At 45.6% G+C, this 72,089-nt stretch overlaps 2 protein-coding genes and 1 long non-coding RNA gene across 3 annotated transcripts; 2 read left to right on the forward strand and 1 right to left on the reverse strand.

Annotated features, from left to right (window-relative positions):
• The first annotated feature begins 2,190 nt into the window (after positions 1 to 2,190).
• On the forward strand, positions 2,191 to 21,765 carry glo1 (glyoxalase 1). The gene is made up of 6 exons (XM_070885827.1): positions 2,191 to 2,333; positions 4,467 to 4,549; positions 9,739 to 9,879; positions 17,000 to 17,067; positions 17,902 to 17,991; positions 21,466 to 21,765. The coding sequence occupies exons 1-6, from the start codon at positions 2,259 to 2,261 to the stop codon at positions 21,576 to 21,578; spliced, it is 570 nt and encodes a 189-aa protein (XP_070741928.1). The 5' UTR covers positions 2,191 to 2,258; the 3' UTR covers positions 21,579 to 21,765.
• A 2,206-nt stretch (positions 21,766 to 23,971) lies between these two features.
• LOC139267470 (uncharacterized) lies at positions 23,972 to 40,645 on the reverse strand. The gene is made up of 3 exons (XR_011593910.1): positions 40,449 to 40,645; positions 30,322 to 30,428; positions 23,972 to 25,022 (listed from the first exon to the last, which is right to left on the reverse strand). It is a non-coding gene; the product is annotated as an uncharacterized lncRNA (long non-coding RNA).
• A 141-nt stretch (positions 40,646 to 40,786) lies between these two features.
• LOC139267468 (uncharacterized) lies at positions 40,787 to 42,615 on the forward strand. Its single transcript, XM_070885828.1, has one exon. The coding sequence runs from the start codon at positions 40,884 to 40,886 to the stop codon at positions 41,394 to 41,396; it is 513 nt and encodes a 170-aa protein (XP_070741929.1). The 5' UTR covers positions 40,787 to 40,883; the 3' UTR covers positions 41,397 to 42,615.
• Positions 42,616 to 72,089: the final 29,474 nt, after the last annotated feature.

Consider the following 72,089-nt stretch of genomic DNA (forward strand, 5'->3'; position numbering starts at 1 on the left):
AGTATAGGTCGAGTCGCTCCACAAAAGTTTCCCAATCACCTCCCTCCGAGAATTTCTCCAGGATGTTCACTGTGCTCTGCATCTTTGGGTTCGCTATCTGTATCTCGTCGCCAGTTGTTACGTATGGAGAAAGGGTCAGACTGAACACTGTGAGCTCAAAGTAAAGTGGGACCTTAGTCTTTTATTGCAGGTCTCCAGAGTGCCTCTCCAACCTGTGAGGCCTCCTTAAATACCTATGCTCCCAAGGGATTATGGGTGGCTGTATAGAGTAAATACAAGTTTACATATATAACACACCTAACCTGTCCAAGTCACCCTGTAGCCTCCTAGCATCCTTCTCACAGCTCGCACTGCCACCCAGCTTAGTGTCATCTGCAAACTTTGAAATATTACATCGAATTCCTTCGTCCAAATCATTCATGTATATTGTAAATAGCTGGGGTCTCAGCACTGAACCCTGCGGCACTGTACTAGTCACTGTCTGCCATTCTGAAAAGAACCCGTTTATTCCCACTGTTTGCTTCCTGTCTGCCAACCAGTTCTCTATCCACTTCAATACATTACCCCCAATACCATGTGCCTTAATTTTGCACACTGTTCTCTTGTTTGGGACCTTGTCAAAAGCCGTTTGAAAGTCCAAATACACCACATCCACTGGTTCTCCCCGATCCACTCTACTAGTCACATCCTCAAAAAACTCCAGAAGATTTGTCAATCATGATTTCCTTTTCATAAATCCATGCTGACTTGGACCGATCCTGTCACTGCTTTCCAAATGCGCTGCTATTACATCTTTAATAATTGATTCCAGCATTTTCCCCACCGAATGATCTCAATTTGTGCTGAAACTCTTTTAGAGTCTACCTGCAAAACATAAAACATGTATCCGTGCCACCCGACCTGGATGACACACCAGACATTTACAAGGCCCTTTTTTTTTTTTTTTGGGCACTAAAATCAAATTTTTTCCTTTTTCCAGTGCCCCCTATAAAAGGAGAGGGGGACACTAAAAGCACCGGCAATTAAAACAAATTAAACTTTAAAACGTAAAATCAAATTAAAATTTGGTTGCCGGGCGTGATGATGCACTCCAGTCCCTCCGGTGCCCACCTCTCGCGGAAGGCCACGAGCGTACCGGTGGACACCGCGTGCTCCATCTCCAAGGACACCCTGGACCGGATGTAAGAGCGGAAGAGAGGCAGGCAGTCAGGTTGAACGACCCCCTCGACCGCCCGCCGCCTGGACCGGCTGATGGCACCCTTGGCCGTGCCCAGGAGCAGTCCTACGAGGAGGCCCTCAGACCTACCCGCTCCCCTCCGCACAGGGTGCTCAAAGATCAGGAGAGTGGGACTGAAGTGCAGCCAGAATTTCAGGAGCAGCCCCTTCAAATAATGGAACAAGGGCTGCAACCTTGTGCACTCAATAAAAACATGGAACACGGACTCCTCCAGACCGCAGAAATTGCAGGCGGCCTGGGAGTCCGTGAACCGGCTTAAAAATTTGTTGCACGGCACTGCTCCGTGCACCACCCTCCAGGCCAAGTCCCCGATGAATAGTGGGAGGACCCCTGCGTAGAGTGCCCTCCATCGGGGACAAAAACTGCTGCAGTCCCTCAGCACCTGGAAAGAGATCAGTTCCAGTTGGGCGTACAAATACTTCCGTAGGTGGAATTGGGTTCATACTTGGAATATGCATTTCATCAAATTTAGTAAAAAAACTGAAACCAGAGGTCTCTTCCTAGGTGCTGATGGAGCAGAGGCAATGCTGGCCCTTTGCTCCAGCACTAATGGCATTGCCATGCAATCCGTGAGCCTCGGGCTGCTGGTCCCCGCACGGCGAAACCTCATCATCACAGGCAGTCCCTCGGAATCTAGGAAGACTGGCCTCCACTCCTGAAGTGAGTTCTTTGGTGGCTGAACAGTCCGATACGAGAGCCACAGAGTCTGTTAGAGGTGGGCAGATAGTCGGAACCAGGCATGTTCCGGCAGCATCGACCTGGACTTGTGATTGATCGACATTTGGGCTGCGGGGTGGGGCTCTTCCACTCGCCTGCCTTCTAATTGGTTGTACGGCAACAATCCCCGCCCTCTTTATGCACCTTCTGTATTCCTATTGGGCGTTCAATGTAAGGGGCGGATAGCGCTCGTTGGTTCATTGTATGATTGGACGATCTGGGGTTTCCTTTCGAGGAGCGGCATCGCCTCAGCCTGTGTCCTGCGCTGTCACTGCACTCACTCTGCTCTCTCACAGCGGCTGCAATGACTCAGGAGCCGAGAGGACTCACCGACGAGCAGGCTCAAGCTGCTTGTTCCGACCCAGAACCCGAAACCAAGGTTAGGCGGCGGGAGACCAGCTGTCAAGAGCGGGAGCGGTTGGATGCTCGGGGCTCGGGGTGGAGTCCGGCCCGGGCGGATCCATTGGGAAGCTCAAGGCCCCATGGTGGTAGATTGACCGACCGACTGACTGGTTGATTGACACGAATGTTGGGGGGGTTGGGGCATTGTAGGGCGGTTGAGATCACATTGCACCGGCCGGTGCAAGAATAGGAGCTGTGGAGGAGCAAAGGGATTTGGGTGTGCATTTGGGTGTACACAAATCTGGGGCAGAGGTATAGGTTGGAATACAAAAGTGAGCCAGTTATGCTTCACTTGTACAGAGCTTTGGTCAGAGCCCATCTGGAGTACTGCGTTCATATATGGGCACTGTACTCTGGAAGGATACTTTGGCCTTGGGGGGACTATAGTGCATAAGCACCAGAATGATACCAGGACTTAAAGGATTAAAATATGAAGATAAGTTGCAGAAACAGACTGTATTCCCTTGAGTTTAGAAAGTTGAGGGGAGGAGGGGGGGTGCAAAATCAAAGCACATGGTATTGGGGGTAATGTACAGACGTGGATAGAGAACTGGTTGGCAGACAGGAAGCAGAGAGTCGGGATAAACGGATCCTTTTCAGAATGGCAGGCTGTGACTAGTGGAGTGTTGCAGGGCTCAGTGCTGGGACCCCAGCTCTTTACAATATACATCAATGATTTGGATGAAGGAATTGAGTGTAATATCTCCAAGTTTGCAGCTGACACTAAACTGGGTGGTGATGTGAGCTGTGAGGAGGACACTAAGAGGCTGCAGGGTGACTTGGACAGGTTAGGTGAATGGGCAAATGCATGGCAGATGCAGTATAATGTGGATAAATGTAAGGTTATCCACTTTGGGGGCAAAAACGTAAAGACAGAATATTATCTGAATAGTGGCAGATTAGGAAAAGGGGAGGTGCAATGAGACCTGGGTGTCATGGTTCATCAGTCTTTGAAAGTTGGCATACAGGTACAGCAGGCGGTGAAGAAGGCAAATGGTATGTTGGCCTTCATAGCTAGGGGATTTGAGTATAGGAGCAGGGAGGTCTTACTGCAGTTGTACAGGGCCTTGGTGAGGCCTCACCTGGAATATTGTGTTCAGTTTTGGTCTCTTAATCTGAGGAAGGACGTTCTTGCTATTGAGGGAGTGCAGCGAAGGTTCACCATACTGATTCCCAGGATGGCAGGACTGACCTATAAGGAGAGACTGGATCAACTGGGCCTTTATACATTGGAGTTTAGAAGGATGAGAGGGGATCTCATAGAAACATAAGATTCTGACGGGATGGGACAGGTTAAATGTGGGTAGAATGTTCCTGAAATTGGGGAAGTCCAGAACCAGGGGACACAGTCTTAGGATAAGGGGTAGGCCATTTAGGACTGAGATGAGGAGAAACTTCTTCACTCAGAGTTGTTAACCTGTGGAATTCCCTGCCACAGAGAGTTGTTGATGCCAGTTCATTGGATATATTCAAGAGGGAGTTAGTTATGGCCCTTACGGCTAAGGGGACCAAGGGGTATGGGGAGAAAGCAGGAAAGGGGTACTGAGGGAATGATCAGCCATGATCTTATTGAATGGTGGTGCAGGCTCGAATGGCCTACTCCTGCACCTATTTTCTATGTTCTATGTTTCTATGTGATCGAATTGAGGTTAGGGTTGATACAGAAAAGCTATTTCCTCGAGTGCAGATTCCAGAACAATCTTAAAATTAGAGCTAGGCCATTTAGGATTGAAAGCACAAAGTGTAGTGGAAATGTGGAACACTCTTCCCTCAAAAGGCTATGAATGCTGGGTCAGTTGAAAATCTGTTTTTTTTTAATTGGGTAAGGGTAGCTAGGGATATGGAGCAAAAGTGGGTAAATGGAGTTGATGTATAGACCAGCCATGATCTAACTGAATGGCGAGATATGCTTGAAGGGGCTGAATGCCCCAATTGAATAGCTCTTTGTGTATAGGTTGCTACCTTCAGGGGAGAAGGTGAGGGACAACAAATTAAACAAATAAATTACAGGTAACTTGTTTTTTTTCCCCCCTAAATGTTATGTTATGAATACAATTCTTAACCGGAGCACATTTATTTTCCAATGTTCATACCAGTCCCTGTCTTTCAGGATTTTGTGATGCAACAGACGATGTTGAGAGTGAAAGATCCCAAAAAATCTCTGGACTTTTACACCAGAATCATTGGAATGACGTAAGAAACTTATTTTTTAAATTCTTAAATAAAAAGAGAACAGAAAGTGAGTGATCATTTGTAGAGATATGAATGGAAACCATGTATGGAAAAGCCTACAGACTTAAAAACAAAATGATGCAAACAGAAACCATTTGGTCAGCATCTGAAAGTCAGGTTACTTTCTGGGGTGCAAGCCTTCATTAATCCAGATCTTCAATGAAAGGTTAGACCTGAAATGATCACCTTGCTTTCTCATTTAGGTGTTGACTGAACTGATGTATGGTTCCAGCATTTTCTGCTTTTGTGTTTTCTCTCTCGCTAAATCAGATGGATTCTGGAAGCTTTGCAGTTTCCAGGATTTCGGTTGGTTTAATGTATCCTGCTGTTCTTAAATGAAACAGAGCTCCATGGAGTGCTATTCAAGTCTATGGAGCTTGCATTCTGACTCAAATAGTACTTGCAAGTAAGTGCATGTCAGAAATGCAGTCTACACTTCTGTTAATATTGCAGATTAACTTTTCCTAACTCACCAGCTTGGTACAGTTTGGGTTGCAATTTCATCTTGTTCACCACCCACACCCATAGTCCCCTCCACCCCCCCAGCCTTTGACCTCTAAGGTCTCTGTCCCTTAGTATGTATGTATCCCTGGCTGCTAAACACTCCATCCTTGCCCATTGTCCTTGCAAAAACTGTCGCTATGTACTCCCTGACCATCACCCATTCTAACTCTCCTGCTCAACAGTTCCATTGTTTCTCATAGTCTTCTACCCAAGTCATTCTGTTCTCTTCCCCAGTATTATGCAAGCCCCCATTTACTATCCAGAACTCTACTGCCCAATATAGTCCAAGGCACCTGTTGCCCATTCATACCGTGTTCCCAATTTATTGACTTCAAATCAGTTCACAAATTCCTCCATTGTCTTGTCCCACACTCGAACCTCCTCCAACATTACAGGCCACATTCTGTTGTTATCCAGCCTGCTGTGTGTGCCCCTGCTTCTCCATCAACATTGGCAGAAACTGCAGGCATCACAACCATGCACTCTGGAACTTCCTCCTTAAACTCCTCAGCCTCACCTCATCTTCCAATATTCCAAAGCCTCCCCAAGACCATCTCTTCAGCCATGTCTTTGCTCAATTGCTTCCCCTAATTCTTCTGATCCCACTCAGTGTTGCCACTGCCTCCACCCCCCACCTATTGAAGCACTTTGGGATGTTTTACCATGCAAAAGACACAAAGTAATTGCAAGCTATTGTATATTTATGGAAGCCTCCGGGTCCTGGACAATACTTTAAATAAATCATTATCTGTCAGTGGTTTGGTGGTTAGTCCAAGTTCAGATGTTAGATTTTGCCTGGTATTGACTCGCATTTTGTTTTCATAGAATCATAGAAATTTACAGCACAGAAGGAGGCCATTTCGATCCATCGTGTCTGCGCCGACTGACCAAGAGCTATCCAGCCTAATCCCACTTTCCAGCTCTTGGTACATAGCCCTGTAGGTTACGGCACTTTAAGTGCACATCCAAGTATTTTTTAAATGTGGTGAGGGTTTCTGCCTCTACCACCCTTTCAGGCAGTGAGTTCCAGACCCCCACCATCCTCTGGGTGAAGACATTTCCCCTCCTATCTCCTCTAAATCTCTCTCCAGTTACTTTAAATCTATGTCCCCTGGTTGTTGACCCCTCTGCCAATGGAAACAGGTCCTTCCTATCCACTCTATCCAGACCCCTCATAATTTTACACATCTCAATCAGGTCTCCCCTTAGCCTCCTCTGTTCCAAAGAAAACAGACCCAGCATCTCCAATCTTTCCTTTTTATAGCCAAAATTCTCCAGTCCAGACAACATTCTTGTAAATGTCCTTTGTACCCTTTCCAGTGCAATCACATCTTTCCTGTAATGTGGTGAGCAGAACTGCGTATAGCACTCCAGCTGTGGCCTAACCAGTGTTTTATACAGTTCATACACAACCTTGCTCTTGTATTCCATGCCTCGACTTATAAAGGCAAGTATTCCATATGCTGCCTTAACTACTTTATCTACCTGGACTGCTACCTTCAGCGATCTGTGGACCTGCACTCCAAGGTTCCTTTGTTCCTCTACATTTTTCAGTGTCGTACCATTTATTGTGTATTCCCCTGCCTTGTTATTCCTCCCCATGGATCCTTGGATTTATTAGTTTGACTAGTCTAACGTCTAATATTCTAATTGTGAACCTGTGGAATGCTCTACCACAAAGTTGTTGAGGCCAGTCCGTTAGATATATTCAAAAGGGAGTTAGATGTGGCTCTTACGACTAAAGGGATCAAGGGATATGGAGAGAAAGTGGGAAAGGGGTACTGAGGTTGCATGATCATATTGAATGGTGGTGCAGGCTTGAAGGGCTGAATAGCTTACTCTAGCACCTATTTTCTATGTTTCTATCAGTTGTGGGGAAGTTACTAGTGAGTGAGCATTTGGACAAATATGAGCTGATCAGTGAGAGGCAGCGTGGATTTGTAATGGGTAAGTCATGTCTAACAAACCAAGTTGAATTTTTTGAGGAGATAACTAATATGGTAAATAAGAGTGTCTATGGATGTTATTTATCTGTACTTCCAGAAGGCATTTGACAAGGTTATACCTAAGAGACTGTTAACAAAAATGAGTGCATGGAATTGGAGGCAACCTATTGGCTTGGATCAGGAAATAGTTAGGAGGTAGGAGACAGAGAGTAGCGATAATAGATATGTACTCAAATTGGCAGAATGCGGCTAGTGGTGTCACCAGAGATCTGTACTGGGGCTATAGCATTTCACTCTATTTATAACATCATGGGCCACCTCGACCTGTGTGAGACCACTGCAGGTCAGGGCTATAAATGGAGCTGGAGCACCAGGCCCTGGAACATTGTGGGCCACCTCGACCTGTGTGAGACCACCGCAGGTCGGGGCTATAAATGGAGCTGGAGCACCAGGCCCTGGAACATCGTGGGCGAAGGTGTGGCGAATGAGGGTACGGGACCCAGAAGAGCCGAGGGCCCTGGGGCAGCATAGGCCAGCCCACACTGCGATATGTGTGCGCACTAGGTATGTGCAGCAGAGCAGGTCTCTAGTTGTTCTGGTTCAGCCCTTGCCACTGGATAAAGGCCTCAAGCCCGTGTAGTGGCTGATGTGCAATGGTCACCACATGTTTAAAAAAAAATCCACTCCCTCAATTGGAGTTCAGGACTGGAACATTGGGTCCTTCATTGAAACATCTGTGAACTCTTCTGGAAGCAAGTCATCCTCGCTCGAGGGACCGCCTATGATGATGATGATTCCTCCCCAAATGCATTACCTTACACTTATCCAGATTAAATTCCATTTGCCCATGTTCTGCCCACCTGACCAGTACATTGATATCTTCCTGCAGTCCGCAGCTTTCTTCTTCAGTATCAACTGCACAGCCTATAATAGTGTCATCTGCAAACTTGTTAATCATACCCCCAACATTTAAGTCCAAGTCATTGATATATACAGGTGCAGCGTCGAGAATCCGGAGTTCCAGAAACTGGACCGATCGGTGGCAGGGTCATCCGGAATCTGTAAAATTATCTGGACTCGATGACCCTGCCGACCTCGGGCCTTGCCTCACCGCCGCTGTCCTTACCTCGGGGCCTCCTTGCCAGCCCGCCCGACTACCTCCTCAGTGGGCCCCGCCCGACCATATCCTCGGCGATCTGGCCTGCCCGAATACCTCAGCGGGCCCCGCCCGACCACATCCTTGGCGGGGCTGTATGGCCCAAACAGCTCCTCGGTGGGAATCCTCCCCCTTTCTGATCTGAAATACCCGAACCTGGGCTCGATGTTTACGGATTCGTGACGTCAGTAAGCAAATCGAAAGTCCGGAAAAGCCTGGAATCCAGAATGGCCTCTGTCCTGAGGGTTCTGGATTTTGGGCGCTGCACCTGTACCACAAGAAGCAAGGGACCCAGCACTGAGCCCTATGGAACCCCATGGATACAGCCTTCAAGTCACAAAAACAACCAATTACTCTTTGCTTCCTGCCTCTGAGCCAATTTTGGATCCAACTTGCCACTTTGCCCTGGATCCCATGGGCTTTTATTTTTGTGACTAGTCTGCCATTTGGGACCTTCTCAAAAGCAAAATCCATGTACACTACATCATATGCACTGCCCTCATCAGCTCTCCTTGTTACCTCCTCTCAAAATTCAGTGAAGTTAGTCAGACACGACCTTCCCTTAAATCCACGTTGACTGACCTTGATTAATTCATGTCTTTCCAAATGAAGATTTATCCTGTACCTCAGGATGTTTTCCAATAATTTTCCCACCACCGAGGTTAGGCTAATCCATATTTCCTCCAAATCAAATCTAATCTTGTAGAAAATTAAATGTAAGTGCTTCCTGTATTTAACCAGTGGAAACGCGTTGCCAGTTGTAATTGAGGCCTGGGCTTGTCTGACGATCCCTGCTGGCTGAAAACGGTGAACAAAGTTGCCACAAAAATCACAGCCAAGCAAATTAAAAAAAAAAGTAAACGGCCAGTAGAGATGCAAGATCTTTATCTGGGGCTGTGTGTTTAGGCTGTTTGTGCGTATAGGCACATCTTAAATTGAAGAAATAGATGTGCAAGTAAAACAGAAGGGGGAGGGGAGTGAAATGAGGGGCCAGAATAGTATACAAGCTGCTTTTATAGTGCAGGTGAGAAAGTGTGCTCTGCTCTCCTGTAGTCACATCCTTGTAGTGCATCCTATCTCCCCCTGAACCATCTGCAAAGTGGTTCCCTGTATTTGGCACATGTGCAGACTGGCTGCAGCAGCTTGGTTCCTGTACATGTGCAAACAACTAGTGCCATGGTACCACTAGAGCTAATCAAGGTGTGTGTGATGGCATCGCTGTTGGAATTGTGCTGATGAAGTGCGCGTTTACTGGGCCCAGGAAGAATGCCAGCAGGGGAGAAGACCCACTTTCAAAACGGGGGAGAAAAGAGAAAAAGTAAAATATTAAATCCGGTGCATTTAGCTTTGGGTTGTTGTTGGCTGTGTGAAACTATGGACCTTCTTTATCCCATCGTCTATTCCCTCCCTCTCATTCATGCACTCGATGGACCTACCTAAGCCTGCCACCCATAATCCTACTGCCCATTCGCTTCCTCTCACCCACTACCTCTCTCCCTCTTTCTGTATTCCTCTCTGATGGCTCTTCTCTACCTTGTTCACAGGCTGCTACAGAAATTTGACTTTCCCTCTATGAAATTCACACTCTACTTTTTGGGCTATGAGGACAAAAAGGAAATCCCAGCCGATAAGAATGAGCATACAGCCTGGACCTTCTCCAGGAGAGCCACCATCGAGCTGACGCAGTGAGTATGGTATTGAGGAAGTCGGCTGAGACAGATTGTGCTGCCTGTCCTGAATGCTGAATATTACTGGGCTTTCATTCCACTGTTACTGACTGGAAGCATCACACAAGTGACCATGTTTATCTGCATAATAAGTGATTACACTGTAAAAAGTAATTCACTGTCTGTGAAGGTGCTCTATATATATTTATATATGTAAGTTCTTTCCTTTCTTGTCCATCTTTAAGACATTTTATAAAGTACACATTCTATGGTTGTGGCATGTTACGTATGTGTAGAATACATGACACAGAGCGACATACAACAGCAACTTAACAACTTGCACTTAGATAGTGCCTTTAGTATAGTAAAACGTCCCAAGGTGCTTCACAGGAGCATTATCAAACAAAATCTGACACCGAGCCACATAACTAGATATTACAGAAGGCTTAGTCAGAGGTAGGTTTTAAGAGAGCGAGAGAAAGAAAATATATATGCACAACAGGCAGTGCTGGAGGAGGTTATGGAGAAAAGGAGGGGTGAGGCTATGGAGGGATTTGAAAACAAGGATGAGACTTTTAAAATTCAGGCTTTGCCAGACCTTGAGTCCATGTAAGTCAGCGAGCACAGGGGTAATGGGTGAACAAGACTTAGCGCAAGTTAGGATACGGGTAGCAATTTAGAGGGTGCAAGGTGGGAAGCCAGCTAGGAGAGCATTGCAATAGTTGAGTCTAGAGCTAAAAAATGCATGGATGAGGACTCCAGTAGCAGATGAGCGGAGGCAGGGGCGGAGATGGGCGATGTTATGGAGGTGGAAGTAGGCGTTCTTGGTGATGGAGACGATATGCGATCAGAAGCTCCACTCAGGGATCAGTGCTGGGACCCCAACTATTTACAGTCTATATTAACGACTTGGAAGAAGGGATCGAGTGTAACTTAGCCAAGTTTGCTGATGATACAAAGATGGGAGGAAAAGCAATGGGTGAGGACTCAAAAAATCTGCAAAAGGACATACAGGCTAAGTGAGTGGGCAAACATTTGGCAGATCGAGTATAATGTTGGAAAGTGTGAGGTCATGCACTTTGGCAAAAAAAAAATCAAAGAGCAAGTTATTATTTAAATGGAGAAAGATTGCAAAGTACAGCGGGACCTAGGGGTACTTGTGCATGAAACACAAAAGGATAGTGTTCAGGTACAGCAAGTGATCAGGAAGGCCAATGGTATCTTGGCCTTTATTGCAAAGGGGGTGGAGTATAAAAGCAGGGGAAGTCTTGCTACAGCTGTACAGGGTATTGGTGAGGCCACACCTGGAATATTGCGTGCAGTTTTGGTTTCCATATTTACGAAAGGATATACTTGCTTTGGAGGCAGTTCGGAGAAGGTTCACTTGGTTGATTCAGGAGATGAGGGGGTTGACTTATGAGGAAAGGTTGAGTAGGTTGGGCTTCTACTCATTGGAATTCAGAAGAATGAGAGGTGATCTTATCGAAACGTATAAGATTATAAGGGGGCTTGACAAGGTGGATGCAGAGAGGATATTTCCACTGATAGGGGAGACTAGAACTAGAGGGCATGATCTTAGAATAAGGGGCCGCCCATTTAAAACTGAGATGAGGGTTGTGGATCTGTGGAATTTGCTGCCTTAGAGAGGTGGAAGCTGGGACATTGAATAAATTTAAGACAGAAATAGACAGTTTCTTAAACGATAAGAGGTTATGGGGAGCAGGCAGGGAAGTGGAGCTGAGTCCCTGATCGGATCAGCCATGATCTTATTGATTGGCAGAGCAGACTCCAGGGGCCATGTGGCCTACTCCTGTTCCTATTTCTTATGTAATCAGACGGTAAGGTTGTAAATGGTCTGGTTCAGCCTCAGAGTGGCCAGAGATTGGGATGGAATTGAGGCTAGGGAATGGAGTTTGTGTCTTTGGTCTTGCCAATATTTAATTGGAGGAAATTTCTGTACTGGAAGCAGTGTGATAAATCAGACAGTGGAGGGGTCAAGAGAGGTGGTGGTGAGGTAGAACTGGGTGTCATCCACGCACATATTGGGGTCTTCTGGAATCCAGTACAGTTAGCTAGCATTCGGTTTTGAGGGTGTTCCATGTTGGGCAATGGGGTGAGTCAGGGGCCTCAGCACAATGTGGTCAGGGTTTAGGTATTGTGCTGACAACTGCTGGACAGACCACCGCCTAATCCGCTCTGTCATCAACATCAATATCATCATCATATGCAGTCCCTCGGAATCGAGGAAGACTTGCTTCCACTCCTGAAGTGAGTTCTTTGGTGGCTGAACAGTCCAATACGAGAGCCACAGACTCTGTCACAGGTGGGACAGATAGTCGTTGAGGGAAGGGGTGGGTGGGACTGGTTTGCCGCATGCTCTTTCCGCTGTCTGTGCTTGATTTCTGCACGCTCTTGGCGTTGAGACTTGAAGTGCTCAGCGCCCTCCCAGATGCACTTTCTCCACTTAGGGCGGTCTTTGGCCAGGGCCTCCCAGGTGTTAGTGGGGATGTCGCACTTTATCAGGGAAGCTTTGAGGGTGTCCTTGTAACGTTTCCACTGCCACTTTTGGCTCGCTTGCTGTGAAGGAGCTTCGCATAGAGCACTTGCTTTGGGAGTCTCAAGTCTGGCATGTGAACTATGTGGCCTGCCCAGCGGAGCTGATAGTGTGATCAGTGCTTCAATACTGGGGATGCTAGCCTGGAAGAGGATGCTGATGTTGGTGCGCCTGTCCTCTCGGGATTTGTAGGATCTTGCGGAGACATCGTTGGTGGTATATCGTTGGTGATATATCTCCAGCGACTTGAGGTGTCTACTGTACATGGTCCATGCCTCTGAGCCATATAGGAGGGTGGGTATTACTACAGCCCTGTAGACCATGAGCTTGGTGGTAGATTTGAGGGCCTGGTCTTCGAACACTCTTTTCCTCAGGCGGCCGAAGGCTGCACTGGAGGCAGAGTTGAATCTCCTCATCAAAGTCTGCTTTTGTTCAGAGGCTCCCGAGGTATGGGAAATGGTCCATGTTGTCGAGGGTCGTGCTGTGGATCTTGATGACTGGGGGGCAGTGCTGTGCGGCGAGGACAGGGTGAATGCCCACAGCGCTTGGTTTTCCCTCCAGGCCACCATAACCAGTGCCTGCGAAGAGACGCTCGGTCACTCAACCAGGAAACAGCAGGAGGACTGGTTTGATGAGTGACCAGGAGATCCAAGAGCTAATAAATCGCAAGTGCAGGGCAAATTGGGAGCAGCAAAGCAGCTTTACGGATGGCTTAAGGCCACGGTCCAATAAAAAATCCACGACCTAAAGAACAGATGGCGGGTGGAAAAAGCGCAGGAGATTCAGCAGCTGGCCGACAACCATGATGTGCGAGGATTCTTCACTGCAGTCAAGTCCACCTACGGCTCAAGCACCCAAGGCCCCACCCCAGTGCTGGCCAAGAATGGAGAGACACTCATCAAGAACACTGAGGCAGTCAGGACCCGCTGGAAGGAGCACTTCGAAGATCTCTAAGCGAGACTCTGCCTTTGCCACGAGTGTCCTCGACTCCATCCCATAGCATGTTACCTGCCACCATCTCGGCAAGACCCCAACCCTGCACGAGGTAGAAAAGGCCATCCGTTAGCTCAAGAATAACAAGGCATCGGGAGCGGATGGAATCTCCGGTGAGGCACTAAAGTATGGCGGAGAGGCACGAATGCATGGCACCTCTCATTGGAAGGAGGAGAACATGCCAGGAGATCTGAGATGCCGTAATTGTGACCATTTTTTTTTTAAAAAAAGGGGACAAGTCCGACTGTGGCAACTGCAGAGGAATCTCCGTTAATCAGTCGCTGGGAAAGTCATTGCTAGAATCCTCCTCACCCGGCTTCTCCCTGTGGCTGAGGAGCTTCTCCTGGAGTCTCCGTGCGGATTCCGTCCACTACGGGGTACAACAGACATGATCTTTATGGCGTGACAACTGCAAGAGAAATGCAGGGAACAGCGCCAACCCTTGTACATGGCCGCCTTTGACCTTAGAGGCCTTTGACACCGTTAACCGCGAGGGACTATGGAGCGTCCTCCTCCATTTCAGCTGCTCCCAAAAGTTTGTCACCATCCTCCGCCTGTTCCACGACAACATGCAGGCCGTGATCCTGACCAACGGATCCATCACGTCTGTCCGGACCGGGGTCAAGCAGGGCTGCGTCATCATGCCAATCCGCTTCTCGATCTTCCTCGCTGCAATGCTCTACCTCACTCCTCAAGCTACCCGCTGGAAGTGAACTACAGAACCAGTGAGAACCTGTTCAACCGTCGTCGCCTCCAGGCCAGATCCAAGACCGTCCCATCCTTTGTCGTCGAGCTACTGTACGCGGACAACACCTGCGTCTGCGCACATTCTGAGGCTGAACTCTAAGTCATAGTCAACATCTTCACTGAGGCATACGAAAGCATGCATCTTACACTAAACATCCGCAAGACAAAGATCCTCCAAAAACCTGACCCCGCCACACAGCACTGCTCCCCCCTCCCACCCCCCCCCCCCCCCCAGTCATCAAGATCCACGGCGTGGCCCTGGGCAACATGGACCACTTTACATACCTCAGGAGCCTATTATCAGCAAGGGCAGACATCGATGACTAGGTTCAACACTGCCTCCAGTACGCTAGCGCAGCCTTTGGCTGCCTCAGGAAGAGTGTTCGAAGATCAGGCCCTCAAATTTGGCACCAAGCTTATGGTCGACAGGACTGTAGTGATACCCGCCCTTCTGTGTGGCTCAGAAGTGGACCATATACAGTAGACACCTCAAATCGCTGGAGAAATACCACCAACGATGTCTCCGCAAGATCCTGCAAATCCCCTGGGAGGACAGACTCACCAACGTCAGTGTTCTCGATCAGGCCAATATCCCCAGCATTGAAGCACTGACCACACTCCACCAGCTCCGTTGGGCCACATTGTTCGCATGTTTGACGCAAGACTCCCAAAGCAAGCGCTCTACTTGGAACACCTACACCGCAAGAGAGCCCCAGGTGGGCAGAGGAAACGTTTCAAGGACACCCTCAAAGCCTCCTTGATGAAATGCAACATCCCCACTGACACCTGGGAGTCCCTGGCCAACGACCACCCTAAGTGGAGGAAGAGCATCTGGGAGGGTGCTGGGCCTCGTTGCCGAGAGCATGCAGAAAGCAAGCGCAGAAGGAGCGTTGGGCAAACCAGACTCCCCACCCACCCTTTCCTTCAATGACTGTCTGTCCCACCTGTGACAGAGACTGTAATTCCTGTATTGGACAGTTTAGTCACCTGAGAACTCCCCTTTTTAAAGTGAAGCAAGTCTTCTTTGATTTCGAGGGACTGCCTAGGATTGTGCTGTCTTTTGGGGTGTTAGTATGGATAGTGGGAGGCTGAGGTGTCCTGGATCAATTGATGGTGCAATTTCTGTCATTTGGAGCTGTGAGGAGGGTGGTCCTCCAGAAAGTGAGCCCACACCTGGCTGTATACGCGAGACTTGAGGAAACAGCTTCTGCATCACTTCCTCAGACTGGCAAAAGTCCCACAGTAGTTTTAATCTTTTTGGCTGTGTTATGTTCCTCTTCATGAAGGGCTAGTCCAACCTGTTAATGTAAGTAAGAACTGGGGTGACCTTACAGGCTGAGAGCGACCTTCTTGTGAGAGCAGAACAAGCAGGCAGATCACCCCATGCACCTCCAACTCGGGATTACTGCTCTTCCTCCCACACCCTCTAGTCCTCCAACTCGGGATTAGCATTTCTTCCCCACACCCTCTGCTCGGGATTATGACTCATTTCCTGCAGCCTCCAACCTGTTCTCATTATCCCTTGCTCCTGCCATGCCTCTAACTCAGAATTACAGCTTCATACCCCAGACTGTCATTTTGTGTGGTCCTTTTATTGTCGTTGGGTCAGGAATTCCAAGATATTGATCCAACACTATTGTGGGAGAACCATCACAAGGACGGCAGTGTTTCACATCCGTATCTGTCAAGTGCATCCAGATACAATACATCATGCATTTTTTATAATTCCTTTTTTAATGTGATAAACTATCCTGAAGATGGTGGATGTTACTGGATGAATTTAGGATTTATGAGAGCTGAATTCCCCCTCTCAATCCCCTCCCCTTTTTTTAAGACGCTCCTTTAAAACCTACCTCTCAGACTAGGCTTTGGTCACCACTACTAATATCTACTTCTTTGGCTCAGCTGCTTGTTTTTTGATTATACCTCCTGTGAAGTGCCTTGGGACATTTTTCTTTGTTAAAGGCAACTATACAGGGTATTGGTGAGGCCGCACCTAGAGTACTGCATGCAGTTTTGGTCACCTTACTTAAAGAAGGATATACTAGCTTTGGAGGGGGTACAGAGACGATTTACTAGGCTGATTCTGGAGATGAGGGGGTTACCTTATGATGATAGATTGAGTAGACTGGGTCTTTACTCGTTGGAGTTCAGAAGGATGAGGGGTGATCTTATAGAAACATTTAAAATAATGAAAGGGATAGACAAGATAGAGGCACAGAGGTTGTTTCCACTGGTCGAGGAAACTAGAACTAGGGGGCACAGCCTCAAAATACAGGGGAACCAATTTAAAACCGAGTTGAGAAGGAATTTCTTCTCCCAGAGGGTTGTGAATCTGTGGAATTCTCTGCCCAAGGAAGCAGTTGAGGCTAGCTCATTAAATGTATTCAAGTCACAGATTTTTAACCAATAAGGGAATTAAGGGTTACGGGGAGTGGGCGGGTAAGTGGAGCTGAGTCCACGGCCAGATCAGCCATGATCTTGTTGAATGGCGGAGCAGGCTTGAGGGGCTAGATGGCCTACTCCTGTTCCTAATTCTTATGTTCTTATATAAATACTAGTTGTTGTTGTGGTTGAATTAAAATTCGGTTTTGAGAAGACTTTTAAAAGCAGGGAGAGAAGTAAAAGCCAAGAGGTTTAGGGAAGGAGTTCCAGAGAATAGGGTCCAGATGGCTGAATGCTCTGCAACCAGTGGAGGAGCAGCAGGGATGGGGAAGTGGATGCACTGTCTGGGACATGGGGTGGTGAAGGTTACACAGCTGGGGTTAGGGCATATGGGATTTGAATGGTATAGTGATGTGTTGTATTATCTGAACCCTCAATATCCTTGTCTGTACTTTGCAGCAACTGGGGCACTGAAAATGATGAAAACCAGGCCTATCATAATGGGAACTCCGATCCTAGAGGATTTGGTAAGTTTGTCTCGTCATTTTGGTTCAATTGTTTTTGTTTGAAAATTTTTGTGATGGATCACTGTCCAGCTTCAATTCCTGCTTTGCTGTGGTGGCATTTCCCAGTTGGGCCAACAAAATGTTAATTTGTCTCCGACTAGGAAAGCAGTGAAGGGTGTATGGCTTTTGGAGGCAGGGAGGAAACCAGCTAGGGTCCTTGCTCCAGATTCCTATTCAGTGTGTGTGTGTTTGTCATCTTTAGGTTTGGCTGTGCTGCCTGCCATAGTTGAGTAGTCTACCAAGGTTAGATAGCGATCAGCAGTGGGAAGCCTGTTTAATTTCTTTCTCCTCCCCATACTATCTGTTTCATAGGCAAAGGATGCTGAGGTGAATGCTATGCCACCACTGTCACTTTGACTGAGATTGATTCAGCATAGATTGAGAACATCTAGAATAAATGGAACTAAGCTTTCGACAGAACTGAAGGAACCCTTCAGAATACAAGACCATATATATTTTTATTTTTATATATGTACATTCCTCAGCTCTCCCATTCCTGGCAATCTATATATGTATGATTATCTTCAATGTTGAATATCGCACCAGTTCACAGGACAGATGAGCTGCTCCTGGGTTTATGCCGAAGTTGCTGTGAACCAGTTGCTAGGAGGTGGCTTTTAACCAGGAAGTGGCTTCTAACTGAAATGTGCGCTGGTTACTGCTCTATAGCTTAGAGCCGGACCTTGGAGAAGGTGGATTGTCCCTCCGAAGTACTGTGCTATTCTTAATGGAATGTTCAAGTAGTCTAATGGTCATTGTCTTGAATTTTCACCTGCATCTAATACTCAACCGCAGGTCACCTGGGCATTGCTGTCCCTGATGTTTACGCAGCGAGCAAACGATTTGAGGAGCTGGGAGTAAAGTTTGTAAAAAAGCCAGATGATGGTGAGTAACCCATTGCATTTGCTAATATTCGTTTGTTTTAAGCGATTAGACAAATCTTCAAGTGATATGATGTGATTGGGATTACGGAGACGTGGCTCCAGGATGAGCAGGGCTGGGAACTCAACATCCAGGGGTATTCAACATTCAGGAAGGATAGAATAAAAGGAAAAGGAGGTGGGGTAGCATTGCTGGTTAAGGAGGAGATTAAGGCAATAGTTAGGAAGGACATTAGCTTGGATGATGTGGAATCTATATGGGTAGAGCTGCAGAACACCAAAGGGCAAAAAACGTTAGTGGGAGTTGTGTACAGACCTCCAAACAGTAGTAGTGATGTTGGGGAGGGCATCAAACAGGAAATTAGGGGTGCGTGCAATAAAGGTGCAGCAGTTATAATGGGTGACTTTAATATGCACATAGATTGGGCTAACCAAACTGGAAGCAATACGGTGGAGGAGGATTTTCTGGAGTGCATAAGGGATGGTTTTTTAGACCAATATGTCGAGGAACCAACTAGGGGGGAGGCCATCTTAGACTGGGTGTTATGTAATGAGAAAGGATTAATTAGCAATCTCGTTGTGTGAGGCCCCTTGGGGAAGAGTGACCATAATATGGTGGAATTCTGCATTAGGATGGAGAATGAAACAGTTAATTCAGAGACCATGGTCCAGAACTTAAAGAAGGCTAACTTTGAAGGTATGAGGCGTGAATTGGCTGAGATGGATTGGCGAATGATACTTAAGGGGTTGACTGTGGATGGGCAATGGCAGACATTTAGAGACCGCATGGATGAACTACAACAATTGTACATTCCTGTCTGGCATAGAAATAAAAAAGGGAAGGTGGCTCAACCGTGGCTATCAAGGGAAATCAGGGATAGTATTAAAGCCAAGGAAGTGGCATACAAATTGGCCAGAAATAGCAGCGAACCTGGGGACTGGGAGAAATTTAGAACTCAGCAGAGGAGGACAAAGGGTTTGATTAGGGCAGGGAAAATGGAGTATGAGAAGAAGCTTGCAGGGAACATTAAGACGGATTGCAAAAGTTTCTATAGATATGTAAAGAGAAAAAGGTTAGTACAGACAAACGTAGGTCCCCTGCAGTCAGAATCAGGGGAAGTCATAACGGGGAACAAAGAAATGGCGGACCAATTGAACAAGTACTTTGGTTCGGTATTCACGAAGGAGGACACGAACAACCTTCCGGTTATAAAAGGGGTCGGGGGGTCTAGTAAGGAGGAGGAACTGAGGGAAATCCTTATTAGCCGGGAAATTGTGTTGGGGAAATTGATGGGATTGAAGGCCGATAAATCCCCAGGGCCTGATGGACTGCATCCCAGATTACTTAAGGAGGTGGCCTTGGAAATAGTGGATGCGTTGACAGTCATTTTCCAACATTCCATTGACTCTGGATCAGTTCCTATGGAGTGGAGGGTAGCCAATGTAACCCCACTTTTTAAAAAAGGAGGGAGAGAGAAAACAGGGAATTATAGACCGGTCAGCCTGACATCGGTAGTGGGTAAAATGATGGAATCAATTATTAAGGATGTCATAGCAGTGCATTTGGAAAGAGGTGACATGATAGGTCCAAGTCAGCATGGATTTGTGAAAGGGAAATCATGCTTGACAAATCTTCTGGAATTTTTGAGGATGTTTCCAGTAGAGTGGATAAGGGAGAACCAGTTGATGTGGTATATTTGGACTTTCAGAAGGCGTTCGACAAGGTCCCACACAAGAGATTGATGTGCAAAGTTAGAGCACATGGGATTGGGGGTAGTGTACTGACATGGATTGAGAACTGGTTGTCAGACAGGAAGCAAAGAGTAGGAGTAAATGGGTACTTTTCAGAATGGCAGGCAGTGACTAGTGGGGTACCGCAAGGTTCTGTGCTGGGGCCCCAGCTGTTTACACTGTACATTAATGATTTAGATGAGGGGATTAAATGTAGTATCTCCAAATTTGCGGATGACACTAAGTTGGGTGGCAGTGTGAGCTGCGAGGAGGATGCTGTGAGGCTGCAGAGCGACTTGGATAGGTTAGGTGAGTGGGCAAATGCATGGCAGATGAAGTATAATGTGGATAAATGTGAGGTTATCCACTTTGGTGGTAAAAACAGAGAGACAGACTATTATCTGAATGGTGACAGATTAGGAAAAGGGGAGGTGCAAAGAGACCTGGGTGTCATGGTACATCAGTCATTGAAGGTTGGCATGCAGGTGCAGCAGGCGGTTAAGAAAGCAAATGGCATGTTGGCCTTCATAGCAAGGGGATTTGAGTACAGGGGCAGGGAGGTGTTGCTACAGTTGTACAGGGCATTGGTGAGGCCACACCTGGAGTATTGTGTACAGTTTTGGTCTCCTAACCTGAGGAAGGACATTCTTGCTATTGAGGGAGTGCAGCGAAGGTTCACCAGACTGATTCCCGGGATGGCGGGACTGACCTATCAAGAAAGACTGGATCAACTGGGCTTGTATTCACTGGAGTTCAGAAGAATGAGAGGGGACCTCATAGAAACATATAAAATTCTGATGGGGTTAGACAGGTTAGATGCAGGAAGAATGTTCCCAATGTTGGGGAAGTCCAGAACCAGGGGTCACAGTCTAAGGATAAGGGGTAAGCCATTTAGGACCGAGATGCGGAGGAACTTCTTCACCCAGAGAGTGGTGAACCTGTGGAATTCTCTACCACAGAAAGTAGTTGAGGCCAATTCACTAAATATATTCAAAAAGGAGTTAGATGAGGTCCTTACTGCTAGGGGGATCAAGGGGTATGGCGAGAAAGCAGGAATGGGGTACTGAAGTTGAATGTTCAGCCATGAACTCATTGAATGGCGGTGCAGGCTATAAGGGCCGAATGGCCTACTCCTGCACCTATTTTCTATGTTTCTATGAGATCTTTTCCTTTGCAAACTCATTTAACAATCAACTGATTTTTGTTTTCATCTGTTCCTATTTGACAGCTGTCTCCCAAAACGGTTTCACTGAATGCAGACGATTGCTGTTGAAATCAGTGCCATTCGTAACCACAATTTCAATTTGTTGCCAAAAAAAATTATTTCCCCATTCATAGCTTTTAGTTGTTGAGGTGTATGGAAGACCATCACATTGAATTTAAGGGGTACGCAGGTCTCCAGCAATTTCCCCATGGCCTGTTCAATCCCTGCTCTATGCTGTTAGCTGGTATCTCAGTTGGAGATCTGGCCTCAGCACCCTGGGTAAAACTAGTCAGCATTCCTGCTCCTGATCACTATCCAGTAAACACTTCTGAGTGTGCATGTGTGTCAAGTGAGGACTGGATCGGGCTTGGCTGTGATGCCCATTATGAGTGACTAGCCTGCTGGAATTTCATGCTGTTCTTGATGCATGAATAATGCCTAGTGGGGTGAGTTGCAGGTGAGACTTGAGCAAGAGGGAAGGGTTGGGAAGTGGTGAGAAATAAAATGAATACCAATGCTTGATTTTTTTTTTTCTTGCTTCAGGTAAAATGAAGGGGCTCGCTTTCATTCAGGACCCGGATGGTTACTGGATAGAGATTCTTAGCCCAAACCAAATGCTGACCAATAGTGCCTTAGGTGAGAAGTGTGGGATGTGAAGCTGGATGGCTAGTTGCACACTGAAGTATACAGAGCGCTCATTGTCTGACCCATGCAAGTTGTACCAACGAAAGTTGTATCTCTGTACCTACAGTCAGACATTACAGTATTGTTTTTCCCTGAAAATAACTAGAATTGTACTGCAGTGGAATTTGGGCATTTAATATAAATTTTGTAGACTGGAAATTTTTCTTTAAAGTTCAGTTATCTCTGGACAGTCACTACCAACGTCCTGGTATACCAGAAAGTCATATGAACCAATCTCCAAGGAAGGTTGCGGCTGGAATATTCCACAGGTGTGAAGTCCCGGATCTGCAAGAACTTGGGGGTCGGAATTTGGTTGATAACGCATGCTGATGACGTCGGTGTTAGATGCTGGGAGTGGCACTCGGTATTGTTCACGCCTGATGTGAAATTCAGTTGACATTTTGTAGGGGCGTAGAAACTTAATGTACCGACGGCTAATGCCATGGAAATCATGACGTCAGTACGCGTGCAATGCATCCTTGGCACATTTCTCACCACATTCACTTTTGCCACCTCATTTAACAGATGGCGTCCATGACGCCTGAAAAAGTTGGACTGCACAAGGTGGAGAAAAAAATCGGGGGTGTTATTTAAAGGGAGTTGCAGCCCGGTGCTCGGCAGTCTCGGTCAGTGCTGCGTTTGATGCTTGCACAGACAGTAGGATGTTGGTGTCGCACTGCTGCTGCATTGTCAGATTGACTACTAGTAACTGAACTTTGAAATCTCTATCTCGCTGTGACCTGTGCCAAGTGATAGGGGCAGTGATGGCACACCATGTCTTCCTGAGGCGATGACTTGAAAGGTGCTGGCTGCAGTGGCCGCTTATGGTAAATGTGGATCCTCCCCAGAGGAGAGGCCCCAGATGGCAGAGCAGGAGGCCGTACACAAGCAGAGTTTACCACGTGCAGTACTCTTGAGATGTTCTAGGATCAGTGTTTTAAGAAGGCTGAGGTTCCGCAAGAGGTGGTCACAGAGCTTCACAACCTTCTGTGGACATATCTGGCAGCTGACATCGGCACTTGCACCTCGCTGTCAGTGGCAGTGAAACTGACTGCGGCACTGAACTTCTGTGCTACCAGCTCCTTCCAGTCTCCTGTAGGCGATGTATGCAACATCTCAGTTTTTGTAGTAGATTGCTGCATTCGCCAGGTGACCAAGGCGCTCTACGGCCAACGATTCGCAGCATGTCAAGGCAAGAGTAGGATGAGTGCACCCATGTCTTTGCCAGGCTAGCGGCCTTCCCCTGGGTTCAAGGAGCCATTGATTGTACGCATATGGCATTGAAGGCCCTGCCCCACAATGGAGAGATCTTTTGGAATCGTGAGGGATTCCACTCCCACAACGTACAGCTGGTCTGCGATCACAGGCAGATGATCTTCGCTGTCAATGCCTGATATCCTGGAAGCTGGCAGCTGCCATGATGCCTTTTATCATGCGGGAGAGCACTGTGTCACGACTCTTAAAGCCACCGCATGAGGGCCATGGCAGGCTCCTGGGCGACAAAGAATATGGTGTGGCCCCCTAGCTGATATTGCGGATTGGTGTCATCAGCCCTGGCGAGCAGTGCCACAACCCAGGGCGGGCCATTGTCGAGCAAACGGTCAGGGTTCTGAAGCAGTTGTTTGACTGCCTTGACCGTTCTGGAGGGGCATTCCAGTACTCACCTGATAGAGTCTCCGTGTTCACCATTGTCTGCTGCATGCTGCACAACCTGCCCATTATGAGGGCCCAGCCATTACTATCAGGGATGGATGATCCACCTCCGGAGGAGGACGACGAGGAACCTCACCGAAGAAGGTGGCAGCCTGACACTGCTGCGGTTGGAAGAGCTGCTCGTCGGAGACTCATTGCTCATTGATTCCAATGAATGAGTCTTGACGTGCCCAATGGCCAGCCTATACATGTGGGCACCAACTCTAAACACATCGCTACACACACTGCAGCCCTCCGTCTTAAATAATCAGTTCATCATTTGAATAATCCAAACTTGCTTTATTACAAACCTAAATCATGTGTACTGAAAACATCCACAAGACAACAACTTCATACCCACAAAATCCCTTCATTTTCAGACATCTAAATGGCCCTATTGACATCAGTTCATTTTGTAACAAGGTTGCCATCTCTGGCGAGTACCAAACAATTGTTGGATCGTTCATCGAAGTGCAACAATTAACATGAGCTCACATTGCAACAACCTAGCCATCTCTTGATTATGAATCAAGTGTTTGGTGCATCATACAAGTAATAATGTTACAAGGTCAGCATATGTGGCCACCTTCACAAAGGCCACCTTGTCTTAAAGAAGGCTTTACGTCCCCTTCCCTTCTCTTTCTCCCCCCCCCCCCCCTCCCACACCTACTGCTCCTCCACAATGGAGTCTCGAGGCCTTCAGCAAGGCTGGTAGTCTGTTGCTGACTTGGCAACAGAGCCACACATGATAGCCTAGCAGGAAGTCCCAGACTAGCTTGGGCCTTGGAAGACCCGGCTGCAGAATGCATTACCTCCGCATGGGTGGAAGCACTTTGTTGTGGAGGGGTGCAGAGACCGGCAGGGGCGAAGGCGGAATGATGTCGTCCTGAGAAAGGACATCACGGTCCAATTGGCCCAATAGGCTGATACTCCTCTGGAACAGAGCATCATCTGCAGAAATCTGGGTGAGGTCAGAATCCTGTGCTAGGTCGGCAAGGTTAGGTCCCCGTCCAGCTGATGGGGCACCAGACTGGATGGCAGTGGTCAGTGCGTCCATTGAGTCGATTTGCCTCTGCATCAAGAGTGACTGCGACTGCAGTATGCCAGAGAGCTGACTCAGGACACCACTCATTGATGACATTTGAGTATGGAGGCCTACTATAGTATCGGCCTGGTGCTCAGTGGCCACTACAATGTCAGCCACAGCCCGTGCCATCATGTCTGGGACCCCATGGTCACTGTTTGCATCCAGCATCCGTTGGTATCTACCAAGGATGAGCTCGATGGGCTGCTGAGGCATGAGCAATAGTTGAGGTGAACTGCATCCTCACAGCTAGTGCATCAAGACTCTGTGGCACCCTTGCGAGTGCACCCAGCAGATCGCTGTGCAACTGCAGGGATTGTCTTGTGACAACCTCTAGCTCGGGCTCATCGTCAGAGTGCTGCTGAGCATCACTCGGGCGCGCACTCACCCTCCGGGGAGCTGGCTCCCGGCCTTCCCTTTTCCTGTGGCATTGCTGGAGGCCACTGGGTCCGAGAGCATCACCCACCTCCGCCTCCCCCACCATCACTTGGTCAGCAGTGCTGTTGGCCCCGCTCCAACAGCGCAGCCTCCTGCGTGAGGTCAGACGTGTCGTCCTCCTGCCCCTCTTCCTCTGGGTCGTCGCCACAGTGTACACCCGTGGAAGGCGCCCGAGAAGGCCCCGGTGGATCTGGCTGGTCACCTGAAAGTACAAAACAACGGTCACCTGAAAGTACAAAACAACAGTTACCTGCAGGGGAGGGGGCCAGGAGCGGGAAAGGCATTTGTGAATGCCAGTCTCATGGAAATAGCTGGACGTTGATGGTGTCAGGGCCCAATATCCTGCAGGTCGCTGCAAAGGAACACTGTCCTGAGGCTGCAGCCACCCTAATTGCACCCTAATTGGACACCCATCAGGGCAGCTATCTGTTCCTCCAACGGACTGAGCACTTGGAGGTCTGGCTTCCCTCCACTTGCTCCCGTCAGTTGTGGGCGAGCTTTGCCTGTAACCTTTAACAGTCAGAGTTAGAGGCCTTCTATCAGTGTGTCCTACGCACCTTGCATACTTTAGTACCATTTATTCTATGACTGCTTCACAGGTCGATGTTTACTACATTTTACTCTATAGAAACATAGAAAATAGGTGCAGGAGCAGGCCATTCAGCCCTTCTAGCCTGCACCGCCATTCAATGAGTTCATGGCTGAACATGCAACTTCAGTACCCCATTCCTGCTTTCTCGCCATACCCCTTGATTCCCCTCGTAGTAAGGACTACATCTAACTTCTTTTTGAATATATTTAGTGAATTGGCCTCAACAACTTTCTGTGGTAGAGAATTCCACAGGTTCACCACTCTGGGTGAAGAAGTTTCTCCTCATCTCAGTCCTAAATGGCTTTACCCCTTATCCTTAGACTGTGACCCCTGGTTCTGGACTTCCCCAACATTGGGAACATTCTTCCTGCATCTAACCTGTCTAAACCCATCAGAATTTTAAACGTTTCGAAAAGATCCCCTCTCATTCTTCTGAACTCCAGTGAATACAAGCCCAGTTGATCCAGTCTTTCTTGATATGTCAGTCCCACCATCCCGGGATTCAGTCTGGTGAACCTTTGCTGCACTCCCTCATTAGCAAGAATGTCCTTCCTCAAGTTAGGAGACTAAAACTGTACACAATACTCCAGGTGTGGCCTCAACAAGGCCCTGTACAACTGTAGTAACACCTCCCTGCCCCTGTACTCCAATCACCTTGCTATGAAGGCCAACATGCCATTTGCTTTCTTAACCGCCTGCTGTACCTGCATGCCAACCTTCAATGACTGATGTACCATGACACCCAGGTCTCGTTGAACCTCCCCTTCTCCTAATCTGTCACCATTCAGATAATAGTCTGTTTCTCTGTTTTTACCACCAAAGTGGATAACCTCACATTTATCCACATTATACTTCATCTGCCATGCATTTGCCCACTCACCTAACCTATCCAAGTCACTCTGCAGCCTCATAGCATCCTCCTCGCAGCTCACACTGCCACCCAACTTAGTGTCATCCGCAAATTTGGAGATACTACATTTAATCCCCTCGTCTAAATCATTAATGTACAATGTAAACAGCTGGGGCCCCAGCACAGAACCTTGCGGTACCCCACTAGTCACTGCCTGCCATTCTGAAAAGTACCCGTTTACTCTTACTCTTTGCTTCCTGTCTGCCAACCAGTTCTCAATCCACGTCAGCACACTTTCCCTCAATCCCATGTGCTTTAACTTTGCACATTAATCTCTTGTGTGGGACCTTGTCAAAAGCCTTCTGAAAGTCCAAATATACTACATCAACTGGTTCTCTCTTGTCCACTCTACTGGAAAAAAACATAGAAACATAGAAAATAGGTGCAGGAGCAGGCCATTCAGCCCTTCTAGCCTGCACCGCCATTCAACGAGTTCATGGCTGAACATGAAACTTCAGTACCCACTTCCTGCTTTCACGCCATACCCCTTGATCCCCCGAGTAGTAAGGACTTCATCTAACTCCCTTTTGAATATATTTAGTGAATTGGCCTCAACTACTTCCTGTGGTAGAGAATTCCACAGGTTCACCACTCTCTGGGTGAAGAAGTTTCTCCTTATCTCGGTCCTAAATGGCTTACCCCTTATCCTTAGACTGTGACCCCTGGTTCTGGACTTCCCCAACATTGGGAACATTCTTCCTGCATCCAACCTGTCCAAACCCGTCAGAATTTTAAACGTTTCTATGAGGTCCCCTCTCACTCTTCTGAACTCCAGTGAATACAAGCCCAGTTGATTCAGTCTTTCTTGATAGGTCAGTCCCACCATCCCGGGAATCAGTCTGGTGAATCTTCGCTGCACTCCCTCAACAGCAAGTATGTCCTTCCTCAAGTTAGGAGACCAAAACTGTACACAATACTCCAGGTGTGGCCTCACCAAGGCCCTGTACAACTGTAGCAACACCTCCCTGCCCCTGTACTCAAATCCCCTCGCTATGAAGGCCAACATGCCATTTGCTTTCTTAACCGCCTGCTGTACCTGCATGCCAACCTTCAATGACTGATGTACCATGACACCCAGGTCTCGTTGCACCTTCCCTTTTCCTAATCTGTCACCATTCAGATAATAGTCTGTCTCTCTGTTTTTACCACCAAAGTGGATAACCTCACATTTATCCACATTATACTTCATCTGCCACGCATTTGCCCACTCACCTAACCTATCCAAGTCACTCTGTAGCCTCATAGCATCCTCCTCGCAGCTCACACTGCCACCCAACTTAGTGTCATCCGCAAATTTGGAGATACTACATTTAATCCCCTCGTCTAAATCATTAATGTACAATGTAAACAGCTGGGGCCCCAGCACAGAACCCTGCGGTACCCCACTAGTCACTGCCTGCCATTCCGAAAAGTACCCATTTACTCCTACTCTTTGCTTCCTGTCTGACAACCAGTTCTCAATCCACGTCAGCACACTACCCCCAATCCCATGTGCTTTAATTTTGCACATTAATCTCCTGTGTGGGACCTTGTCGAAAGCCTTCTGAAAGTCCAAATATACCACATCAACTGGTACTCCTTTGTCCACTTTATTGGAAACATCCTCAAAAAATTCCAGAAGATTTGTCAAGCATGATCTCCCTTTTACAAATCCATGCTGACTTGGACCTATCATGTCACCATTTTCCAAATGCGCTGCTATGACATCCTTAATAATTGATTCCATCATTTTACCCACTACTGAGGTCAGGCTGACCGGTCTATAATTCCCTGTTTTCTCTCTTCCCTCCTTTTTTAAAAAGTGGGGTTACATTGGCTACCCTCACTCCATAGGAACTGATCCAGAGTCAATGGAATGTTGGAAAATGACTGTCAATGCGTCTGCTATTTCCAAGGCCACCTCCTTAAGTACTCTGGGATGCAGTCCATCAGGCCCTGGGGATTTATCGGCCCTCAATCCCATCAATTTCCCCAACACAATTTCCCGACTAATAAAGATTTCCCTCAGTTCCTCCTCCTTAATAGACCCTCTGACCACTTTTATATCCGGAAGGTTGTTTGTGTCCTCCTTAGTGAATACCGAACCAAAGTACTTGTTCAATTGGTCTGCCATTTCTTTGTTCCCCGTTATGACTTCCCCTGATTCTGACTGCAGGGGACCTACGTTTGTCTTTACTAACCTCTTTCTCTTTACATATCTATAGAAACTTTTGCAATCCGCCTTAATGTTCCCTGCAAGCTTCTTCTCGTACTCCATTTTCCCTACCCTAATCAAACCCTTTGTCCTCCTCTGCTGAGTTCTAAATCTGAGTTCTATGGCAGTCTTCACAGCTTGATGTAACTACCATTTGTGGTGTCAACTTGCTGTGCCAATGCTTGAATTAGGGGGCAGGACCTCACAGTAACAGGGAGCCTACCGTCTTGGACACACATGAAGACTGAGGAGTAAACAACATGAGGGATGGGTCTGCAGAATCGAGCAGCAAGGTTAACAGCACATGTTGGCCCTTGCAGTGGGTGAGGCTGCAAATGGGACCCTTGCCTCTGGCCTCACCCACTTAGAGCATGGATTCAGAAACACTACATTGAGCAGAGTGCACATTGAGGTCAGAGCATAGCATGTCGAAGTTTGAAATTAAAGATGCTCACCCTCACTATCCATATCCGGTCGTTCCACTTTTTGCAACATTGCATCAATGTCCTTGGCACCGTGTCACTCGCAGACACTTGATCCGCTATGGCCCTCCATAGTCTTCGGTATGTTTGGGGTTGGGGTCTCCTCCCAACCTCTGTCCTCAGCACTTGGCGACGCCTCTCCAGGGCATCAAGGAGTGTATCGACTGCGACATCCGTGAACAAATGGGTACGCTGATCTGCTGCTAGGTCAGCCATGCTCTCGGTCTGAGTGAGTGCGTAGGAAGCGAATATAACCACGAGGCGTTGAGGCGGCCAATCAACGTTTGAGTCCAGGTGGCGCCCTATGTCTGTGGCGCAGATCCAAATGCTGCCTAAGTCCCGGATGTTGAACCTGCGCTTAACGGCCCACTTAGCGCAGCGAGGTAAGTATGCAATGCCATGATTTAATAATCCTATCAATTCTTTAAGCATCAACACTGAATTTTGCGTTTGGGGAGCGCACTTGAAGCGAGGTGTTTAGAAATTTCTCTCGTGCGGTGACAATGCCTCAAAAATGGGAGTACCAAATTTCGACCCCTTAGTGTGACCGATCTAAGTACAAAATGCTGATTATATTGTGATACCTCAGTAATTCCTAACTTGCCTGCACAGAGCCACCCTTTTACAACCTTAAGCGAGGGGGAGGGAAATTATAATCTCTCAAATGTTGTTGTAGACCACAAAACCGTTTGAGGGTTTGTCTTAAGACTCTAAACCCACTTTTCCACTTCCTTTCAAAAGGTAACTTTTAAATTGCAGCACCTACTGTAATACTTGGCTAAAAGGGATGGAGAAAGTTGACCCCCCCCATCTCCCCAATGCAGTTATCCAATTCTAACTTCTTGGAAAGTAATCTTCAAAGGACTTGTGTTGAGCTCAGCTGATCATAGTTTGGTGACCGCTGACTTGCCAAATGTCAAAGTTAGTGTTGGGTGGAGCATATCTGGGAGCCACCAATGTTTAACATTGGCAACACAGAGTAGTTTCACTGAAGGTTGCTTCCCCCTCCTCCTGCCAAAAAAGAAATAACCCTCCGATTTAAAATGGGCAAATCCAATCCCAATATGCTTGCTATGTTGTGGGTTATAATCTTTTACCAGGGACCTGGGTAAAAGATTCCTAGTCTGCCCACTTTTAAAATACTTTTGATATTGTTGGTACTTGCATTGTCTTAATCAGAAATCATCTTTGTGCTTTGTGATGCACAGTACTTTATGCCAGCTACACTTCTCGGGCAGTTCCACATGCAAATTTGTAGAGTAACTTGAATCTTAATTTCTATTAACTGGGATCCTGGTTAATTGTTTTCATGTAGAACCTTACCTGTAATAAATGGTCATTTTCTTCAATATACTTTTTCCGGAGCATGCTTTGTCATCCCTTTTTTAATTATACTGAGTGGAAGCTTCTGCGCTTGAAGTCCCTTGGAGCTGTCATTACAAGAAAACACAAGGCATTTTTCGAACAGTAAAATACCATCAAATCCACCTCCTCTCCATATCCCTCAAACCCCCACTATCCAGAAACACCTCTCTTTGCCAGTAGAACCAATTTATATTGTTTTCTTTAATGCTCTTTCCTGATTGGCTTTCTTCTGTGCTTCTATTGGCCCATTGTGTCAGTACTTGCTCTGCTGCCGGAGAAATCCACAACTAACCCTATTGCCCTGTTCTCTCCCCATAGCCCTCCATCATTATCTTTTGTTTCAAATATTTATCTGATTTTTCCTTAAAAAAGGCAATGGTCTCTACCTCAAGTATTCCATACTCCAGCAACCCTTTGTAATAAAATTCCCCTTAGCCTTTCTCTGCACAGTGATAATTTTATATTGCTGACCCCTCACTGACTCTCCAGCATAGAAAATAGTCTTTCCCCATTCACTTTATTTAAATTTTGATTTTATTTTGATAATCTCCCATCTGCTTTTAGACTTTTCTGCTCCAGCAAAAATAGTCCCAGTATCTCCTGTCTGGTCTTGCATCTATAAGAATTAGGAGCAGGAGTAGGCCATATGGCCCCTCGAGCCTGCTCTGCCATTGAATAAGATCATGGATGATGTTCAATCTCAACTCTACTTTCCTGCCTGATCCCCATATACCCTGATTCTCCAAGAGTCCAAAAATCTATCTATTTCAGCCTCGAATATACTCAATGATTCAGCATCCCCCTTTGGGGTAGAGAATCCTAAAGATTCACAACCGTCTGAGTGAAGAAATTCCTCCTCGTCTCTGTCTTAAATGGCCTGAGTCTATGTCCCTTAGTTCTAGACTCTCCAGCCAGGGGAAACAACGTCTCAGCACCTACCCTGTGAATCCCCCTCAGAATTTTATATGTTTCAATGAGATCACCTCTCATTCTTCTAAACTAGAGTATAGGCCCAATCTACTCAATCGATCCTCCCATCCCAGGAATCAATCTAGTGAACCTTTATTGCACCACCTCCTAAGGCAAGTATATTCTTCCTCCAATAAGATGATCAAAACTGTGTACAGTACTCCAGGTGTGGTATTACCAAAGCCCTGTACAATTGTAGCAAGACTTCCTTACTCGTGTACTCTGTACCCCATGCAACAAAGGCCAACATTCCATTTGTCTGTCTTATTTCTTGCTGTACTTGCATGATAACTTTGTGTTCCCTGTATGAGGACACCTAAATCTGTCTGAATACCAACATGTAATAGTTTCCTACCATTTAAAAAATATTCTGTTTTTTTTATTCTTCCTGCCAAAGTGAATAACCTCACATTTTCCCACATTATACTCCCATCTGCCACCTTTTTATTGAGCGATAGAGGGAGCTACCTTAAGAATAGATTCCAGCATTTTGCCAACGACTGATGTCAGGCTATTCTAGTTTCCCATTGCTAGTATCATCCTGGTCATATATGAGAGATGATCTTTATAGCTTTAATGCCTTTATAGCAGGGTGTCCAAAACTGCACACAACACTCTGGACACCTGTTTTTCGTGCTCGAAAGTGCGCCAAAAAAAAACTCCGATATTCTCCGGCTCCTCGCTGGTCTTCAGCAGCTTGGCATGGCGCGCACAGAACCCCGGCGGGCAGAGCCAGACACTCGGGCAGATTCTACAAACAGTGGGGAGGCGGGCCTAATTTAAATAAGGCAATGTCGTGCCAGCAACCCTGCGCGTGTGCACGCACAGTGGGAAATAAACATTGGCACTCAGCCATTTTTAAAGGGACTAGAGGAAAAGTGAAGATTTGTCTTGTGGACCCCTGGAAAGGCTTGTGATTTTAATTTTAGTGATTTTTGTGTGTGAAGGAGTGCTTTTAGCAGCATTGTTGAATAAGTCACTTGCCAGTCACTGACGATGCCCCTATCCCGTGGCCAAATGGCCTCAGTCCCCCTCACAGCTCGAAGGCTGCTTGATTGCTGTATCTTCGGCTGGCGTCCAGCCACCTACGCCGCCCCTGTCCCGTGGCCAAATGGCCTCAGTCCCCTTCGCAGCTCAAAGGCTGCTTGCTGTATCTTCGGCTGGCGTCCAGCCACTGATGGAAGGAAGACCTGCCTGAAGCACCGCAGCTTGAAGGCTGCTTGCTGCCGCTGTTGGGCTGCCGTCGAGACACTGACACCACCCCTGTCTCCAACATGCAAGGCCTACCTGAAGCACCGCAGCGCGAAGGCTGCTGCTGCTTCACACAGGTAGGAACATGGAATATTTAATCTTTGCTTTGTTTATAAATTTTTATTAAGGTTAGATCTTTATTTGTATAAGTATGACTGTTGAATGATTGTAGAATTTAATTACTTCCCTTCCCCACCTGTTCCCTACACCTATTTTGTAACCTACGCCTGATTTGTAAAGTGTAGGCAAGGTTTTTTCGAGTGTACAAAAATCTTCATTTACTCCATTCTAAGTTAGTTTGGAGTAAGTTTTCACTGCCTAAACTTTGAAAACAGGCGTAAGTGGCCAGACACGTCCCCTTTTGGAAAAAGAAATTCTGTTCCAAAGTGAAACTGTTCTAACTGACTAGAACTGGAGCAAACTAAATGCCAAGAATTGCAATTTCTAAGATACTCCATTCTAAACCAGTTGCTCCAAAAAAAACAGGAACAACTCAGGCCCTTTAACTGTGGCCTAACCAATATTTTGTTCAAATGTATAATTTATTTATTCTTGTATTCTATGCGCCATTTATAAAACCCCAAACTTTTTATGGCTTTATCTACCTGCATTTTCAAGTAATTACATATTTGATCCCCTAGGTCTCCAATAGATCTACCAATTTATTCCACAACTCTATCCTTTGGGTGAAAAAGTTCTACTTGATTTCCCTTCTGACGCTTAAAAAGAGGTATTCCCAATGGGAACCAAGGGAGGATTAGCTTTTCAGGAAGCACATAACACCCACCAGAAAGTACTGTGACCAGAATATACATAGTGAAGGCCATCTTGCCTCCTATTGACTGACGAGCGGTGCCTGCGGAGGCTCTATTTACAAAGGAAGCTGTCGCTGAGTTCCACTACCTGTTTTAAGTTAACCTTCACCGTATGCACCACTCTGTCAGTGGAACAGAGTCGCTATCTCGCCATGGGGTATTTCCAGTCTGCTGCTGGGAACATCGATACATTAGCCAATTGGCTGTACACAGGTATATAAAACATCTCAGATGCACCGTTTGCCACAGTAAGTCAGCTCATGCATTTCTTTATGGACAACCAGTGGTATAAGAACATAAGAAATGGGAGCAGGAGTAGGCCATCCAGCCCCTCATGGCTGATCCAATCATGGACTCTGGTCCACTTCCCTGCCCGCTCCCCATAACCCCTTATTGTGTGGCAGAATTCCCCAAGGTCTAAAAAGTCATAGACTGCACTCCTGGTCATTTGTGCTCCCTTGGTCCATCCCACCATGTGTGTGAACAACAAAGACCACTCTCTTCAGATCCAGCTCAGCAATGCAACACTCAAGTGAATGCTAACTTCCTGGCAGCTGCCACGATGCCTTTGTTTTATGGCAGTCTTTCTTTCCAACACTATTTCACCTAGAAAGGGCAAGTCTCTAGGTTATTCCTGGGTACCCTTTGCAGCCATGTTGATGACACCAGCTGTAATAAGGTCCATCCTGCCACCAGAGTTGTCACAGCACTGGAATGCCAAAGGCATGTTTCATGTTCCTGATTTTTATGGTGGTTGGAGAATGAGGGGGCCAGCAAGAAGAGCATTAGAGACATGATGTCTAGATTTGACTATAGCATGATTCAGAGTGATGCTGATGTGGGCAGTGCTACAGAGCTGGAAGTATCGATCTTGGTGAATGTGGGGTTTAAAGCTCAGCTCAGTCAAAAAGACCAGTTTTTCCACACTGGCTTAGCCTGAGCAAGCGATTGGGAAAAGGAGTGGACTTTATTTCTGGGACTGAAAATGATGACTGGTCTTCCTGGTGTTTGGGATGGAGATTTTGACTCATTCATGTCCTGATGTCAGATAGGCACTCTTATCAGTGGTCATGGGGTTGCGAAGTGAAAAGAGGTAGTGCTGGATGTTAGTATCCATATGGAGGCTGACCCTGTGCCTACAGATGATATCACTGAACGGCAGCACATCGATGAGAAAGAGAAGGTGCCTTTTGGGGACTCGGTGACTCAGCGAGAATGGGAAGATATCCCATTGCTGCAGATGCACTGACTGCATTCAGACAGTTAGGAATAGAACCACGTGAGAGCAGTCCCATGGAGCAGAATAGTGGAGGAGAAGTAATGAAGAGGATGGCATGAATGGCAGCATTTACACAGTCAATCATGACTGATATAGTACCAGAGTCAAAGTTACAGAGGATATAATTCATGACTTTGAGCAGGGCTTTGAATTGTTTTGGGAGATGTGGACACAAAGCTGGAAAGCAATGGCATATTTAAAGAAAGGAAAGGGGTTGTAGTTGTAGTTGGAGAGGATGGATTGATTGAGGCTGGGTTTTTTGAGGGGGTTGGTGATTTTGAAAAGGAGAAAGATGGTGTCTAAGCAAATTAGGCTATTTACAATCTTGGCTAGTATGACGGTTAGGAGGGGTAGTTGAGTGGTCAGAAGTTGAGCAGGGCGGGGGGGAAGAGAATCATAGAAAAATAATGACACAGAAGGAGGCCATTTGGCCCATCGTGTCTGTGCTGCTCGAGAGAGCAGGCATTTGGCCATGTGGAAGCGATCAGCTTGGAGAGGGAGGGGTAGATGGGAGAAATTGCAGTAATGGGGGATCGAAGACAAGTAGAGGAGAGACTAGATTGAGGATGGGAGTAAGGGGAAGTAGCAGGAAAGGCAGTAGCACAATGGTTTCTAGCTTGGAAATTAAGTAGTCCATGAGTTCTTTGCACATGTGACTGGAGGTGAGGTAGGGATAAGGGGTTTGAGGAAAGATCTATATAGCACATTTCACATGCTCAGGATGTCCCAAAGCACTTAGCAAATTAATTTGCTTTTGAAGTGTAGTCACTGTTGTTTTGTGGGCAAATGCAGCAGCCAACAGCAATGAGATAAATGACACTTCTCTGTTTTGGAAAGTTTGGTTGAGGGATAAATACTGACCAGGACATGAGAACATCTATGCTTCTCCTTGAATTGTGCAATGGGATCTTTTATCTTCACCTGAATAGGCAGATGGGGCCTTGGTTTAATGTCTCACCTGAAAGACAGTAACTCCAGCAATGCACAAGTGTTATATGCTGCAGTCCTGGAACTGGTGCTAATCCATGACCCAGTTGAGAGTGCTCCCAAAGGCCAAGCCAAGGAAGTGGTTAGTTACAGAGCAAAGGAGCTCTGGATGTGAAAGTGGAAGTACCAGAAGAAATGATAGAGTGGGAGATGGTGAATGACATTGGGAATGGGTGCATCAAAGAAAGAAGTGAGGGAGCTGTTAGGCAGGTGGCAGTGGTGTCATGAGTAGTAGAGGGCTAGATAAAGGGGGTGAGGGTGAGAATTAACAAGGAGGTTGGGAGGGCAGGTTTTATTTTGGGGGGGAGGGGTGACAGGTGAGGATAGTGTCCATGGAGGTCAGCAGGGATCTGGATAGCAAGGGAAATCAGGAACTAATCATAAAAATCAGTACTCTTGGACGAAGAGGCTATGCGAGATGGGAAGATGATAGCCATGGGTGGTGAAAGCTGATAAGGGTGAGGTAAGGCAGAAGAGGGAGGAAAGGAAATTTAAGGTGAAAGTTAAAATCACCCAAGAATATTAATTGCTCAATGCACAGACTGGGTGGGGGGGGGGGGGGGGGGAGGAAGATGGGACATGGGCCTTTTTTTAATTGAACCAATAGGGGTGATACAGATTTTCCCCAGTGTCACCAAAAAAAACCCATTACATTATTGCAACAAGTGCCCTAGCACACCACTAATATAATAAAATAACAGAAGGTCCAATTAAACTAACGTGTTTTTAAAAAAAAAAGCTACAAAAAAAAACTAGAAATAACCAACAATTAAATTGTGATGTTGTGGATGTCCAGGAGACACTATATCCTATGGTGTCCACTGGTCGCAGAAGGACAAGGGTGGGCAGTAGAAAAGGGCCCTGAATTTCCTTGGGACCTGGGACAAAGGGCACAGGCAAGGGTTACAAAATGAGGCGTGAGAAGGTACAGCCACCTTAATAAAAGTGGGAATTTCCTCTGGGGAAGGACTGTATTTTTGTCTAGTCTTTCGTACTCTTAAGATGCCATCATCTGCTGAAATTCCTGCTGCTCCCACCTTCCCTGGCCTGAATGTACTGGCTGCTCGTCAGATTTCAGCAGTGGTGTGGCTTAAGTGGTAGTGTAAGTGACTCAGGGAGGAGGGTAGATTAGACAGATAGATGTGGAATGAAATGTATTGTGGAATAATGTGAAGGGATACATTTTAGGAGGAATAACAGAGGAAATATACACTAAATGGTGAAACTTTAAAAGAGTAGAGAGACTTGGGGTTTTAGATGTATAAATCCTTAAGTTTAAAAAAAAAATTAATTCATGATGTGAGCATCGCTGACAAGTTCGGCATTCATTGTCTTTGCCTAGTTATCCTAGAGAAGGTGGTAGGCCGCCGCCTTGAACCGCTGCAGTCTGTGTAGGTGAAAGTAATCCCACATTGCTGTTAGGTAAGCAGTTCCAGGATTTTGATCCACGATGATAAAGGAACAGCAATATATGCCCAAGTCAGGGTGGTGTGACTGGAGAGGGGAACTTGGAGATGATTGTGTTCCCATGTGCCTGCTGCCCATGGCCTTTGAGGTGGTGGTCACAGGTTTGGAAGGTGTGCCAAAGGAGCCTTGCTGACCAAATTACTAAAAGAACAGAGGGATATTTGTTCTGTGTGTGGAACATTTATTGAAGGTCTCTGAGAATGCCTCCCTCCTTCCTCCACCCCCCCCCCCCAGTACAAATGCTTGCATTTTGTTAATCACATAGTATGGTGGCACATGTAAGCCAGACTGAGTATGGTGGTAAGTTCCCTACTCTGAAAGGCATTAGTAAAACCAGTTGATTGCTTTTACAACAGACCAACAGCTTTCATGGCCACTTTCTGATGCCATCTCATAAATGACCAGATTTTGTTGCCTTCAATTTCAGAATGTCCCACAGTGGGATTTGAGCTCATTGCATGTAGGTTCCTCATTCATACCTACATTACCATACCCAGATAGGTTATGCAGATTTACAAGGGTTATTGGGTGGGAGTAGAATTAAAACTAGCTTTTAAAGGGTTCATGAGTAGCTTTCAGAGAGCTGGCCCAGGCACGATGGGCTGAATGGCCTTCTGCAAAATCCTCTGATGACCTAGCAGTGGGGCTTGGGTGGAAGACACAGGTGTTGATTCCTGGGACATGACCTATACATCATGGTTGTTGGGAGTAGGGGGATGAGTTGATATTCTTTCTACCAACGACCAGTGCCACAGTGGGGGAGCGGAGGATATTGAGCAGTGGGAGGCAATGGACAAGAGGTTGGGGAGTAGGACACGTGTGTTAAAGAAGGTGAAAGCGGTAATGGGATCAGATAAGAAGAGGAAGTGGGAGGTGTCAAAAAGAGAGAAAATGGCTTGGGGGTGGGGGAGGGAAAGAGATTGATAGAAGGGAGCTCAGATCCAGGTGGCAGCCACATGGGGCACAAGTGGCAACTTTTGTATCCAGCTTTGAGTCCCTATTCCCAGGCATCATACATGTGATTTGTTGCTGGATTTCTAAGCTTGCCTTATTCTTAAATTGTGGCACCTAGAATTGTGACCCTTTAGAATGTAGCAACATTCTAAAGGGTTGAAGTGTGTTAAAAAGGCAAGCCTGAAGGCTCTGTGCCTCAATGCGAGGAGTATTCGGAATAAGGTGGACGAATTAACTCTGCAGATAGCAGTTAATGGATACGTTGTGGTTGGCATCATGGAGACATGGCTCCAGGGTGACCAAGGCTGGGAACTCAACATTTAGGAAGGATAGACAGAAAGGAAAAGGAGGCGGGTTGGCGTTGCTGGTTAAAGAGGAAATTAATGCAATTGTAAGGAAAGACATTAGCTTGGATGATGTGGAATCGGTATGGGTGGAGCTACGGAATACCAAGGGGCAGAAAACGCTAGTGGGAGTTGTGTACAGGCCACCAAACAGTAGTAATGTTGGGGAGGGCATCAAACAGGAAATTAGGGGTGCATGCAATAAAGGTGCAGCAGTTATCATGGGTGACTATAATATGCATATAGATTGAGCTAACCAAACTGGAAGCAATACGGTGGAGGAGGATTTCCTGGAGTGCATAAGGGATGGTTTTCTAGACCAAATGGATACTTTTCAGAATGACAGGCAGTGACTAGTGGGGTACCGCAAGATCTGTGCTGGGGCCCCAGCTGTTTACATTGTACATTAATGATTGACAAGGGGATTAAATGTAGTATCTCCAAATTTGTGGATCACACTAAGTTGGGTGGCAGTGTGAGCTGCGGGGAGGATGCTATGAGGCTGCAGAGTGACTTGGATAGGTTAGGTGAGTGGGCAAATGCATGGCAGATGAAGTGCAATGTGGATAAATGTGAGGTTATCCACTTTGGTGGTAAAAACAGAGACAGACTATTATCTAAATGGTGACATTAGGAAAAGGGGAGGTGCAACGAGACCTGGGTGTCATGGTACATCAGTCATTGAAGGTTGGCATGCAGGTACAGCAGGTGGTTAAGAAAGCAAATGGCATGTTGGCCTTCATAGCGAGGGGATTTGAGTGCAGGGGCAGGGAGGTGTTACTACAGTTGTACAGGGCCTTGGTGAGGCCATACCTGGAGTATTGTGTACAGTTTTGGTCTCCTAACTTGAGGAAGGATGTTCTTGCTATTGAGGGAGTGCAGCGAAGGTTCACCAGACTGATTCCTGGGATGACAGGACTGACATATCAAGAAAGACTGGATCAACTGGGCTTGTATTCACTGAAGTTCAGAAGAATGAGGGGACCTCCATAGAAACGCTTAAAATTCTGACTGGTTTAGACAGGTTAGATGCAGGAAGAATGTTCCCAATGTTGGGGAAGTCCAGAACCAGAGAACAACTTTCTGTGGTAGAGAATTCCACAGGTTCACCACTCTCTGGGTGAAGAAGTTTCTCCTCATCTCGGTCCTAAATGGCTTACCCCTTATCTTTAGACTGTGACCCCTGGTTCTGGACTTCCCCAACATTGGGAACATTCTTCTGAGAGTTAGATGTAGTCCTTACTACTAGGGGGATCAAGGGGTATGGTGAGAAAGCAGGAATGGGGTACTGAAGTTGCATGTTCAGCCATGAACTCATTGAATGGCGGTGCAGGCTCGAAGAGCCGAATGGCCTACTCCTGCCCCTATTTTCTATGTCTATATATTAAATTCTTACGTTTGCATGTGCTCTGTCAACTTTTGCCATTATAAATTCCTAGTTATTTATAATGGAAATTTCCTATGTAAACGTCTGACATTGTAATTACAACTATTCCCCTAAGGCAGGCACACTACGAAATTGGAAATATAAAAATAACAAAATGTATGTCTTTAAATTGTGATCTGAATTTTATCTTTGCACCATGGTCTCGACTGTGCAACGGTCAGAGACCAATTAATGTTTCAAATGAGGGCTGATTAACTGCAACAGGTGTGTCCTTGCTCTTCTATTACTGCCTTTTCATTGCCTGGAGAGCCCTGAGACCAGCCCAGGAACAGAAGGAAGGAAGGGGCTTCAACACCAACTTCTATCCAGAGGGAGAGGAGGAGAAAGCAGAAAACTTTCAACATCTTTTCACCATTCTGCAAAGAGTTGGAGAGAGGGGGAAAAACCACTGCCTTTTCATGACATGGATCCTAAATCTCTCCCTTTATCTACTCAACCTGCCGTCGACATTTTTAAACAGCGCTATCCTCCCTATTTTAAATTATACAACATAAAAACGTGAAAAAAACAATGTTTGGCATAAAAGACACAGATGTGAAATTATAAATACTAAGCTGCCTCCTCCACTTTACCAGGTTTCCGGTTAGGCGCTATTCGCAAGATGGTGGTAGAATAGAATTTGTCTTCGGTAAAGATTTCTGTTATAGCTACATAAATATATACGTATGTGCCGTGCTATAAGAAATAAATGGGAGATTGATGATTGATTGAGGACCCGCCACCAGTGCCCTCCGCTGCTAAGATGGCTGTCAGTAACAAACAGCGCGGCTTCCTCCCGCGGACAACGGTCACGTGGCTTGTTCCTCTTCACAGCACGTGCACAACGGAACCAAATCCCGGTCTGCGGCAGCCGGGAGACTGTTTTCGGGCGGTGCACAGGGGATAGGGTATATAAACAGCCTCTTTTCCGGTGCCTGCGTATTACTGCTGGAAGAGAGGAGGAAGCAGTGTAGTGCTCAGCCCGTGCAGAGAAGTTGGTGGGAGAGGGAAAAAAAAACCCCGCCAAAATGACTGAGGAACGAAAGCTGTTCATCGGCGGCCTAAGTTTCGACACGGACGATAATGCCCTGGAGAACTTGTTCTCCAAATACGGAGAAGTAGTTGACGCCCGGGTGATAAAGGATAAGACCACCCAGACGTCCCGGGGCTTCGGCTTCGTTACCTTCGAAAACTCGAGCGACGCCGCGGAGGCTTTGGATGCGTTAAACGGTCAGAAGTTCGACGGCCGGCAAATCCGGGTGGACCACGCGGAGAAGAAGTCGGGCGACGGCGTTTACGGTGGAGGCCGTGGCGGCGGCGGCGGTTACCGCCGAGGAGGAGGAGGCGGCGGTGGTGGTTATAGTAACCAGTACGGCGGCGGCGGCTATGGGAGTGGCGGCGGCTATGGCGGCGGGAGCGGCTACGGCGGCGGCGGCTACAGCAACAACTACGGTAGCGGAGGCGGCTACAGGAATTACGAATCCAAAGGAGGCTCTTACCGCGGCTCCCGTGGCGGTGGCGACCGATACCAATCGAGATAGAAGACGCGCCAGCGAGACATTTTCCAGGTCGTCATGATCATCGGTCACTTGCTGTTTCTGAAGGGACTTTTTTTTGGGGCGAACGCCGTCTAATCTCTTGAATTCAATCTTGCTTGTTCGGGACGCTATCTGTTTAACTGCCCCCTCCGCACACACTTAGTTCATGTCGCAGTTAAGGTTTTTCAATTTGGGGGGGGGGGGAAGGGATCGCCTCATGTCGACATTTTCGTACTATTTTTGGGAACCTTCCCGAAAGTAAAACACTTAAATCGCATTTTAAAACATGTTGATTTGGGTAAGTTGCAATTTGCTACATACTTGGGAATTTTATCCACTCCCCAGCATTTGGTGCTGCCCCCTGGTATCCTTCTGATTTTGCTCCCCAGGTGGATCTGGTTTTAAAATGGCGCATTCACCTTGTGCAAGCGTCTCGGCAACGTACTCCAACCCGCCTCGCTGGCCGCAGTAATCTTTCGGGCCGCCAGAGTGCCTGGCCCAGTTGCTTCCTGAATTGTAAATCAGTCAGCAATTCGCGCCTGTGTTTCGACCAATTTTGGAAGTGGGATCATTTTTCTTTTTATTCCCTTCGAGTTTCCATTTTTTTTATAAAGAAGCCAGTTTTCTGATTTGAAGTGGGACCGTCGGTCTGTTCGAATTTACTTTTTTTTAAAAAAATCCAGACTAGTAAAGTGTTTTAGCCGATTGGGAAAACACTCAATTTCCAGAGATTCTCGTGCGTAAACAAATGTTTATTACTCAACTGTATGTGTATCTGCTGTTACAGAAAAGACCATGTTTTAACGAGTACAGAGCTTTTAAAACTCAACAATGACTCATAGGGATGGCACGATCCACCAACTCTCAATTGTATTCTTACCTAGCTATTTTGTGGGTCGTATTGAAATCTGACGAATTGCTTTCTATGTAAACCTTAAGACTGATGCTGACCTAGCTGGAACACCACTGTGTGAGCCAATTGTTTTCTTGGTTTGGCCTCTGGTTTATCAAGTGAGAGATTAGCCTACAGTGAAACATTATGCCACCCTACTCATAAACAATACAATCTCCTTTCTTTGAACTAATATTGACTTTTTAAAATTACATACTGGTATAAAGTTCTTACTAAATTTTCATGAGTTAGCATGGAACGTTTTTGTACAAAAAACATGCCGCTTTGGAGACTGATGTCAAATGGAAAATTAAAATGTTGAAATGTTCAGTTGATGTCTGGATGAAACTTTATTTTTAGAAACTGATTAATATACTGATGTGTATGAACAGTCCTTGAGTTCATTGTGGGAGGGTCTCTACTGGAAATGTCGACTTCTGTTCTCTCCACAGATTCTGCCTGGCCTGCGGAGTGTTTCCAGTGTCTGCAGTATTTTGCATTCTCTCCATAAATTAAAATGCCCAGATTACATGGGTGAACTTGGAAATTGAGTGCTGGTAGCAGATGGAAGCAGGAACTCTGGCTATGCTGGCGAGGATCAAGTAACTTGTCACACAGCCCACTACCACACTGGCTATTGGGGCACTTGCATCATTTGAGAGCCAAAGATCATGAGATGGAGATGAATTGTCCACCAGGCAATGCTCTGAAGGAGCAGGCTATGATGATTCAATTGTAGGTATAATATAAAACTAACAGCAAGTACACATTGCATTATTGGTAATTTTAGCAGTTTGTAGCTGATGCCTTGTCTCCGAAGTATAATTGTAGGGCGAATTTCATAATTCATGCAACTCACAAGTTTACTTGAAAATCCATCATATAATTACCTAATGAAGGTGGTCTGAGAATTTCCCGGTTTCTTCCTATGTCCATGCCATCACTTTTCCCATTTTACTAGATGTTAGTGCAGCGACAATCTTATTTCCTATGTCTTTTGTAAAGTAGTTGCTGATTAATTTTAATATTTGTCTATTATAGAAATTACACTACAGGGGTATTGGTGAGGCCATACCTAGAGTACTGCATACAGTTTTGGCCTCTTTATTTAAGGAGGGCTATACTTGCATTGGAGGCAGTTCAGAGAAGGTTCACCAGGTTGATTCTGAGATGAAGGTTGAGTAGGTTGGGCCTGTACTCATTGGAGCTTAGAAGAATGAGAGGTAATCCTATTGAATAATATAAGATAACGAGAGGGCTCGAGAAGGTAGACGCAGAGAGGATGTTTCCACTCATGAGAGGGTATCTAGAACTAGGGGGCATAGTTTCAGAATAAGGGATCGCCCATTTAACACTGAGATGAGGAATTTCTTCTCTTAGAGTTGTAAATCTGGAATGCTCTGCCCCAGAGAGCATTGGGTCATTGAAGATATTTAAGGTGGGGATAGATTTTTGAACGATAAGGGAGTGAACCTAAGAAATAGGAGCAGGAGTAGGCAATATGGCCCCATTTAATATAATCATGGCTGATCCGATCATGGACTCACTTTCCTTCCCCTCCCCATATGTCTTATATAATCCCTTAAAGGGTTATGGAGGGTGGGCAGGGAAGTGGCTATCATTATCAAATGGTGGAGCAGGCTTGAGGGGCCAAATGTCCTGTTTTTATTTCTTTTTCCATGTTGTAAATGTAACATTAGGCCATTTGGCCCCAACTAGCCCATGGCATTGTTGACCCTTCAGTTTCTGCCTCAACAACTAACTAGAAGTGAATTTGAAGGTTGGTGATCAAGTCAGCCTCACAACTCTGCAAATAGACTTCTGTTCTAAATCTTTTTACATGTAATCTCTCTATAGCCCCTCATTAATCTTTCAATTACTGGAAGCTATCTGCTTTTGTCTACCGTGTCCATTTTTAAATTTTAAACATTTCTATCATATCACCTGTAATCTTTCAAATAGTCATAATTTTTATCTTATGGCCATTTAGTGAGGAAATACAAATATGAATCTGCATTGTAACTTTTATTTGAAACCTCCTTCCTGATCTTGGTGAGGTTTTATAAAACTTCATTACCTCTTGGCTTTTATATTCCATACATTATTAAAATCATACAACACAGAAGGAAGCAATTTGAATCATTCTTGGGATGTGCTTCCAGTTAGTCCCACTACCGAGATCTTTTAAGTATATATCAAATTTCCTTTTGAAAGTTGAGATTGAAAATGCTTCCACCACTTTTCAGTGTAGTGAATTCTAGATCATAAGTCCCAAGATCATAATAGGAGCAGGCCATTTGGCCCCTTGAGCTTGCTCTGCCATTCAATAAGAACATGGCTGATCTAATCTTGGCCTCAACTCCACTTTCCTGCCTGTTCCCCATAAACCCATGACCCCCTTATCTGTCTCCACCTTAAATATATTCAATGACACAGCCTCTGCAGCTCTCGGGTAGAGAATTCCAAAGATTCACAATCCCCCGAGAAGAAATTCCTCATCCACGTTTTAAATGGGCGACTCCTTATTTTGAAATTATGCCCCCTTGTTTTAATACAAAAGCAGATGCTGGGATCTGAAATAAAAATGGAAAATGCTGAAAATCGCAGTGGGTCAGGCAGCATCTGTGGAGAGAGGAAAAAGTTAACACTTCAGGTTGATGATTCTTTGTCAAAAGGAGGTGGGAGGTAGCACTGTTAAAGGATGGGACCAGTGCATTGGTGAGAAATGATAATTGGCTCAGAGGATCAAGATGTTGAATCAGTTTGGGTGGAGATAAGGAATAATAAAGGGAAAAAGTCACTGGTGGGCATAGTCTATAGGCCCCCTAACAGTAGCTACACTGTTGGACGGAATATGAATAAAAAAAAATGGAGGCTTGTAATAAAGGAACGGCAATAATCATGGGTGATTTTAACCTTCATATGGATTGGAGAAAGCAAATTGGCCAGGGTAGTTTTGAGGAGGAGTTCAGAGTGTGTATCCGGGATAGTTTCCTTCAACAGTACGTTGCGGAACCGACCATGGAACAGGCTATCTTAGAATCCGGTACTGTGTAATGAGGCAGGATTAATAAATGATCTCGTGCTGAAACATAGAAAATAGGTGCAGGAGTAGGCCATTCGGCCCTTCTAGCCTGCACCGCCATTCAATGAGTTCATGGCTGAACATGCAACTTCAGTACCCCATTCCTGCTATAGAAACATAGAAAAAGATGCTCTAGGAATGAGTGAGTGTAATATGGTTAAATTTCAAATTGTGAGGGTGAGAAAGTTGGTTCTCAAACCAGGGTCCTAAGCTTAAATAAAGGAGACTACAAAGATAAAAGGTTGGCTAAAGTGGACTGGGAAAATAGACGAAAGAATGGAATGGTTGATCAGCAATTTCAGGAGAAATTTCAGTAATTCGCAACAAAAGTCTATCCCACTAAGAAGGGATAACCATCTGGGCTAACTAAGCAAGTAAGTGAGGGTATCAAACTGAAAACAAAGGCATACAATGTGGCCGACTAGTGAGAGGCCAGAGAATTGGGACAATTATAAAAGCCAGTAGGGAACGACTTAAATCTATCTTCCCTCTCATCATTTTTTTAAATGAAAGTAAACTAACAAAATGTAAAAACAGTAATAGTTTCTACAGGTACATAAAAAGGAAGAGTGGCTAAAGTAAATATTGGTCCCCTGGTGAATTAATAATGGAGAACAGGGAAATGGCAGAGACCTTAAACAAATACTTTGTATCGGTCTTCATGGTAGAAGACACTAAGAACATCCTAATGATGAATAATCAAGGGGCTATAGGTAGGGAGTAACAATTCAAACACTATCACTAATGAAGCAGTACTAGGTAAAATGAGATTAAAGGCAGACAAGTCCCCTGGACCTGATGCTTTACAACCTAGGGTCTTAAGAGAAGTGGCTGCCGAGATAGTGGATTCATTGGTTGTAATCTACCAAAATTCCATGGATTCTGGGGCATCCCAGAGATTGGAAAACTGCAAATGTAATGCCCCTATTTAAAAAAAGGAGGCAGACAGAAAGCAGGAAACTATAGACCAGTTAGCCAAACGTGTCATTGGGAAAATGCTGGAGTCCATTATTAAGGAAGCAGTATCAGGACATTGGAAAAGCATGATTCAATCAAGCATGGTTTTACAAAAGGGAAATCACGTGTGATAAATTTGTTGGGAGTTCTTTGAGGATGTAACGAGCAGGGTGAATAAGGGGGAACCAGTGGATGTGGTGTGTTTGGATTTCCAGAAGGCATTCGATAAGGTGCCACATAAGAGGTTACTGCACAAGATAAATGTTAATGGAAATGTGGGTAATACATTAGCATAGATAGAGGATTAGTTAACTAACAGAAAACAGACCTTAAACAAATACTTTTATCGGTCTTCACGGTAGAAGACACTAAGAACATCCTAATAGTGGATAATCAAGGGGCTATAGGTAGGGAGTAACATAATACAAACACTATCACTGGTGTTTGTATTATGGGACATTTTCTGGTTGGCAAACCGTGACTAGCGGGGTTACCGCAGGGATCGGTGCTGGGTCCTCAACTACTTGCAATCTATATTAATGACTTGGATGAAGGGACCGAGTGTAATGTAGCCAAGTTTGCTGATATAAAGATGGGTGGGAAAGCAAATTGTGAGGAGGACACATAAAGTCTGCAAAGGGATATAGATAAGCCCATTTAAATGAATAACTGAAAGAATCATAGAATAGAATCTGCAAAGGGATATAGACCGGCTAAGTGGGCAAAAATTTGGCAGATGGAGTATAATGTGAGGTTATCCACTTTGGCAGAAATAATAGAAAAGCAATTTATAATTTAAATGGAGAAAAATTGCAAAGTGCTGCAGTACAGAGGGATCTGGGGGTCCTTGTGCATGAAACACAAAGTATGTAGGTACAGCAAATGGAATGTTGGCCTTTATTGCAAGGGGGATAGAGTCTAAAAGCAGAGAAGTCCTGCTGCAACTGTACAGGGTATTGGTGAGGCCATACCTGGAGTATTGCATACAGTTTTGGTCTCCATATTTAAGGAAGGATATACTTGCATTGGAGGCGGTTCAGAGAAGGTTCACTAAGTTGATTCCAGAGATGAGGGGGTTGACTTATGAGGAAAGGTTGAGTAGGTTAGGCCTCTACTCATTGGAATGCAAAAGAATGAGAGGTGATCTTATCGAAACGTATAAGATTATAAGCGGGCTTGACCAGGTGGATGCAGAGAGGATGTTTCCACTGTTAGGGGAGACTAGAACTAGAGGGCATAATCTTCAAATAAGGGCCTGACCATTTAATACTGAGATGAGAAATTGCTTCTCAAGGTTGTGGATCTGTGGAATTCGCTGCCTCAGAGAGCTGTGGAAGCTGGAACATTGAATAAATTTAAGACCGAAATAGACTGTTTCTTAAATGATAAGGGAATGAGGTAATGGAGAGCGGGCAGGGAAGTGGACCTCAGTCCATGATCGGATTAAATGGCGGAGCAGGCTCGAGGGGCCGTATGGCCTACTCCTGCTCCTATACTTATGTTCTTATGACATTCAGCTTTATCTCGCCACCATGTTTTTCGATCTCTTCACTGCCTCTGATATGTCACTTTGACTTCCATTGTTGCATGAGCTGAAACTTTCTCCAGTTTAAAGATTGAGAAGACTGAAGCCATTGTCTTTGATCCCTGCCACAAACTGCATTCCCCAGCCACTGACTCCATCTCTCCCTGCCCACTGTCTGAGGCTGCCGTGGCGTTTTATTTGACTGAGTTGCCGACTCCCATATCCTCTCCAAGACCGCCTATTTCTATCTCCATAACTTTGCCTGACTCCACCCCAGTCTCAGCTCCTCTGTTGCTGAAACCCTCATCCATGCATACTTGACTAATACAATGCTCTGCTGGCTGGCCTCCCACTTTGCACCTTGTGTACACTTGAGCTCATCCCAAAACTGCTGCCCATATCTTAATTTGCACCAAGTCCCATTCACCATCACCTCTGCTTGCTGACCTACATGGGCTCGGGTCTAGCAACACTTTAAAAAAAAAAATGTCCATCACTATCTCTTAACCTCCAGGTCTACAACTCACTTTCACATCCTTAATTTCGTCCTAAATTGTGGTGTTCAGAATCTGTAGGCTAGGTGAGGTCCAACCAGTGAATTATATAGGTTTAGCATCACTTCTTGCTCTTGTACTCTATGCCTCAGTTTATAAAGCCTTGGGTCCCATATGCCTTTTTAAAAAAAAAAATCCGCTTTAACAACTTGTTCTGCTAACTTGTAGTTGTGATATCATGTGATTAAAACCTAGAATTTCATAAACGTTCTTCAATTTATCAATCAGTTACTTCTTTTAATCCTGTGAACTTGTACCCCTAAAATCCCTGAGTTCTTTCACAGCACTAAGTGTACTTCAATTCAGAATACAATTACTGCTGCACCCTTATTGACATTTATTCCATCTGCCACTTTATTGGTTAATTCCTCCATCTTATCAATGTCCCTTTACAGCTTCCTTTGGCCTTCCAATTAATGAATTGTTCCTCCTGTTTTGATAGTGGCTGAAAAATTTGACAACAGTCCCTCCAAGAAGTTGCCTCAGAACAGAACCCTGTGGGATTCAACTACCCACTCACAACCACTGAAAAACTTGCATTTATGTAGCGTCCTTCATGATCTTGGGTCGTCCCAAAAAGCTTCACCACCAAGGACATAATACTTTTGAAATGTGACACTGAAGGAAATTACAGAGATAGGGAGGGGAAAGGCCATGGAGGGATTTATAAACCAGGATTAAATTACCTTTTAATTGCACTAATTTATAGCTGCTTTGTAATTGACTTAAAAGGCAGTGCAGCTGGATGATGTGACTAAAGAATAAATTGAATAAAGGACAATAAATGACTTAAATTGAAAACATTAAACACCATTTAGTAACTCTTTGATTTGTAATAAATTACTTTTACGGAGCAGACAATGAGCTGTGGAGCGGGACTGGCTATTGCTCTAGGAACATACAGCCCACAGTGGCCTGAGCCCAAATATCACCTGGCCGTCAGACCTCATATATCAATATCACTAGCACTGTCATGGGCCTTACTATGTCTCTGGCAAAATTGAGCATTACAAATTCTTAATACAATATATTCATGCTTACCCGATACTGAAAAATCATCCTCCCAAAACTCAAGAGTACTCAAACATAGCATTTTCAGATGCTGTAATCCAGTTTTTCTAAAGAACTGTTGGAGATTAAATAAGCCACTAATGAGGTTTATAAACCAACTGGCAATCTATATATTGAAAGAAATAGCAACTAATTTTGATACCAAATTTCATGATTAAGAATTTTTCTGATTTGAGATGGTAGGGTTGGCATTACTGCTTCATACTCAGTACTGGCAGGTTTAACTTGCCAGAAGGGGAGGTGAGCAGGAACCCAGGCTCTGTCTAAAAGTGGCACTCTTAATACTGCTGAAGGGTTGGTGCTGTGACCTGCATTTCTCGTGATATCGCGCGATGAAGATCATGTCCTTGTACCCCTTAGTGGATGGAATCCGCATTGTGAGTGAGAGGAACTCTTCAGCCACAGGGAGAATACAATTGAGGAGGATTCTTGCGATGACTTTCCCAGTGGCTGACAGCAGGGAGATTCCTCTGTAGTTGGCATCATCGCGCCAACGCACTTCTCGATCTTCCTTGCTGCAATGCTCCATCTCACTCTCAAAAAGCTCCCCGCTTGAACCAATGGGAACCTATTCAACCTTCATTACATCCAGGCTAGATCCAAGGTTGTCCCATCCTCTGTCATCGAACTACAGTACGCGGACGACGCTTGTGTCTGCGCACATTCAGAAGCCAAATTCCAAGCCATCGTCAACATCTTCACCAAGGCGTACGAAAGCATAGGCGTTACAATAAACATCAGTAAGACAAAGGTCCTCCACCAACCTGACCCCTCCACACAGCACTGCCCACCGGTCATCACGCGCGGGCTTCCACAACGTGGACCATTTTCCATATCTCGGAGCTTACTATTAGCAAGGGCAGACAATGACGACTAGGTTCAACATCGCCTCCAGTATGCCAGCGCAGCCTTCGGTCGTCTGAGGAAGAGAGTGTTTAAAAACCAAGACCTCAAATCTGGCACCAAGCTTCTGGTCAACAGGGAAGTAGTGATACCCACTCTCCTATACAGAGATGTGGACCATCTCCAGTAGACACCTCAAAGCACTGCCTCCGCAAGATCCTGCAAATCCGCTGGGAGGATAGACACAACAACGTCCGTGTTCTCGATCAGGCCAACATCCCAGCATCGAAGCACTGACCAGCTCCGTTCACATCGTCCGCATGCTCGATACGAGACTCCCACAGCAAGCGCTCTACTCGGAACTCCTACACGACAAACGAGCCCCAGGTGGCAGAGGAAATGTTTCAAGGACACTTTCGGAGCTTCTTTGATAAAGTGCAACATCCCCATTGGTACCTGGGAATCCCTGGCCCAAGACTGACCTAAGTGGAGGAAGAGCATCCAGGAGGGTGTTGAGCACCTCGAGTCTCATCGGCGAGAGCATGCAAAAAGCAAGAGCAGACAGCGGAAGGAGTGTGCGGCAAACCAGGCTCCACACCCACTCTTTCAACCACAGTCTATCCCACCTGTGACACAGAGACTGTAGTTCCTGTATTGGACTGTACAGGCACCTGAGAACTCACATTTAGAGTGGAAATAGCGGATGCATTGACAGTCATTTTCCAACATTCCATAGACTCTGGATTAGTTCCTATGGAGTGGAGGGTAGCCAATGTAACACCACTTTTTAAAAAAGGAGGGAGAGAGAAAACAGGAAATTATAGACTGGTCAGCCTGACCTCGGTAGTGGGTAAAATGATGGAATCAATTATTAAGGATGTCATAGCAGCACATTTGGAAAGAGGTGACATTTGTAGGTCCAAGTCAGCATGGATTTGTGAAAGGGAAATCATGCTTGACAAATCTTCTGGAATTTTTTGAGGATGTTTCCAGTCGAGTGGACAAGGGAGAACCAGTTGATGTGGTATATTTGGACTTTCAGAAGGCTTTCAACAAGGTCCCACACAAGAGATTAATGTGCAAAGTTAAAGCACATGGGATTGGGGGTAGTGTGCTGACATGGATTGAGAACTGGTTGTCAGACAGGAAGCAAAGAGTAGGAGTAAATGGGTACTTTTCAGAGTGGCAGGCAGTGACTAGTGGGGTACCGCAAGGTTCTGTGCTGGGGCTCCAGCTGTTTACATTGTACATTAATGATTTGGACGAGGGGATTAAATGTATCTCCAAATTTGCGGATGACACTTAAGTTGGGTGGCAGTGTGAGCTGCGAGGAGGATGCTCTGAGGCTGCAGAGTGACTTGGATAGGTTAGGTGAGTGGGCAAATGCATGGCAGATGAAGTATAATGTGGATAAATGTGAGGTTATCCACTTTGGTGGTAAAAACAGAGAGACAGACTATTATCTGAATGGTGACAGATTAGGAAAAGGGGAGGTGCAACGAGACCTGGGTGTCATGGTGCATCAGTCATTGAAGGTTGGCATGCAGGTACAGCAGGTGGTTAAGAAAGCAAATGGCATGTTGGCCTTCATAGCGAGGGGATTTGAGTACAGGGGCAGGGAGGTTGTACAGGGCCTTGATGAGGCCACACCTGGAGTATTGTGTACAGTTTTGGTCTCCGAACTTGAGGAAGGACATTCTTGCTATTGAGGGAGTGCAGCGAAGGTTCACCAGACTGATTCCCGGGATGGCGGGACTGACATATCAAGAAAGACTGGATCAACTGGGTTTGTATTCACTGGAGTTCAGAAGAATGAGAGGGGATCTCATCGAAACGTTTAAAATTCTGATGGGTTTAGACAGGTTAGATGCAGGAAGAATGTTCCCAATGTTGGGGAAGTCCAGAACCAGGGGTCACAGTCTAAGGATAAGGGGTAAGCCATTTAGGACTGAGATGAGGAGAAACTTCTTCACCCAGAGAGTGGTGAACCTGTGGAATTCTCTACCACAGAAAGTTGTTGAGGCCAATTCACTAAATATATTCAAAAAGGAGTTAGATACAGTCCTTACTACTAGGGGGATCAAGGGGTATGGCGAAAAAGCAGGAATGGGGTACTGAGGTTGCATGTTCAGCCATGAACTCATTGAATGGCGGTGCAGGCTCGAAGGGCCGAATGGCCTACTCCTGCACCTATTTTCTATGTTTCCTCATTTTCGAAGGACTGCCTATGATGATGACTGTGGTTGAGATCAGCTTAACACTCAGGCAGTTCCCTGTTTGAGAAATCTGTCCAACAGGAAGCGCTTTTTGGGGAGTGTTTTAAGATTCAAGTATTAATCTCGAGTCTACAGCACAAAACAGGCCATTTGGTCCAACTGGTCTATGCTGGTGTTTGCACCACACAAGTCTCTTCCCACTAATCTCCATCTAACACTATCAGCATAACCTTTTATTTGTTTCTACCTCGTGCTTTTCTAGCTTCCTCTTAAATGTATCTATGCTATTTTCCTCAATTACCCCTTGTGGTAGAGTTCAACATTCTTGCCACACTTTGGAGTAAAGAAGTTTTTTCTGAATTCCATGTTGGATTCATTGGTCATAACATTCCTAGTTCATCACATATTGGAAACATATTCTCTACCCTATCAAACCCCTTAAGCTTTAAAGGCCACTTGGCTCCCATTTATAGTGAAAAGTTGAATTGAAAAATTAGAATTTGATGTGACATTCCTGGTTTTATTTTTTTTGAGAGGATGTGACTGGGACATTTTGATCCCAGCCTATATTTCAAAAACAATTTTTTTTCTTAAAACTGCAATTGTAACTTTTAGATTAACTTTGGGCACATACACATCCACATTCCTTTTGGTCAACAGGTATCTGACCAGAGTGGAAACCCGTCACCAATCCAAAGCTCCTGAAGAATCCACAGAATCCAGAGTTTCTGTGTGTCTCTTGAATAGAGTACATAAGAACATTAAAAAATAGGAGCAGGAGTAGGCTATACGGCACCTCGAGCCTACGCAGCCATTTAATAAGATCATGCTAAATGAAATGTCAACATGAAAATGCTGGACCAATTGCTGCTAAAATTCTTCGTTTTAGTTTCTTGTTTCACATTCTATCTCTAAAACTGCTTATTTTCACAAAATCTTAACAAAAATCTAATCCATAGTTCTCTTTATAGTTTAGTGGGTGCATAATCTTAAAATTAGAGCTAAGCCATTCAGGACTGAAATCGGGAAGCATTTCTCCATAAAGTGTAGTGGAAATTTGGAACTCTCTTCCCTCAAAAGGATGCAGGGTCAATTGAAATTTTCAAGACTGGGATCGATAAGATTTTTGTTGGGTAAGGGTATCAAGGAATATGGAACAAAGGCAGATAAATGAAGTTGAGGTACAGATCAGCCACGATCTAACAATGTCAGATCATGCGTGAGGAGCCAATTCTTCTATCTGTGATCCTATATTACGTTGTTCACCTCTGCCTTTTGCCAATGCAATCATTATCCATGATTTTGTCACCTCTGGACTCAATTTCTCCAGTGCCCTCCTTGCTGGCCTCCCATGTTTCACTCTCCAAGTTCTCTAACTTGTCCAAAACACAGCTGCTTTGTATCTTGTTCCACTCACACATCACTGCTTTGCTGCGCTAGTGACCAAATGTTCTCCAATGTTTTAATTTAAAATCTTCCCATGGTCTCTGACCTTATTCACCATACATACCTTTCTGACTTTGGCCTCCTGTACATCCCCACTATTGGCAGCTTTCAGCTGTCTTGGCTTCACTCTCTTATCCTTCCCAAAACCCTTTGCCTACCCCTCCCTCCTAGTTTAAAACCTTTTGTTACCTATTCCAATCATTCCCTTCTCAGGACAGCATCCTTTTGTTTATCTTTTTCCATTTGTGAAGTGCCTTTGAATATTTGCTTTTGTTAAAGGCGCTATATAAATGCAAGCTCTTGAATTTAATCAGCTTACCAGCACTGAGCACTGGCAAGTTTCTCTCTTGTTCAGCCAGGATCACCTGTTTGCACAATATTTGTTGTTTGAGGGTTGCATGGGTGAATGCTATAGAACCTCGGGTGATACTTTTTTCCCCAAAATATATACTTTATTCATATAAAAATTTGCACGATACATTGGAAGGCAGTTCAGTACATTTGGATGCAGTCAGCAATTCCATACAATATATTTGGATGCTGACGGCAGTTCCGTTCAATACATTTGCTTGCTTTACATTTCAGGGTACAATTCAGTACAATCCAGGATACATTGTAATACAGTCATCAAATTACGTTACATGTGGCACTATACAGTACATGGAACGGGTGAGGGTACAGTTACATTTCTTTACAACATACATTACTAAACAGTTGCTGAATTTGCATTATACATGCCACTGTTTGGTGTTTTCAGATCATGGTGCTCTCTGTATACAAAGATTTACAAGTACAGCCCGAGGGGAGTTTTATACTGATTCCAGCCCCTGGGTTTATCGTGGCGGAAGGGCTTTAAACTGTGGCTCTTCCCCACCGTGCCTTTGCGGCGACTGCACCAATTTTTAGTGCGTCCCTCAGCATGTACTCCTGGATCTTGGATTGCGCCAGTCTGCAACACGCAGACGTGGACATCTCCTTGCTCTGGAAGACCAGCAAGTTTCGGCAAGACCAAAATGCGTCTTTCACCGAGTTGATGGCCCTCCAGCAGCAGATGATGTCTGTCTCGGTGTGTGTCCCTGGGAACAGTCTGTAAAGCACAGAGTCCTGTGTTACGGAGCTGCTTGGGATGAACCTCTACAGCAACCACTGCATCTCCTTCCAGACCTGCCTTGCAAAGGGGCAATCCCGAAGGAGATGGATGACAGTCTTGTCCGCACCACAGCCAACTCGGGGGCAGAGTGCCGTGTCTCTGAAACCCCGCTGTGCATGAAGGATCTGACGGGTAGGGCCCTTCTCACCGCCAACCAAGCTACGTCTTGGTGCTTGTGTGAAAGCTCTACCGATGAGACATTCTGCCAAACGAGTTCGACAATCTGCTCGGGGAACCGTCCGACAGGATCCATCATCGCCGCCTTTTGTAGGGCGTCCAGGACCTTGCATGCCGACCACTGCTTTATGGCCTTGTGATCAAAAGTGTTTTTCTTGAAAAACTTTTCCACGAAGGACAGGTGCTGAGGCATGGTCCAACTGCTCGGAGCGTACCGCGGCAGCCTGGCCAGACCCATCCTTTGCAACACCAGGGACAGATAGAATCTCAGCACGTACTGACACTTGGCGTTTGCGTACGAAGGGTCTATGCACAGCTTGATGCAGCCGAACACAAAGGTGACCATCAGGATGAGGGCCACGTTCGGAACGTCCTTTTCCCTCCTTGTCCAGAGATTTGTACATCATGTCTCTGCGGACACGGTCCATTTTCGACCTCCAGACGAAGTGGAAGACGGCTCGGGTGACAACCACGGCACAGGAGCGGGGTATGGGCCAGACCTGCGCTCCTGATGACCAGATTCTTTCCTGCAATGGAGAATGAGCGCAGCTTCCACCATCCCAGTTTATGTTTCGCTTTAGCGATACGCTCCTTCCAGTTTTTGACGCACGCCCCATCTGCTCCGAACTATATTCCCAAAACCTTCAGGTAATCTGACTTCACGGTGAAGGGAATAAAGGATCGGTCGGACCAGCTTCCAAAGAACATGGCCTCGCTTTTGCTGCGATTTACCTTCGCTCCCAAGGCCAGTTCAAATTGGGCGCAGATTGTGAGCAATCCACGGACCGACTGCGGATCCGAGCAAAAGATGGCGACGTCGTCCATGTACAGGGAGGTCTTGACCTGAGCGTCTCTGCTGCCTGGGATTATCAACCCCCTAATGCCCGCATCCTTCCTGATGGACTCGGCAAAGGGCTCGATACAGCACACAAACAAGACAGAGAACATATAAGAACATAAGAATTAGGAACAGGAGTAGGCCATCTAGCCCCTCGAGCCTGCTCCGCCATTCAACAAGATCATGGCTGATCTGGCCGTGGACTCGGCTCCACTAACCCGCCCTCTCCCCGTAACCCTTAATTCCCTTATTGGTTAAAAATTTATCTATCTGTGATTTGAATACATTCAATGAGCTAGCCTCAACTGCTTCCTTGGGCAGAGAATTCCACAGATTCACAACCCTCTGGGAGAAGAAATTCCTTCTCAACTTGGTTTTAAATTGGCTCCCCCGTATTTTGAGGCTGTGGCCCCTAGTTCTAGTCTCCCCGACCAGTGGAAACAACCTCTCTGCCTCTATCTTGTCTATCCCTTTCATTATTTTAAATGTTTCTATAAGATCACCCCTCATCCTTCTGAACTCCAACAGTAAATACCCAGTTTATTCAATCATCTCCGGAATCAGCCTAGTGAATCGTCTCTGTACCCCCTCCAAAGCTAGTATATCCTTCCTTAAGTAAGGTGACCAAAACTTTACGCAATACTCCAGGTGCGGCCTCACCAATACCTTATACAGTTGCAGCAGGACCTCCCTGCTTTTGTACTCCATCCCTCTCGCAATGAAGGCCAACATTCCATTCACCTTCCTGATTACCTGCTGCACCTGCAAACTAACTTTTTGGGATTCATGCACAAGGACCCCAGGTCCCTCTGCACCTCAGCATGTTGTAATTTCTCCCCATTCAAATAATATTCCCTTTTATTTTTTTTTTCCCAAGATGGATGACCTCACATTTTCCGACATTGTATTCCATCTGCCAAACCTTAGCCCATTCGCTTAACCTATCGAAATCTCTTTGCAGTCTCTCTGTGTCCTCTACACAACCCGCTTTCCCACTAATCTTTGTGTCATCTGCAAATTTTGTTACACCACACTCTGTCCCCTCTTCCAGGTCATCTATGTATACTGTAAACAGTTGTGGTCCCAGCACCGATCCCTGTGGCACACCACTAACCACCGATTTCCAACCCGAAAAGGACCCATTTATCCCCACTCTCTGCTTTCTGTTAGCCAGCCAATTCTCGATCCATGCTAATACATTTCCTCTGACTCCGCGTACCTTTATCTTCTGCAGTAACCTTTTGTGTGGCACCTTATCGAATGCCTTTTGGAAATCTAAATACACCACATCCATCGGTACACCTCTATCCACCATGCTCGTTATATCCTCAAAAGGAATTCCAGTAAATTAGTTAAACATGATTTCCCCTTCATGAATCCATGTTGCGTCTGCTTGATTGCACTATTCCTATCTAGATGTCCCGCTATTTCTTCCTTAATGATAGCTTCAAGCATTTTCCCCACTACAGATGTTAAACTAACCGGCCTATAGGTACCTGCCTTTTGTCTGCCCCCTTTTTTAAACAGAGGCGTTACATTAGCTGCTTTCCAATCCGCTGGTACCTCCCCAGAGTCCAGAGACTTTTGGTAGATTATAACGAATGCATCTGCTATAACTTCCGCCAGGAGAGAGGACAGCCTTGCCTGACTCCAGACCTGATCGGAAAGCTTTCAGTTTCCCACCCGTTGATTAGAACTGTGCTCCTGATGTCTGTGTAGAGCAGTTGGATCCAATTGTGGATACCCTCCCCAAACCCCATCTTGGAGAGCACGTCCATCAGGTACGTGTGCGATATCCTGTCAAAGGCCTTCTCCTGGTCCAAGCTGATTAAACAGGTGTCCACCCTCCTGTCCCGCACGTGGGCAATGGTATCCCTGAGTAGCACGAGGCTATCAGAGATCTTCCTGCCGGGGACAGCGCAAGTCTGGTCCGGGTGGATCACCAGCTCCAGAGCAGACTTGACCCTGTTTGCGATGACATTCGACAGGATCTTGTAGTCCACATTGAGCAGCGAAATAGCTGCCAGTTTTTGATTTCCTCCCTCTCCCCCTTCTGCTTGTAGATGAGGGTGATGATGCTTTTCCTCATTGATTCTGATGTACTGCCGGCCAGAAGCATACCCCCGTACACTTCCAGCAGGTCTAGGCCCATCCAGTCCCACAGAGCCGAATACAACTCAACCAGTAAGCCGTCGCTTCCGGGAATTTTACTCGTCGCGAGGGACCGGACGGCCTTTGTCATCTCGTCCAGAGTTAGCGGGTGGTCCAGACTCTCCCGCTCGCTGTCGTCTAAGACCTATGAGATAGATGACAGGAAAGACAGGGAGGCCGCGCGATCTGTGGGCTTGACGTCGTACAGCCCGGCACAGAAGCATTTGCAGATACGTAAAGTTTAATTAAAGGTTCCTCTTTATTTGCCTCTATCTATAGGGACCGAAAGAGTGATGGATGCAGAAACCCTTACCACTTTTAAGAGATGGTTGGATAGGCACCTATAGTACTGTATCCTGCAGGGTTACGGACCTAGAGCTGATAATTGGGATTAGACTGGATAACCTCTTGTTGACTGGCGCAGATATAATGGTAAGTACTGCAGGGAATCGAATGCGGCCAGGGGTGATTATCTGGACTAGTTTCGATCGGCTGGATGGGTCGGAGAGGAATTTTCCCAGATTATTTTCTCCCAAAATTGGCCTGGGTTTTTATCTGGTTTTTGCCTCTCCCAGGAGATCACATGGCTCCGGCTGGGGTGGAGTGTAGAATGTTTCAGTGTAGGGGGTGTCGCAGTTGTGTGGGGGGAACTGGTTGGGCTGGGAGCTCTTTGCCTTTTCTTCACTATTCATAGGTTTATATGTAACCTTCAGGGCTGTGCTGCTCTTTGTCGGCCGGCGTGGACACGATGGGCCGAAATGGCCTCCTTCTGCGCTGTAAATTTCTATGTTTCTAATGCTAACTACCTTGATGTTCTGATTTAGAATTTATCCACCAGTGAGCCAACAAATAGATACAGATGGGCATGATCCGATAGCCATTACAGAGACGTGGTTGCAAGGTGACTGAGAACTAAATATCCAGGGGTATTTGACAATTTGGAAGGACAGACGGAAAGGAAAAGGAGGTGGGGTAGCATTGTTAATAAAGGATGGGATCAGTGCGTTAGCGGGCAACGATATTGGCTCAGAGGATCAAGATGTTGAATTAGTTTGGGTGGAGATAAGGAATAATAAAGGGAAAAAGTCACTGGCGGGCATAGTCTATAGGTCCCCTAATAGTAGCAACTCTGTTGGTCGGAGCATAAACCAAGAAATAGTGGGGGCTTGTAAAAAGGGAACAGCAATAATCATGGGTGATTTTAACTGATGGGTAAGCTTAAATAAAGGGGACTACAAAGGTATGAGGGCAGAGTTGGCTAAAGTGGACTGGGAAAATAGACAAAAGTATGGGACGGTTGATGAGCAGTGGCAGACATACAAGGAGATATTTCATAACTAGCAACAAAAATATATCCCATTGAGAAGGAAAGACTAAGAAGGGATAATCATCCGTGGCTAACTAAGGAAATAAGGGAGGGTATCAAATTGAAAACAAAGGCATACAATGTGGCCAAGACTAATGGGAGGCCAGAGAATTGGGAAATTTTTAAAAGCCAGCAGAGAACGACTAAAAAAAATGATTGAGAGGGAAGATAGATTATGAAAGTAAACTAATACGAAATATATAAACAGATAGTAAGAGTTTCTACAGGTACGTAAAAAGAAAAAGAGTGGCTAAAGTGAATGTTGGCCTCCTGGAGGATGAGACTGGGGAATTAATAATGGAGAACAGGGAAATGGCAGAGACGTTGAACAAATATTTTGTATTGATCTTCACGGTAGAAGACACTAAAAACATCCCAATAGTGGATAATCAAGGGGCTATAGGTAGGGAGGAACTTAATACAGAAAGGAAAAGGAGGTGGGGTAGCTCTGTTGATAAAGGATGGAATCACTGCAATAGTGAGAAACGATATTGGCTCAAATGATCAGGATGTTGAAACAGTTTGGGTGGAGATCAGGAATAGTAAAGGGAAAAAGTCACTGGTGGGCATAGTCTATAGGCCCCCTAACAGTAGCAGCTCTCTTAGTTGGAGCATAAACCAGGAAATAGTGCGGACTTGTAAAAAGGGAACAGCAGTAATCATGGGTGATTTTAACCTCCATATTGATTGGACAAGTCAAATTTGTCAAGGTAGCCTTGAGGAAGAGTTCATAGAGTGCATAAGGGACGGGTTCCTTGAGCAGTATGTAACGGAACCAATCAGGGGGCAGGCTATCTTACATCTGGTCCTGTGTAATGTTAATAAACAATCTCCTAGTCAAGGATCCCTTTGGAATGAGTGATATAGCATGATTGAATTTCAAATTCAGATGGAGGATGAGAAAGTTGGATCTCAAACCAGCGTACTAAGCTTAAATAAAGGTATGAGGGCAGAGTTGGCTAAAGTGATCTGGGAAAATAGATTAAAGTGTAGGACGGTTGATGAACAGTGGTGTACATTTAAGGAGATATTTCACAACTCTAAAGAAAAATACATTCCACTGAAGAGGAAAGGGCGTAAGAGAAAAGATAGCCATCCATGGCTAACTAAAGAAATAAAGGACGGTATCCAATTAAAAACAAGTGTATACAAAGTGGCCAAAACTAATGGGAGGACAGAAGATTGGGAAGCTTTTCAAAGCCAGCAAAGGAGGACTAAAAAAATGATTAAGAAAGGGAAGATAGACTATGAAAGTAAACTAGCACAAAATATAAAAACAGATAGCAAGAGGTATATAAAAAGGAAAAGAGTGGGTAAAGTAAATGTTGGTCCCTTAGAGGACGAGACTGGGGAATTAGTAATGGGAAACATGGAGATAGCAGAAATTCTGAACAAATATTTTGTATCAGTCTTAACGGTAGAGGACACAAACAATATCCTACAGTGGATAGTCAAGGAGCTATGGTGGGGGGGGGAGGGGAGGAATCACAATCTCAATCACTAAGGAGATGGTATGATAATTGGATTAAAGGCAGATAAATCCCCTGGACCTGATGGCTTGCATCCTCGGGTCTTAAGAGAAGTAACGGCAGGCATTGGTTGTAATTTATCAAAATTCCCCGGTTTCTGGGGAGGTCCCAGCAGATTGGAAAACTGCAAATGTAACACCCCTATTTAAAAAAGGATGCAGACAAAATGCAGGTAACTATAGACCAGTTAGCCTAACATCTGTGGTTGGGAAAATGTTGGAGTCCATTATTAAAAAAGCAGTAGCAGGACATTTGGAAAAGCAAAATTCAGTCAGGCAGAGTCAGCATGGATTTATGAAGGGGAAGTCATGTTTGACAAATTTGCTGGAGTTCTTTGAGGATGTAACGAACAGGGTAGATAAAGGGGAACCAGTGGATGTGGTGTATTTGGACTTCCAGAAGGCATTTGACAAGGTGCCACATAAAAGGCTACTACACAAGATAAAAGTTCACAGGGTTGGGGGTAATAAATTTGCATGGATAGGGGATTGGCTAACTAACAGAAAACAGACATTCGGGATAAATGGTTCATTCTCGGGTTGGCATTCAGTAACAAGTGGGGTGCCACAGGGATCAGTGCTGGGACCCCAACTTTTACAATCTATATTAATGACTTGGAAGAAGGGATCGAGTGTAACATAGCCAAGTTTGCTGACAGTACAAAGATGGGAGGAAAAGCAATATGTGAGGAGGACGCAAAAAAATCTGCAAAAGGACATAGAAAGGCTAAGTGAGTGGGCAAAAATTTGGCAGATGGAGTATAATGTTGGAAGGTACGAGGTCATGCACTTTGGCAGAAAAAAAATCATAAGAGCAAGTTATTATTTAAATGAAGAAAGATTGCAAAGTGCTGCAGTACAGCGGGACCTGGGGGCACTTGTGCATGAAACACAAAAGAATAGTATGCAGGTACAGCAAGTGATCAGGAAGGCCAATGGAATCTTGGCCTTTATTGCAAAGGGGATGGAGTATAAAAGCAGGGAAGTCTTACCACAGCCATAGTGAGGCCACACCTGGAACACTGCGTGCAGTTTTGGTTTCCATATTTACAAAAGGATATACTTGCTTTGGACGCAGTTCAGAGAAGGTTCACTTGGTTGATTCCGGAGATGAAGGGGTTGACATATGAGGTAAGGTTGAGTAGGTTGGGCCTCTACTCATTGGAATTCAGAAGAATGAGAGGTGATCTTATCAAAGCGTATGATTATGAGGGGGCTTGACAAGGTGGATGCAGAGAGGATGTTTCCACTGATAGGGGAGACTTGAACTAGAGAGCAAAATCTTAGAATAAGGGGCCACCCATTTAAAACTGAGATGAGGAGAAATTTCTTCTCTGAGGGTTGTAAATCTGTGGAATTCGCTGCCTCAGAGAGCTGTGGAAGCTGGGACATTGAATAAATTTAAGGCAGAAATAGACAGTTTCTTAAACAATAAGGGGTTATGGGGAGTGGGCGGAAAGTGGACATGAGTCTATGATTGTATTAAATGGCGGAGCAGGCTCGAGGGGCCGTATGGCCTATTCCTGCTCCTATTTCTTATAGAAACCTATAAATTTACAGCGCAGAAGGAGGCCATTTCGGCCCATCGTCTTGACGCTGGCCGACAAAGAGCCGCACGGCCCTTGGTCAGCAGTTCTAAAGGTTACATATAAAGCTGTGAACAATGACGGAAAGGCATAGAGTACCCAGTTTGCCTCACACAACTGCGACACCCCTTATACTGAAACATTCTACACTCCACCCCAACCGGAGCTATGTGATCTCTTGGGAGAGACAAAAACCAGATAAAAACACAGGCCAATTTAGGGAGAAAAAAATCTGGGAAAATTCCTCTCTGACCTATCCAGGCGATCAAAACTAGTCCAGGTGATCACCCTGGCCATATTCTATTCCCTGCAGTACTTACCATTATATCTGCGCTGTCCAACAAAAGGTCATCCAGTCTAATCCCAATTACCAGCTCTAGGTCCGTAACCCTGCAGGTTACGGCACTTTAAGTGCCCATCCAACCATCTGTTAAAAGTGGTGAGGGTTTCTGCATCAACCATTCTTAACTAAAATTCTCCATTCCAGGCAGCATCTTAGTAAATCTCCTCTGCACCCTCTCTAGTGCAATCATGTCCTTCCTATAATGTGGCGACCAGAACTGCACGCTGTACTCCAGATGTGGCCTAACCAAAGTATTATACAATTTAAGCATAACCTCCCTGCTCTTATATTCTATGCCTCAGCCAATAAAGGTAAGCATTCCATATGCCTTCTTAACTACCTTATCCACCTGGCCTACTTTCAGGGATTTGTGGACAAGCACTCCAAGGTCCCTTTGTTCATCTACACTATTAAGTGGCCGACTGCTTAATGTGTATACCCTTTTCTTTATTAGCCCTCCATTTGCCACCGCTCTGCCCACCTGACCAGTAGATTGATATCCTCCTGCAGCCCATGACTTTCCTCTTCATTATCAGCCACACAGCCAATTTTAGTGTCGTCTGCAAACTTCTTAATCATACTCCCTATATTCAAATCTAAATCGTTGATATGTACCACAAAAAGCAAGGGACCCAGTACTGAGCCCTGCGGAACCCCACTGGAAACATTCTTGCAGTCACAAAAACATCCATCAATCATTACCCTTTGCTTCTTGCCTCCAAACCAATTTTGGATCCAACTTGCCACTTTGCCCTGGATCTCATGGGCTTTAACCTTCATGACCAGTCTACCATGTGGGACATTATCAAAAGCCTTGCTAAAGTCCATATATACTACATCGTACGCACTACTACCCTCGTCGACCCTCTTGGTTACCTCCTCAAAAAATTCAATCAGGTTAGTCAAACACAATCTTCCCTTAACAAATCCGTACTGACTGTCCCTAATTAATCCTTGCCTTTCCAAATGTAGATTTATCCTGTCTTTCAGAATTTTTTTCAATAATTTTCCCACCACTGAGGTTAGGCTGACAGGCTTGTAATTACTCAGCCTATCCCTGTCTCCCTTCTTAAACAAGGATATTACATTAGCAGTCCTCCAATCCTCCGGCACCATGCCCAGATCCAAAGGGGACTGGAAAATGATGGTCAAGGCCTCTGCTATTTCCTCTTTTACTTCGCTCAACAGCCTGGGATGCATTTCATCCGGCCCTGGGGACGTAACTACTTTCAAAGCTGCTAAACCCCTTAATAATTTCCCTCTCACTATATTTATTTCATCCAGAATATCACACTCCTCCTCGATAGCAGTATCTGCATTGCCCCTTTCCTTTTGAAAACAGATGCAAAGTATTCGTTAGGAACCTTACCAACATCTTCCGCCTCCACATAAAAATTACCCTCATGGTCTCTTTAATAGTCCCTACCCTTTCCTTAGTTACCCTCTTACTCTTAATATATTTACAGAACATCTTAGGGTTTTCCTTAATTTTACTGGTCAAGAATTTCTCATGCTCTCTTAGCATTCCTAATATCCTTTTTAATTTTGTCTCTTAACTTTCAATATTCCTCACGATTCTATAATATTTAGCCGCTGGTATATGACATAAGCGTCCCTTTTTTTCTTAATCCTCTCCTGTAAGTCCCCAGACATCCAGGGGGCTCTAGAATTATTTTTCTCAGCCTTTTTCTTTAAGGGCACATGTTTGGCCTGAGCTTTCCAGATCTCCTCCTTGAATGCCTTCCACTGTTCTGACACTGATTTACCCACAAGTAGCTGGTTCCAGTCCACTATGGCCAAATCATTCCTTAACTTAGCAAAATTAGCTTTTCCCCTATTTGAAACTTTTATTCCAAGTCTATCCTTGTCCTTATCCATAACCAACTTGAATCTGTCTGAATTATGGTCACTGGCACCCAAGTGCTCTCCCACTAATACCCCTTCAACCTGCCCACCTTCATTCCCCAAAACTAAGTCCAAGACCGCCCCCTCTCGTGTTGGGCTTGCTACATACTGACTAAAAAAGTTCTCTTGAATGCATTTCAAGAATTCCGCACGCTCGATACCCTTCACACTAAATTTGTCCCAATCAATATTTGGATTGTTAAAATCCCCAACTATTACTACCCTATGGTTTTTGGACTTCACAGCAATTTATCTACATATTTGCTCCTCTATCTCCCTCGCACTGTTTGGGGATCTATAATACACGCCCAACAGTGTGATCGCCCCTTTTTTATTTTGCAATTCGACCCATTTGGCCTCATTTGATGATCCCTCTAACATAGAAACATAGAAAATAGGTGCAGGAGTAGGCCATTCGAGCCTGCACCGCCATTCAATGAGTTCATGGCTGAACTTGCAACTTCAGTAACCCATTCCTGCTTTCTCGCCATACCCCTTGATCCCCCTAGTAGTAAGGACTATATCTAACTCATTTTTGAATATATTTAGTGAATTGGCCTCAACAACTTCCTGTAGTAGAGAATTCCACAGGTTCACCACTCTCTGGGTGAAGAAGTTTCTCCTCATCTCGGTCCTAAATGGCTTATAAATGGCCCCAGCACAGAATCTTGCGGTACCCCACTAGTCACTGCCTGTCATTCTGAAAAGTACCCATTTACTCCTACTCTTTGCTTCCTGTCTGCCAACCAGTTCTCAATCCACGTCAGCACACTACCCCCAATTGCATGTGCTTTAACTTTGCACATTAATCTCTTGTCTGGAACCTTGTTGAAAGCCTTCTGAAAGTCCAAATACACATTAACTGGTTCTCCCTTGTCCACTCGACTGGAAACATCCTCAAAAAATTCCAGAAGATGTGTCAAGCATGATTTCCCTTTCACAAATCCATGCTGACTTGGACCTATCATGTCACTGCTTTCCAAATGCGCTACTATTTCATCCTTAATAATTGATTCCAACATTTACCTCACATCTGATGTCAGGCTAATCGGTCTATAATTACCTGCTTTCTCTCTCCCTCCCTTTTTAAAAAGTATTGTTACATTAGCTACCCTCCAGTCCATAGGAACTGATCCAGAGTCTATGGAATGTTGGAAAAAGACTGACAATGCATCTGCTATTTCCAAGGCCACCTCCTTAAGTACTCTGGATGCAGTCCATCAGGCCCTGGGGATTTATCGGCCTTCAATCCCATCAATTTCCCCAACACAATTTCCCGACTAATAAAGATTTCTCTCAGTTCCTCCTTCTTACTAGACCTTCTGACCCCTTTTATATCCGGAAGGTTGTTTGTGTCTTCCTTCGTGAATACCGAACCAAAGTACTTGTTCAATTGGTCTGCCATTTCTTTGTTCCCAGTTATGACTTCCCCTGATTCTGACTGCAGGGGACCTACGTTTGTCTTTACTAACCTTTTTCCATATAATCCCTCCTCAACACTGTAATAGTTTCTTTAATCAGTACCATGCCCCCCCCCTTTTTTTATCCCCCTCTCTATCTTGTCTAAAAATCCTGTAGCCAGGAATATTGATCTGCCAAACCTGCCCCTCGTTCGGACATGTTTCTGTAATGGCTGTAATGCCATACTCCCAAGTGTCTACCTGTACTCTTAGCTTATCTGCCTTATTCGCTATACTCCTTGCATTAAATAAATTATACCTCCTTGCTTACTACTTACTAAGCCTTGTTTCCTCTGTCTTACAGATTCGCATTCTAGATTCTTACTACCCAATTTCTGCTTTACTCCCCTTTTGAATTTATTGCCAGATTCCCATCCCCCTGCCAAGCTACTTTAAACTCACCCCGACAGCACTAGCAAAACTCCCTGCGAGGTTATTGGTCCCGGCGCTGTTGAGGTGCAACCCGTCCAGTTTGTACAGGTCCCATCTCCCCCAGAAGCGGTCCCAATGCCTCAAAAATTTAAAACCCTCTCTCCTACACCAACTTTCCAGCCACGTGTTCATCCTCACTATCCTTCTATTCTTACACTCAGTAGCACATGGCACCGGTAGTAACCTGTAGATTTATACCTTTGAGGTCCTACCCTTTAATTTTCTTCCTAGTTCGCTGACTTCTTCCTGTAGGACCTTATCCCTCATTTTACCTATGTCGTTGGTCCCGATATGTACCATGACCTCTAGCTGTTTACCCTCTCTTCCCCCCCGCCCCCCAGAATGACCTGCGTCTGCTCTGTGTCATCCTTGACCCTTGCACCAGGGAGACACCAAACCATTCGGGAGTCACGTCTACAGCCGCAGAAACGCCTGTCTGTTCCCCTAACTATAGAATCCCCGATCACTAGGTCTCTTTTTTTGTTCTTCGTCCCTCCCCACTGTGCAGCTGAGCCACCCGTGGTGCCTTGGAATTGGCTCTGGCTGCACTCCCCTGAGGCACCATTGTCCTTACCGATACTCGGCAGTGAATATTGGTTTGAAAGCGAAATGGACTCACGGGGGGGACTTCTGTGTTACCTGCCTAGCACACTTACTACGTCTGGTGGTCACCCACTTCCCCTCTGCCTGCATGCCTTTAAGCTGCGGGGTGACTACCTCCTGAAACGTGCTATCCACGTAGCTCTCAGCCTCACGGATGCATCGTATTGACTCCACCCGCTGCTCAAGCTCTGAAAGACGGAGCTCGAGCAGTTGAAGCTGGAGACACCTCCTGCACACATGGTTGTCTAGGCTGCGCTAAGCGTCCAGGACTTCCCACATGCCGCAGGATGTGCACTCCACAGGACTGAGCTGCACTGCCATCCCTCTAGTTAAGACTTATCTAGTGTAGAAAAGAGAGATATTTACCAACTCACCTCACCGACCTCTGTGGCCTCTCGAACTCACCGACCTCTGTGGCCTTCCGACCTCTGGCTTCTGAACTCCCGACCTCTGGCCTCCGAACTCCCGACCTCTGTAGCTTCCGAACACCTGACTCGCCGACCTCACAGGGCCTCCCGACTCGCCGACCTCCCGACTCACCGACTAGCTTGGTAGCTAATGTAACACCACTTTTTAAAAAAGGAGGGAGAGAGAAAACAGGGAAACATAGAAAATAGGTGCAGGAGTAGGTAATTCGGCCCTTCGAAACCACCATTCAATAAGATCATGGCTGATCATTCCCTCAGTACCCCTTTCCTGCTTTCTCTCCATCCCCCTTGATCCCCTTAGCTGTAAGGGCCATATCTAACTCCCTCTTGAATATATCCAATGAACTGGCATCAACAACTCTCTGCGGCAGGGAATTCCACAGGTTCACAACTCTCTGAGTGAAGAAGTTTCTCCTCATCTCAGTCCGAAATGAGCTACCCCTTATCCTGCTTCTGGACTTCCCCAACATCGGAACATTCTACCCGCATCTAATCTGTCCCATCCAGACAGAATCTTATATGTTTCTATGAGATCCCCTCTAATCCTTCTAAACTCCAATGTATAAAGGCCCAGTTGATCCAGTCTCTCCTCATATGTCAGTCCTGCCATCCCGAGAATCAGTCTGGTGAATCTTCGCTGCACTCCCTCAATAGCAAGAAGGTCCTTCCTCAGATTAGGAGACCAAAACTGAACACAATATTCCAGGTGAGGCTTCACCAATGCCCTGTACAACTGCAGTAAGACTTCCCTGCTCCTATACTCAAATCCCCTAGCTATGAAGGGCAACATACCATTTGCCTTCTTCACCGCCTGCTGTACCTGCATGCCAACCTTCAATGACTGATGAACCATGACACCCAGGTCTCATTGCACATCCCCTTTTCCTAATCTGCCGTCATTCATATAATATTCTGTCTTCGCGTTTTTGTAAAGAGCTGGGGTCCCAGCACTGAGCCCTGTAGCACTCCACTAGTCACTGTCTGCCATTCTGAAAAGGACCCGTTTATCTCTGCTTCCTGTCTGCCAACCAGTTCTCTATCCACGTCAGTATATTACCTCCGATACCATGTGCTTTGATTTTGCACACCAATCTCTTGTGTGGGACCTTGTCAAAAGCCTTTTGAAAGTCGAAATGCACCACATCCACTGGTTCTCCCATGTCCACTCTACTGGTTAAATCCTCAAAAAATTCCAGAAGATTTGTCAAGCCTGATTTCCCCTTCATAAATCCATGCTGACTTGGACCGATCCTGTCACTGCTTTCCAAATGCGCTGCTGTTTCATCCTTAATAATTGATTCCAACATTTTCCCCACTACTGATGTAAGGCTAACCGGTCGACAATTACCCGCTTTCTCTCCCTCCCTTTTTAAAAAGTGTTGTTATATTAGCTACCCTCCAGTCCATAGGAACTGATCCAGAGTCGATAGACTGTTGGAAAATGATCACCAATGCATCCACTATTTCTAGGGCCGCTTCCTTAAGTACTCTGGGATGCAGACGATCAGGCCCAGGGGATTTATCGGCCTTTAATCCCATCAATTTCCCGAACACAATTTCCCGCCTAATAAGGATATTCTTCTGTTCCTCCTTCTCACTAGACCCTCGGTCCACCTCGTGCTTCCAGAAGGTTATCTATGTCTTCCTTCATGAAGACAGCGGCAAAGTATTTGTTCAGTTAGTTTGCCATTTCTTTGTTCCCCATTGTAAATTCACCTGAATTTGAGTGCAAGGGACCTACATTTGTCTTCACTAATCTTTTTCTCCACATATCTATAGAAGCTTTTGCAGCCAGTTTTTATGTTCCTGGCAAGCTTCTTCTCGTACTCTATTTTCTCCCTCTTAATTAAACCCTTTGTCCTCCTCTGCTGAATTCGAAATTTCTCCCAGTCCTCAGGTTTGTTTCATTTTCTGGCCAATTTATATGCCTCTTCCTTGGATTTAACACTATCCTTAATTTCCCTTGTTAGCCACGGTTGAGCCACCTTCCCCGTTTTATTTTTACTCCAGACAGGGATGTACAATTGCTGAAGTTCATCCATGTGATCTTTAAATGTTTGCCATTGCCTATCCACCGTCAACCCTTTAAGTATCATTTGCCAGTCTATTCTAAACAATTCACGCCTCACGCCTTTCCTTAAGTTCAGGATCCTAGTTTCTGAATTAACTGTGTCACTCTGCATCTTAATAAAGAATTCTACTATGTTATGCTCACTCTTCCCCAAGGGGCCTCGCACAACAAGATTGCTAATTAGTCCTTTCTCATTACACATCACCCAGTCTAGGATGGCCAGCTCCCTCATTGGTTCCTCGACATATTGGTCTAGAAAACCATCCCTAATACACTCCAGGAAATCCTCCTCCACCGCATTGCTACCAGTTTGGTTAGCCCAATCAATATGTAGATTAAAGTCACCCATGATAACTGCTGTACCTTTATTGCATGCATCCCTAATTTCTTGTTTGATGCTGTTCCCAACCTTACTACGACTGTTTGGTGGTCTGTACACAACTCCCACTAGCGTTTTCTGCCTCTTGGTATTCCGTAGCTCCACCCATACTGTTTCCACATCATTCAATCTAATGTCCTTTCTTACTATTGTATTAATTTCCTCTTTAACCAGCAATGCCACCCTGCCTTCTTTTCCTTTCTGTCTACCCTTCCTAAATGTTGAATACCCTGGATGTTGAGTTCCCAGCCTTGGTTACCCCGGAGCCATGTCTCCGTGATGCCAATTACATCATACCCGTTAACTGCTATCTGCGCAGTTAATTCGTCCACCTTATTCCGAATACTCCTCGCATTGAGTCACAGAGCCTTCAGGCTTGTCTTTCTAACACACTTTGCCCCTTTAGAATTTTGCTGTGGCCCTTTTTGCTTTTTGCCTTAGATTTCTCTGTACTCCACTATTACTTTTCTTCTTGCTATCTTTTGCTTCTGCCCCCATTCTACTTCCCTCTGTCTCCCTGCATAGGTTTCCATCTCTGTGCCATATTAGTTTAACTCCTCCTAACAGCAATTATAGGGAATTATAGACTGGTTAGCCTGACATCGGTGGTGGGGAAAATGTTGGAATCAGTTATTAAAGATGAAATAGCAGCACATTTGAAAAGCAGTGACAGGATCGGTCCAAGTCAGCATGGAATTATGAAAGGGAAATCATGCTTGACAAATCTTCTAGAATTTTTTGAGGATGTAACTTGTAGAGTGGACAAGGGAGAACCAGTGGATGTGGTGTATTTGGACTTTCAAAAGGCTTTTGACAAGGTCCCACACAAGAGATTGGTGTGCAAAATTAAAGCACGTGGTACTGAGGGTAATGTATTGACGTGGATAGAAAACTGGTTGGCAGACAGGAAGCAGAGAGTCGGAATAAACGGGTCCTTTTCAGAATGGCAGGCAGTGACTAGTGGGGTGACGCAGGGCTCAGTGCTGGGACCCCAGCTATTTACAATATACATTAACGATTTAGATGAAGGAATTGAATGTAATATCTCAAAGTTTGCAGTTGACACTAAGCTGGGTGGCGGTGTGAGCTGTGAGGAGGATGCTAAGAGGCTGCAAGGTGACTTGGACAGGTTAGGTGAGTGGGCAAATGCATGGCAGATGCAGTATAATGTGGATAAATGTGAGGTTATTCACTTTGGTGGCAAAAACAGGAAGACGGAATATTATCTGAATGGTGACAGATTAGGAAAAGGGGAGGTGCAACGAGACCTGGGTGTCATGGTACATCAGCCTTTGAAGGTTGGCATGCTGGTACAGCAGGCAGTGAAGAAGGCAAATGGTATGTTGGCCTTCATAGTAGAGGATTTGAGTATAGGAGCAGTGAGGTCTTACTGCAGTTGTACAGAGCCTTGGTGAGGCCACAGCTAGAATATTCTGTTCAGTTTTGGTCTCCTAATCTGAGGAAGGGTGTTCTTGCTATTGAGGGAGTATAGCGAAGGTTCACCAGATTGATTCCCAGGATGGCAGGACTGACATATGAGGAGAGTCTGCGGCCGCAACCGAGACTCCAGGATGGTATGTTGCCTCCCTGGTGCAAGGGTCAAGGATGTCTTGGAGCGGGTGCAGCACATTCTGAAACGGGAGGGTGAACAGCCATTGGTGCACATTGGTACCAACGATATAGGTAAAAA

The sequence above is a fragment of the Pristiophorus japonicus genome, chromosome 7 (assembly GCF_044704955.1).
Source record: "Pristiophorus japonicus isolate sPriJap1 chromosome 7, sPriJap1.hap1, whole genome shotgun sequence".
In the NCBI taxonomy this organism is placed as follows: Eukaryota; Metazoa; Chordata; class Chondrichthyes; family Pristiophoridae; genus Pristiophorus; species Pristiophorus japonicus.

Bases quoted from the DNA above. Each gene is read 5' to 3' on its own strand.
- glo1 (XM_070885827.1), top strand. From the start codon at position 2,259: ATGACTCAGGAGCCGAGAGGACTCACCGACGAGCAGGCTCAAGCTGCT. The intron at 9,880-16,999 runs GTGAGTATGGTA...TGTACTTTGCAG, and splicing joins GCCACCATCGAGCTGACGCA to CAACTGGGGCACTGAAAATG. The intron at 17,068-17,901 runs GTAAGTTTGTCT...ACTCAACCGCAG, and splicing joins CTCCGATCCTAGAGGATTTG to GTCACCTGGGCATTGCTGTC.
- LOC139267468 (XM_070885828.1), top strand. From the start codon at position 40,884: ATGACTGAGGAACGAAAGCTGTTCATCGGCGGCCTAAGTTTCGACACG.